Genomic DNA, 60,948 nt, shown 5'->3' with positions numbered 1-60,948 from the left:
TTATAGATTTATTGATTTACCGATTTACCGATTTACCGATTTACCGATTTACCGATTTACCGATTTACCGATTTACCGATTTACCGATTTACCGATTTACCGATTTACCGATTTACCGATTTACCGATTTACCGATTTATCGATTTATCGATTTATCGATTTATCGATTTATCGATTTATCGATTTATCGATTTATCGATTTATCGATTTATCGATTAATTAATAATGATTTATTGATTTATTGATTTATTGATTTATTGATTTATTGATTTATTGATTTATTGATTTATTGATTTATTGATTTATTGATTTATTGATTTATTGATTTATTGATTTATTGATTTATTGATTTATTGATTTATTGATTTATTGATTTATTGATTTATTGATTTATTGATTTATTGATTTATTGATTTATTGATTTATTGATTTATTGATTTATTGATTTATTGATTTATTGATTTATTGATTTATTGATTTATTGATTTATTGATTTATTGATTTATTGATTTATTGATTTATTGATTTATTGATTTATTGATTGAATTAATAAATCAATAAATCCATTATCAAATTACCGAGAAGAAAATTAATTCCCAGTTCTTATTTTAGTTGCCTTGAAGAAAAATTAAGGAAAAACAAATTCAATTTAATTCGAAAAATCGATAAATAGATAATACACTCACCGGCAAAAAAAACGGCCACTAAAAACTGGTCCCAATTTCTAAGTTGGATTTCTCGCGAACCACTCATTGGATTTTGATGATTTTTTTTTCAATTGTAAATTAATACCTTCTTTACGGATGCTACGTCAGCAATTTTTATTCCAAATTTATTTTGAGCAAATAAAGGGCACATCAAAAAGACGAAGTTTTTTGCCCGAACTTTGTAACACCCTGTAGGGTGCAGCAGCTGTAGTAGCTATTGCTAAATCAAATCACATTGTAGCCTCATCTTTTGTGAGCATTTTGTTTTTTTGCATTTTTAAAAATTAAGAAAAAACAAATTAAATTTAAGTCGAAAAATCGATAAATCAATAAACCGATACCTACCCCTTGAACCCACCGCCTATCACCGTGCATCACACTATTTTCAGTTAAAATATACAAATAGTGAAAAACACATACAATTTCTGAAAAAAAATCATTATAATAAAAAGACAAAGTTTCATTACACTGGGTTTATTTATCGTAAACGTAGATACAATATAATTTAATATTATCTATTTATATTTGAATATCAATAAATAAAAATTGCAATAATATATTTAATATTTGTACAATGTCGCAATAAAGTTGTAACAATATAACAAAAATAGTCCTAAGCCGGGATCAGACGACTCATGTACTTGGCAAACATTTGTTATTGGCATCTACTTGCCATCTTGTGGAAGTGAGTCAAAGGGATCACAGTTATTGGTACACTTGCCAAGTGTAGATTCTCTATATATTTGTCGAGGCGCTCAAACGAATGCACATACTATACAGGTTGTTAACTGGACAGTTACTTATAGGGGAACAGAATGGCAACACTGCATATTGAGAACGCATGCACTTATAGTGTTTTCTGCCGACTCGTCCCGTCGCGTCGTCCATCGACGAGCGGGCCGAGGTTGCCATATTTCAACCATAAAGCTCTTGCCGTGAGTAATAAACAAATTAACAACCTGTATATTTTTACTGTTATTGCGTATTTACTATTCATTTCGGGTTCGTGGTGACTTGTTTAGAGTTTTTTCATTTGTCTTTGACGACGAACGGTAATCGTACTGTGTTGATGTTTTTTTTAATAAATATAATACTAAATGTGGACTTAATTTATATGAAAACGAGTCCGTCATTTAGGTGGCTAAAAATAAAGACCATAAAAATCAAAATGTAGTTAATAATGAGTGGAAAAGGATACAAGATCATATATCTATCCATTGTACTATACAAGAACTGAAAAAAAACTGTAATAAGGTGCTATTTACTAGCCATGGATTTTAAATAATGTTCGTGTTGGCGTACTTGTAATAGACAAATCGTATGAGCGCCAAGCCTGCCATTGCTATGCCACGCCAAGTACACGAGTCGTCTGAGCTCGGCTTTATAATAACACGTAATATGGCACATACATTTAAACTGCATTAGATTCAAACAAAACTACAAAAGAATTATATATAGTATTGCTAGAGCAAAACCTGCAGCTACCCTATCGGATACTTCACATTTAAAGCTCTCTTAATTATAAATTAATGATTTTCTTATATATTTTGGTTTAATGAACAATATTTTGTAATAGAGGCGTTTCAAAAGATAAATATACTACAATACACTATAAGACTACTAAGTGTAGATACTGTATGACCGAAAAAAAAACGCGTCGAGTTAGCTTAGAAATGACAATCGATGACATTTCCTATGCATACCTATAATTTTACATATAAAATGATAGTGATCTTCATTTCATAGGTATCGTTGGCGCTATTTTTTTTTCGTTCATATTGTATATACCTTTGAATAAGAAGACTAAGGAAGGAGCATAATGCTATCCATGTATTCGTGCATGGTGGGCGGAAAAAGCACTCTGGGGTGGGGATCCTTGACAGTTCTGTTTGACGATTCATTTGACACATTTGAATTTTATTTGAAATTTTAGGGATTTGTCAGTCTTTACGGAGCTTATTTTATGTAATTTATTATTTATTCTACTACTGATAGTTGTATAAAGGTAGTAAATCTAGATGGATATTGTGGCAGAACTTAAATTAACAGTGACACTATCGCGATTTATCGAAAAAGACTCTAAAATAGTTGGTTGTGTAGCGTGCGGTAGATCTCGGCAAAAATTGAGTGAAATAATGGAAAAACTTTTCGCTAGTAAGTGGCTAAATAATATACATACGTGTAGTAAACCGATCATTTATGAAATTCACTTAAATTAACTAAATTATATATTTTTCTTGCATTTTAGCATTTATTTACTACTTGTCAAAGATCAGATGTCAAAGAATTTTGATACGTTAATTTGACTTACCTGCTTCAGTAGCGTATCGGATGTTGGTGTTAATAAATACTTATTATAACTTATCTATTTTTATTAGAATTATATATTTTTATAACAATTTTAATAACTACCAACATTTATTCACAACGTAAAATAAAATAACAAATTATTGAGTCTACCCCACGTCTACCCTACGTCACAGTTTTACATTTTTTAAATAAAAATAGAACGGCACTGATAAACCGGAATTTAAGTCGGCCATATTTGAGGCCCATCGCGGTGTACCTAAGATTTTTGATATGCTCCTTCCTTAGTCTTCTTATTCAAAGGTATATACAAACGTATACTAGAATAAACAAACGTATACTACAATACATAAGTTGGAAAAAAGAACCAAAATCTATTAATTACCCAGTATATCTATGAAAATATTTTCAAAATATTCGGTCTATTGTCCTCATATTTTACTAAAAAAAGTAAATATATTGAAACGCTATCTTTTAATTATCGGGGAATATTTCTCTTCAGATTTCGTAAATGCGAAAGCGCGCGATACGAGCGATACGACCGACGCGACGTTATCAAAAAATGTTATCTTATGAACAATGAAAATTTTCTTATAATACTTATGAATTAGCTCTGTTATCTATGGTTATGAAAGTGTCCTGCATCGTCGATGCAGGACGATTTCATAAGAAAACATAAGTTCGCGTCGGTCCTACCGCCCGCGTCGCGCGCTTTTGTCGACCACGTAGGACGAAGCGTTAAGTATTATTATGCTTCGTTTAAAATTAAAGCATTTTATTGCGATAATCAACCGATTTATAGGTAAACAGGTGTGGCTCCAGCAATACTATTTCTAGGTCTAAAAACTACTTATATTGGAATTATCATCCCGGAGTTATCATGACAAAATTTTTAAAATAATTTATCTATTGATTAACATAAAACAGTTCAGTGGACGTTTTTTGCGTCTCTTAATCAGACTTAATCAGATCTTAATCAGACTTATATGACCATCAAACACCAGTAAAACTATAGTATGCAGGTATATCACTACGACACTAAGCGTATTACAGTAATAAAATATTATAAAGCAACATAACAAATTGTATTCAAAACTCAATACATTAACAATAATATAGAATAATACTTTGGTAACTTATAACCTAACAAATACATATACGTATGTTACACCATTTCCTAGTTTTAAGACATGCCATATGTTTGTAATGATATACTTATTAATTGAAGAGTCGATCAGGTTTGACCTTTTGTTTTATTTTTATCTGTAGAATCACCCACCAAAATTGTATACGCTATTTTTTTGACACCCTGTAAATAACAGGTTAATAAGTAAAAAAGTGGCTAACTTATATAATAAGTTAGCCACTAATAAGTGTTATAATAATTTATAATAAAAATTTCTCTGACCCGGACTTAAAAACCTACACGACATGGAAGTCGCTCGAGACAAAACGAAATTGAAAGAAACAACAGGAGACAACCGAAAGTCCCCCTCCCCGCCAATCCCTTCTCCGAAATTTCACGCGTAATGTAGAGGCGTTTTACGAAATGAAAATAAGCCGAGACGAGACAAAGTTCGAAACACGAAATAACTTTGGCCTACATCAACTTATATTACTTCGCGAGTGGCGTTGATGCCGTTTAATAAACCGCTTTTGAGTCAGTTTCAATTTTATTATAACAAATAAAATCAAATTGCATAATAAAGTTGTTTAACGATTTGTTTATATCCGATGTACATGCAACATATCAAACGACTTTATTCAATTTGTTTACTTGTTAAATTTCGATCGAAAAAAATATTTGTAGTTCTTTACTAAATAATGTTTTAACCTTTTTTGTGTTCTAATTTCTAACTTAATATCTGATATACAGATTCACATCATTACACATGAATAATGCCCGGACCCCATTAACCAACACGCCAAGCCACGCGATACCATGCTACCCCACGTCGTGAATATCTGTGCGTATGTTTTTCCATTTAATTCCATGTATTGCGTACACATTAGGCAACACGCCACGCCATCCGACGCCATAACACGCTATCACACGTGTGATGGGCATTCGTCAGTCCCAGATCTCACCGATGTGTGTTACAGCGTGTTGTTCCTCTCTTGCCTCTCTAGTCCCGTAGCTATCTACTTTTGTAGTTGATGTAGGGATGTCCCAAAAATAAAATAAATCGATATTTTGAATCGATTCAACATCGGATATAACAAAATAAATCCAGGAAAAATCGGCAACAAGAGATTGATCTTATTAAATATCGATATTGGATTCTGAATATAATATTGGTGTATTGGTATTATGATTATAATCTAATATCGATATGGGTATCGATACTTCTAGTATATTTTCGTAACTACTGATAACTTGTTTTAACTCTAATAAAAATTTCAGGCGTGTTAACAGGTATTACCAAATGTGTACACCCATTCCCACGTCGCAACACGTGGGATAGCATAGCATGGCGTGGCATGTCATCGGGTGTTGGCTAATGAGGTCCCGGCTTAATATTTTTTATTAATTTTATATACTTGTGCGACATTATTATTAGGAGTCTATAGTGTCACGCTAAAAGTAATGTAATAACGGATTAAATCAATTTCACTTTCAGGGTAATAATATTAAAGTTCCATTTTAATTAACTGTTCACATAGAGAAAGATAATAAAACTTTTATTACTTCCTCTATGACTGTTCAGTAGCAGGCTGATCATAACCACAACTAAAATCGAAGGCTTCATCATTTATTTTAGAGCAATATTAGAGTTCATTAACATTATCTGTTAATCGGCAGTTTTGAAGGAAGACTGTATGTAATTGTTTCTCAAGTTCGTAATACTATTCCTCATAGTCATAAATTGGAACCTTAAGGTCCCTCTGCCAAATAAATATATCAGAATCAGGTGATGAGGATTTGGCAAACCGCAACATCAGATTTCCTAGCAGACTACAAAACTTTTGAACGCAGATTGTTTCATGTAAAACAAAATTTAGTTTCTATCTCTAATGCAAACTCGTCGGTATGTATAGATTAAAGCCCCATACTACATACTTTTCGGTTCGTAGTGCGTCGGTGCATAGCTCGTCGAGGTTTCGAAATTCGTCTATTGTGTTCGCCATATTTCTTTTGACGGTTCGCCCAAAAAACGACATTCCCCGAACTACCGCACAACCCATCGCATCGACACGCATTGGCGCGTCATGATCAATTGGCGCATCAACTGACAAACCGCTTCAGCGCATAGTTAGTACGGGGCTTTATTTGCGATTTACTAAATTCGATATTTTTAATGCCGTATATTGGAAATATTTTAAAAATGTATCATTTAAAAACGATCTGTGCTACTGTCTTGAACTTACATAAATGCGTATTTTCTTAAAAAATATTAGCTTGAACTGATTTTCGCTGAACCCTTACAAGGCTATAAATCAATCTCTATATCGGGTGACAACGGAATCGTTCATTCATTGCCTTCGATCGTATAAATTTGAAATTTGTGTAGCATATAGCATATAGCTCAAAATAAATCTTCGGTTCATATTTCATATTTTTTCATAATTTTAAGGTCTATATAAAATGCAAACAAACATAACGAGTGATATTTAAAATCCTTCGTTTAGACAAAATTGAAGTTTAACAATTTTGTTGTCACCCTGTATAATATTTCGAGAAATTTATTTGAAATCCAATGCATGATGTGTGACTTGGCTCAGCCAATATTCCAAATCAGATATTTTTTGTATAAATTGAATAAATGCATAATTTGTATGTACATGCTTTTGACCATTTTCTCATATATAAAAACTATCTGTCTCGAATAGAATTGGAAATTTTTAGTGAAATATATATTTATTTGTATTGTATTCACACTCCATGTGAATTTATCCCTGACCTATGGTTATTAAAAAATATTATTACTAGAAAACACTTAAAAATGTATAAAAGTGTATAAGAAATATCAAACATCTAATTCTAACTGTTCCCAAAAAAGTGCCTTAGAGCTTAACTAAGAATAGTAAAAACCGTAATTAAGGGTATCATATTCCTAGTTAATAAAAAATTATTTTAAAAACAATAATATCAGTAAAATATTGAAAAATTATAATTTTTATTATTTTTTATCTATTTTTGATCAGATATTATATTACTAAAGTAAAATGAGAGCCTTATATAAGAGTATATTATTATGTAATATAGGACATATACATATATGAGCTTTTAATACATTTGAGCAAAGGTGGTGTATTGGTTTTGAAAATGTACATCCTTCATAAAATTAATTTTTAGGGCTATGTGACATAGAAAACTATTAAAACGATACACGAAACGAATTATAAAAATACTAAGTAACTAATGTTGTAATATATGTATAGAGCGATGGTTACAAATGTGTAAATATGTATTGTCTTTATTTAAAGGATATGTTTTCTACAAATAGGTACCTGTACTTATGTTTACATTTTATAATATAAAAAACGACGTTACATGTGAATTTATAAAAAAATCATTATATTCTTCATATGTGTATAATAACGATTTTAGTTATAATAATGCTGTATATAATATATAATGTCAAAAATACTGTGTTTGTGAAAGGTTTATGGATGGATATCTTATGTGTATATGTATGTATGATTGAATTTATTGTACAAGATATGCTAATATTCTAATTAGGTATATTTTGTATTTTTTTTAATTTATTTCCCGTGAATGATTTTCTTTAATTGATTTGGTTTTATTAAACGATTCTACTCTAATTGTTTTTCAAAATGGCACATACTTTTTCTCGTTGTAGTTTATACCAAAATATACTTACGCTGGAAAATTGCAAAAATATTTCAATTGCTTATATAAACCGTGAAAATATATAAATCTTAAAAATATCACTTTGTACTACATATAAGTCGGTTTCATCTTATAAGCTCTCTTCCATATTTCACACAAGCACACAGTGGAATGGAATCGATAAAATATAGCCAAAGGCATTGACACGTGAGTAATAATAGTCCACGCCCACAACCCGTAGAAATGTAACTGAATAGGATGAGATTCGGCTCTAGATTTCTCGAGAGTGTTTATTGCCCACATCGCTAAATTTGTTACCAACAAGAATGTCACTATCTCTCTACCAGGCTTCTTTCTAATTTGCTCTGGAGTACCACAAGATCTTCTTGACGCATCCAGAATGAAAATCGTCTGGCAGGTAGTTTGCAAAAGTGAAGCGACCGCAGTAACCAAAACCAAGACCGTATTTTTCTGAATAGTGAACTGCCCTCCGATTATTGTAAAGGTACTGTAGATGTACATTCCTGTTTGCGCACCTACTAAAAGAATGTTATCTAACTGAAGGTTTTTTGTGCCGTCGTAACGCAACTGGCGTACTTGCCACATCCCTATCGCTGAAGCTATCGTTGTCATACCATATAAGGTGAGTTCGCATATATTCACCTCTATAACAGCTAACCCGACAAATTCCGATCTAGATATCAATACGAAAAACAATATAAGGGAAATAATAGTCAATACTAACAACAAAATCCCTACGAAAAGGCCTTTATGAGCCCTAGCACAATCGACTGTATAATGATGGGGACTTTTCTTATAGTTGCTAATATCACACTTGGTTTTAACCAAAGCGTTGTTTGGTTGTGGCAGTTTAGAAATACTCCTCCACATGACATAAAGAATGGCGGCACATATGAGGCTGTATTCTATGGTGCAAGGAAATAGGAAAGGTGAGGCGTCTTGAACTAGGGAACCGATGATGTTGGTTCGTCTACATTCGTAGAGGTGATGGGGTCCTTTTAAGCCTCGTATTGCAATGTGGTGACCGTGAGCCTCAAGGGGATGTTCTGTCGTAACCATGGGAAGTCTGAAACATAAAAAGTATATTATAATATACAGGGTGTCCCAGAAATGAGTGCAGATATTTTAAGAGGTAGTAGATCTGGCCAAAAAAAACATATTTTCTCTTTGCCATTTTTAAAATAAATTGAAAATAATCGAGTTATTTAACTTTGAAAGTTTAAAAAAAAAATTGCGACATTTTGAGAGCCGCCGGGGAATCTCGCGGATCCCCCGGCGCGGGGGAGAGATCTCGCGGATCTCGGCTTGTTCGCCGCCCGCTGTTGCCACATCGACTAGAAAGACTTAAAAAGTACTTGCAAAATCCCTGAATTATATGATTAAAAACTGAATTATATGATATTTCATTTTGAATAATAAAAGTAGTTTTTTACAGGTTTATTTGGCATTGTTTGCAACAATTACTGGTAAGTAGTGATAAGAAATATAGGTTTGACAATTTGAAAGAAATTTAAAATGATAATTTATTTTAACAATTGCTCAAAATGACAGCCGTTTTGTTCCATACAAAAATACAAACGATTTTCAAATTCTTCTCTCACTTTTTAGAAAGTCTCTCTCGGAATATTTCGACATGCTTCAGTTATCCTCTGCCGCAATTCTTGCAACGAACCTGGTTTTGTCTTGTAGACTATGGATTTAGTGTAACCCCACAAGAAAAAGTCTCAAGGAGTGAGATCAGGTGACCTTGGCGGCCACTCGATTGGACCCCTTCTGCCAATCCATTGCCGTGGATAATATCTATCCATCCACCGCCTTGTGACAATAGAATAATGCGGAGGGGCTCCATCTTGCTGAAAGTGTATGAGGTCTTCATTAAGAATTAAATTTCCTTCCAAATCTCTTTGATTTTCAACCTCATTTACAATGGCTGGCTCTATCAAATTGTTCAGCATTTCCACATAAGCATCACCAGTCAAATTTCCGTTGATGAAAAATGGACCTATAATTTTATCCCCTAGTATTCTGCACCAAACATTGAGCTTTTGGGGATGTTGGGTGTGTCCTTCAACAACAATATGCGGATTCTCATCGCTCCAGTATCTGCAGTTCTGCTTATTCACAATTCCGTTTAAAAAAAATGAGCACTCATCACTAAAACAAATATTTTTAGTAAGTGAAGGTTCCCTTCGAATTTCCTCCGTCATTAATTCACAGAACTGAATCCTTCTATCTGGATCGTCGTCGCCAAGTTACTGCAGAATCTTCATTTTGTAGGGATGGAATTTGTGCATTTTCAATACTCTCCTGAGAGATGTTCGAGGGATATCTGTGATTGATGCCAACTGGCGTGTTGATGCTTCTGGATTGACCGATACCTGACCAATAACTTCCATCTGCATTTCTTCATTCAGTACCCTGGACCCTGTCCTTGTTTTATTTTTGACCGATCCAGTTTGAAACTTTAAAATCAAATCTCTAACATAATACTTACTTTGAAACTAAAAGAACTGCCTACCAACTTTTTATTAACATATTTTAGTATGGGCGGCTATACGTGCCTCTTGGCGCCATTTTTTTTTTATTTTTTTTAAGTTTTGAAAAAGTACAATTTTTTACAAAAAAAAACTCATAATCCTGTGTCTGGGGTCGAAATATACTATCCCTTAATTTGCACTTATTTAAGACCCACCCTGTATAGAAGCAGCTACATTTCAAATATCAAATAATAGCGTTGAAAGAATAACGCTGTATATCTCACTTTAACTGTGGTGTTAACTTACCCTAGTACGTTTCCTTTGTATGGTATCCTATGGGATATTCGAAGGGAATTATTTTCTGGATTATAAAACGTGAGAATTTCGTGCTTAGTTTCCTGGACTAGAACGTTGAGCCAAACGGACAAATTTGTACCTATCATATGCATAAGTCCAAATCTCGCGGCTATTTTATGTTTATATACACGCATTTGCTGAAAAAAAAGTATACGTATAAAATTTGATTGTTAACATTTTATATACTCACTTCATTATTTAGAAAAATAAAGTACATTTGTATAAAAATAAAGGCCATTCTTGTAGCTGGTGTTAGGGCCAAAAGTACGTTGTGGCATTTGGTGTTTCCGTCTAATTCAAAATATTGTCCAAATTCTAAACCAGAGTAAATCATACTTCCTATCCCAAAAGCTATAAAACAATAAAAAAAATATCACACACTAAGCTCAGTATTCATTATTTGGTTGAAAATCAATTCCATACACAGGATGGTCCGAATTGTATTTGGGAAATTTCGGCAGTATATTCTGCAGATAAAAATAAGTAAAGAAAATCGTACGAATTTATGTCCTAAAATGGTTCGTTTCGGAGATACAGGATGGATACATTTCTTTTTTCGTCGCATTTCCATATGCACGTCCCTGATGAATTTAATCGACACTATTTTAGCATTAAAATATGTAGCACTTGTAGTAACTTTTACCCTCAAAATTTCATTCGAATCACTAACAGTACTTGGAAGAAAATTATAATACATCGAAAGATTATTAAAACTTTAACACCCTGTAGCTACGAGACAAAACAGAATCGGACCTATGTTGATATGAAAAATAAATTTTATTTTTACGTGAGGAATCTCCCCACGAGAGATAGCACATATTTTTGGAAACACCATGTATATAAAATGAGGTGGAGAAACCTTTGGTTCAAAATGGCGAACGGCTTTCAAAATATATGCGTTTAAATGTTACGATGCCTCGATTTTAGTGTTAGCGAAAACATTTTTTTATAGAAAATTAGTTGGAAGTAATTATGATTTTATTCGCATCTTGTAAGTAATACTAATATGAGATGCGGATAAAATAGTATCCAAGAAAATCAATTTAAAATATTGTGAATTTACATAAGTAATAACATCTTCAGGAGATTGAACCAAACAACTAACAATTTTATTCGACGTACTTATAAGAAAGAAGTAAAGAAATGGTAAATTAGGTAATTTAATTCATTTATCCGTTTAGTAGGAGGCTAGACGATTCAATGTATAAAATGTTCCGATATATCCTAAGAATATTTACCTACTGCTCCCATTCTAAGATAAAAACTTCCATAATAATTCTGCTTAGTTAACGAAAAAGAAGTAATTCTTGGTCGGTAGTTCGGCGCTTCCGAACTCGTTACGGTGGTGCTATTTGAATCATTATCAGACTCCTCGTCAGATATCATGTCTTTACTAGCCTGAAGCGCTTCTGAAAATGTAAAACAAGCGTTGATATATGGAAATAGTTTTACCGTGTGTTGCATCGCCGATAAATTCAAAAATTGATAATAAAAGTTTCCATTTTATTGCATGAATGTTTTTAAAGAACCTATTATTAAAATTAAACTATTTATTAATTTTGAATTTACTTTGACTGTGACAGACAATGATTCAGTATCGAAACTAAAAGAATTTTGGACTTCCATTGTCTTTATTTTTCGATCTATACTCGATATTAAGCCGATCATTCCAACAGGTATGGTAGGCTATTAAGATCGGCAAAAAAAAGTTTTTTTAATTTCACTCAAAATGAGTTATTTGGCTCATAAATGACCTAAATAAAAAATATTTTCCCTTGGTGTCTGTCCGTCTGTCTGTAACACGATAACTCAAAAACCGCTAAACCGATTCTAAACAAATTTGACACAAAAATACTGTGGCACCCGAGAATCTGGCCATTAGTTTTTGGTGGGGGTGGGGGGTTGGTAAGGGTGTATGGGAGGGGGTTAAAAATTTTAAAAAATCGTAACTCCAAAATTACAGTAGCTAGCGAAACGCGGTTTTCAATTTAAGACTAGGAATAATATTTGCAACAAAACTTGTAATGACATCAAAATCAGTCAAAGTGGCAGTTTTTGAGATAAAAAAAATTGGAAAAATACCTTTATTTTGAAACTAAAAGAACTGCCTACCAACTTTTTATTAACATATTTTAGTATGGGCGGATATACGTGCCTCCTGGCGCCAATTTTTTTTGATTAACACAACACTGACAATCACTGACCGAAACGTTATTCAAAAATTAAATAAAGATAATAGAAGTCCGAAATTATCTATTTTAGTTTCATTTTGAATTTCTCCTAGACAGAAGAAAAATGACTGTATCTAGGTAAAAAAATAGTTTTTATAGTTTTATTAACGTAATATTTGTAACATTTTCATGAGCACCCTGTATATTATTTGATAAATCATTGCAAAATTTAAGTAGAGTAGATCATTTTCTAAAAGACAATTTATTAAAAATATTTACAGATAATGATGAAACATTAAATTATCTTTTGCTGATCAAATCTATTGTTTATACAGGGTGTCCCAATATTCCGTGGATGTAGAACTACTACGTACTTTTGGAATTAAAATATTTTTTTTTTAAATTAGACACAATTCACCCCTATACAAAAGTGCTTTGTTTGTCCGTTAGATAGTCCTAGAGCGAGGTCTAGAGACTGTCGGTTACGTCCCTGTATATGTATTTAGGTCGGCTTTGGGAAAAAATTCTCCAATTTTTTTTTCTTAAAAACTATGCAATGTGGCGTTATTTTACGATAGACAAAAATGTAGTAAATATTAGGAGGGTCTTAGAGGGGCCTTAGGAGGGTTTTACGAAAATAAAAAGCAGTCGTCGGTGGAGTTGAAAAATATTTTTACTAAAATTTATGTAGTGATCGGGGTAGTTTTTACCTTAATCTAAGGTTTTTACAAGGGTTCAGAACCGGGAAATCACGATACCGAAAATACCGAGGATTCCCGGTTCTTTTGAGACATCAAAGAACTGCGACTCGAAATTATTAATTCCCGGATTTTGAATAATTAAAAACATATTTTTTGTTACGTGCGAAAGACTTTTGATACTTTCTAGCGGTCGAAATCAAACTCTTGTAAATAAGTAGTGATGTACTACTCTTCTATATATGTGTTCTCTACTATAATATGTTTCTCTACTGTTCTTACTTCTGAAGTTATTTTAAAGTTTCTATAATGTTTATTAGCAATTATTAAAGTTTAAATACGTTATTTTATTATTTAGTATAATATTGCTAAATGTAGTTGTTATATTTTTTTTGTGTTATGTTTTTATAGGCATTTGCATCTTTAATTGAAAATTTTACTTTGGGATATTATTTAGAAACAAAATGTGTTTAGAATTCCAATTACAAATAAAAAATAAAAACTATAGAGGGTGTTCTATTTAAAATGGACTTTTTGACAGTCACAACTGTAATAAAATAAGCTTAACTTAAAACCTTAGTATCTAAACTAGATCCAGAAAAAACTTTTAATATACTTTCAAATGCCTGGAAATCCCTGTATAGACATATTTCACTCAACTAGAACGGATTAGATGTGACAGTGTTGATTTATAAATGTCACTGACAACATATAAATGAATTTCTTTACAATAATTAGTGTTATTTGTGCGGCGCTAATACTTAAAAGTAATTCGAAACATATGTTTCGACGATACGAAAACACCAAAACTTTGGATCACGAAGACCATCGAGAAATACTGCAAGATACAAAAACAGTTTTCTTGCCGGAAAAAATCGTTCATTTTAGAAGTTACGACTTGGATAACAGAGAGAAAAGAAAGTTTAATTACAATTTTCTTGGCCCCAGTAACAATTACTGTGTGAAGGCTAACAAAATAAATTTGGGGAGTTTTGAAATATTGAACGATCCAGAACCAATCGATTTGAACATTTCAGTTATAAATGTGCCTGACGTTAATAAACCGACAGACGACGAACATCAAACTGATGAAGATAAAACGGTGCTGGTTATAAAGATTAATATAACTTCAAAAGGTGACACGGAGTTACCGAATTCAAAACCTGTTAACGACGAAATATTCTGGCACAACAAAAAAACGAAAAAAGAAGTCAGGAGTATGCAAAGTAATTTATGAAATTCTCAAGTTTCGATAACTTTACCAAAATAAACCAATCTTCAACATTCACTATCCTCAATTATTGTAAAATACAGGGTGACTCATTCTTTCACAAAAGCTTCATATCAAGCATATATTGTATTTGAGATTTTCATTCCAATCTTTTTTGAAAAAAACGTGTCAACACAATGGAAAGTCCGCCTTAGGGAGGTTGTAATTTGTTTTTATACTGAGTAAAAATTATTTTTAAGTGTACTTTAAAATTCGAGAAAATTTGGAAATAGATTTGCGTGTCTGTTAATTTTTGACAAGTTTTATGTTAATTTTTATAGTATATGACGTCTAGGCCTAGCGACAATTATTATCATCGACTGTTATTCCCTAACAGTCTTTGACACCGTTTTTTTTAATGCTGAATATTCTTTTCGCTGGGTAGATTTACCATACAAATCTCAATAAAATAAAATTATGACATATTCAATATTCTATAATCTATACTAATATATAAAATCCTTAAGTGACTGACATACTAATTAATCACGATCCTGTTCAAACCACTCAACGTAAGAAGCTCAATTTTGGCATACAGGTTGATTCTAGGGTGTAGAGGTTCGATAAGAAGGGATTTTTCGAAATTTCAGTTCCAAGAGGGTAAAACCACCCCTCAAATATTACAATATTTTTTTATTTAAAAAACGGTCCAGTTTCCGAAAAAGCGCCTAAACACGTATATTTTATTTTGTTTTCTTACATATTTTAAGATTTTTTAAAAGTGTATATAGGGTGTTTCGAAAAATCTGGTCATTGTTTCTGTTTAAAACAGGAACGAGATGAGACTACCCCTCAAATATTACCAAGTTACATAATAATATCGCCATATTAAAATTTTATCCAGTTTGTATGTTAATTGAAATTCTTGCTTTGCTTTATCATCACTATTATAAATGATTAATTCGACGCGAACGAAGTCGCGGGTACACGCTAGTCTAAGTTTATATCTCTATTGCAAAGAAATTCCTTTAGTTTTAAAAAACAATTTCTGGCTATATCAATCCTGGACTTTATTTCTTGCAATTCTTCGGCAGTTTTATTTATTATTGTGCCCAAGTATGTATGGATTTTTTCTATTGGCGTGCTGTTTATTGATATTGAAGGATTCATATTTTGATATTGATAATGATATTTATATTAATTCACCACAATATACCAAAACACTTTTACTTTTTGGACTGGACGCACGTTTCGCTAACTATGTTAGCATGATCAGCAGATGATTAAAATTGAAATTTTGAGAGATGATTTGAGATGATGATTTTCAGCAGATGATGCTAATATGGTTAGCGAAACGTCGTAATAGTGTTTTAGTGTATTGTGGGGAATTAGTGTTTTATTTTGATACTTTTACACACCTGATAAGTGCTGTGATTTTTAGGTCAAATTATGCAGAAATATATGAACAGCATAGCTGATCCGTGCAACGATTTCTATAGCTATGCCTGTGGTAATTGGAAAAATTATCATATAATACCACCAGATAGGTCCACTTACGACACCTTCGAAATAATTCGAGAAAATTTGGACCGAGTTTTGAACGAAACCCTATCCAGCAAATCAAGTATTTCAAATGATAACGCGTCAAATAAGAAAATAGAATTCACCGACATATTTAATAGTGGAGCTGATCCTAATATAACAACCAATGCCACTATAAAAGTGAAACAGTTCTATGAATCTTGCATGAATACTGAACTAATTTTAGAGAGAGGCAATGAGCCTCTATTAAAAATTTTAAAGGAATTAGATGGCTGGCCTATCTTATCTAGTAAATGGGCTGAAGAAGGATTTGATTTATTTAAATTGTTAGGCAGGTAATATTATTTGCTAATAAACATTATAGAAACTTCAGAAGTAAGAAGAGTTTGATTTCGACCGTTAGAAATGAATTTTTTACTATTTTTCATCCATGGTCTTTCGCATGTAACAAAAAAAATTGTTGGTATCAATAATTAATTTTTTGCGACAGTACCGAAAACCCAGGAATTAATAATTTCGAGTCCCGATTTTTTGATGTCTCAAAAGAACCGGTTATTCCCGGTACTTTTGGTAGCGGGATTTTTCGGTTCGGAACTCTACTAGTCACTCATTTGACTCTAGGTTTAGAAAAAAGTTTTTACAAAATAGATTAATTTTATAATTTCAGATTACGTCTTTTAAATAACGACGTGATCTTGTCGCAATGGATCGGTCCGGATATAAAACGAGCGAATCAATATATAGTTCACATCGACCAGACAAGTTTGGGACTTCCCACAAGAGATTACTTTCTAGATCCCAAAAATATAAAATATGTAAGTGCTTATAAAATATTAATAGTAAGTACTGTGAAAACACTCGGATCAGACTTAGTCGATGTCGAAAAAGAAGTTGACGATATAATAACATTTGAAACCATGTTAGCTGAAATTATGGCCTCTTCAGAAGAAAGGCGAAATATATCTGACGTGTATCTTAGAACCGATCTATCATCAATCACATTATATTTTCCGCAGTACGATTGGAAAACTTATTTTACTATAATCCTAGGTACAAAGATTTTTTTTGAAACTTTAGCAAATATAATTAATCTCCTTAATCGTAGGAAATGACATCAGTTTGGACACTCCTGTAGCAGTATATTGCGCCAAATACTTGTTGGAATTGATATATTTATTAAGTAATACAAATCATCGAATTTTACAAAACTATATAATATGGAGATTCGTACGACATAGGCTTAATAACCTTGGTATATTGGTATTTATTATTATAAACTCGTATATTTTATATTAAAATAAAGTATATTGTCAAGGTCAAGGTGTATGTGGCGCTAAACTGTATTACTGGTTGCCTACACAACCGCAACGTGTCAAGAAAAATGGCAGAAAGTAAAAGACATTTTTAGGCGCCATCTCTTAATCAAGTCGACAAGTAAGCGAATCAGACAATAGATTGTTCCAGTATGAAGTAGAACGCTCTCCGAGAATTGTAAAAAGTTCGAGAAACAGTCAGTAGGGGTATAAGTTTGAATATACCGCGTTTGGAAATTGTGAATCGAACAATTTGGTGAAGGAATTTTATAGTTAGTTATTGTGTGTATAAAGTGAGATTATAAATTCGTTAAGTATTTTATCGTGAGTTTAAATTAGTGGACCCACGGAATCCGTAACAATTGGTGTCGGAAGTGGGATTTAAGTGGATTTTGAAGATTTTACACCGGATTGGAGAATTTTATGGTTAGTACAAGGGAACAAGCGAAGAAAATGGAGGAAGTAAGCAAACTATTGGGCGATTTTATGGAGAATATGAGAAGAGAGAAAGCTGAAGAACAAGAAAGACTACGTAAAGATAAAGAAGAGGAAAAATTACAACGACAACAAGAAAAACAAGAAGAACAGGACCGGCTTGAGAAAATTTTCGGAGATTTGAAATTCCAACGACAACAAGATAGTGATGTGTCGGTATTTGAGTAACGCGATTTTGGAGCGGTATTTTTTTGTAACGTCGTGTCGCGCACCACAACGAATCATGAACCTGTTACTGAAGAACGACGATCATAATGACGACAAAATTATAAATTATTTATAATCGCCCTTGAAGTTAGCTCGAACCGTAGTAACCCCATAGCGACGTGTTTAGCTCCAGCCGTCGCGATTTCGTCGGTCGCCAACAATAGTATCAGGAACTGGTATGTCCGTAGCGCCGCGCGATCTCGATCGGAACGTGTTCGCTCCAGCCGTCGCGGCCCTAGAGTTTTAGTTCCCTGTCGCGAACAGAAGTAACTGCTGTAACTGGGCATCGACGCTCGACCTCGGCGGCGACCTACTTCGCCCCAGCCGTCGCGCTCCTGGAGTTTTAGTTCCCTGTCGCGGACAGAAGTAACTGGTCCCTGCTGTAACTGACTATCGACGCTCGACATCGGCGGCGCGGCGCGACGGCCACTTACTTCGTTCCACGTTTTCGCCTGTCGCGATTTGGCCGGTTACTATTGGCGTTGGTGCTCCCGTCGCGTCGCTACGTTACTTTCGAAATAGCAATTTTTGGTATGTACTAGGCATGGTTGTTAGAAAGATGAAACGTAAAAGCAGATAAAATAAAAATGTTATTTGCTTTTATACATTTATATAAGTTTTATATCTATTTTTAAGGTCTAATGATGGCTAGAATTGCCGAAACCGGTCACCAATAAAGAGTTTTTTTGACAGTGGTTTAAACTTTGTTCTTGATTTTAACATTAAATAAATTATATTGCAATATATTTTGTATTTTATATTTTTGTATTTCTCAGCATCGAAAATTTTAAAAAATATAGGGCCATTTTCTATAAAGTAAACACCGCTCTCCATAGGCGTTCTATTAAATTCAAATAAATTAAGTAGTGTATTTTAGTATAATATGATTGATAATAAATACATGTTAGGTAACTAAACCTTTTTACAAAAATATGAATAAATAAAGAAGAAAATATGATTGAAAAAAAAAACGGAAACTTGTAAAGTCACTCTCAATTGATTAAAAATAAAATCCTAATTAGAGTAATATAATATAACAAGAAAGAGAATTACATTTTACTAACATATACGGGAATAACGTAAGAATGATTTTATGATTACCACGAGTAAGAAATATATGTATGTATCACCCGGCATAGTATGTCATATGATAAACCAAAAAAGTTAATAAATGAACAGGGACAGTGTAGATTAATTTACACTACGACATAAAATCCCATAGCACTCTAAAGGGATATTAATAGAGAGAATAGGCATAACAATAAATAACAAATCCCAATTTTCAAATTCTCTAATAATAAAAAATCTAAAAAAAATAAATAAAGACGCTTTTTAGATGCAAGGTATTTAGATATTAAACAAAGGTTCAACTTTGTACTTTACGGACGAGAACAGCAACCTCCTAGATGGCAATTTTGTGTATCCGAAGTTAATACCCACATGGGCATGGCACTTGGTGCGTTGTTTGTAAGAAAATATTTTGATGAAACTAGCAAAACGGACACGATCCAGATGACTCAGGCTTTAGTAAATTCCTTCAAAGAGATACTAACTGAAAATTCTTGGCTGGATTCTTCTACCAAAAATTATGCCCGGAAAAAAATCGAGAATATGGATTTGAAGATTGGATTTCCGGATTTTGTACTGAATGATACAGGTATAATGCTAAAACACATAATTTTTTTAACAGAAACCCATTTCTCTTTGTTTAGATTTAACTATGCGGTACTATGACGTCGAAATAAATCCAGATTATTTTTTCGAAAACGTTTTAAGTATTTTAAGACATCTTGCCCGAGCTGAACGCAAGAGACTGGATACTGAAGTAAACAGGACATTGTGGAGTACTTCTCCAGCTATCGTAAATGCTTATTATAGCAGAAATAAAAATCAAATAATGTTTCCCGCTGGTAAATATAGGTTTTTATATATCATATCAAATCAAACGAAAGCAAAAATGTTGTGTCTGAAATTTAACTATTCAATAATTATAATCTCATACTTCAACAAAATAACAAGAAAAAAATACTTAACGTTTCGGAAAGTTTATCTCTTTCCGTCGTCGGAAGAAGTTTTTTTCTTTATTCTTTGTATTTTTTTTGCTTCCGACGACGAACGATGGAGAGTTCAACGCACTGGAACGCTGGAAACGCACTTAAAATTTTCTAAACAATATGAACTGATCTCAGACACACCCTAAAACTCATATTTGGCAAATAATGATGACCTAACGGTGAACGATGGCTGAACAGTCTTTACCGATGAATATGTAACATATAAACAAGAACAGTACTATACAGGGTGCTACAAATTCGGCGTGAGAGCATTGGTATCTCGGTAACCGTAATAGTTACGAAAATGGTTAAATTGGGACAAAGTTGCGCTTTGGGGTGTTCATCAAGATGCCATCAAAAAAGTTTAAAAATCCCAAGGATTGCTGAGTTTTTTGGAAAAACCGGATTTTTTTCACCCTGTATACTTCTCAGAAACACGCATGGGTCATATATTTTTATTAATAAAATATTAAATATTTGCACAATTCATTTAATTATGATTCACATTTAGTTGTATTTAATTTCTACTATTATTTTTATACCAACAAGAACACTAATTTAAACTTTTTAAGTAATTAATACATTTAAATTCATATAAAATTTTCATTTGAATATTAATAATTTTAACTTTTTTCATAATTTATTTAAATACGATTAACAGTTAGTTGTATATAATTTCTATTAATATTAACAAAAAATGATTTCTATGTAGGTATACTTCAGCCGCCATTTTATCATAAGCATTTTCCTAAAGCGCTGAACTTTGGTGGAATTGGTGTGGTTATAGGTCATGAAATAACCCATGGGTTTGACGATAAAGGTAAGAAGTATTAGAAGTATAAATTTATTTCACGGGCTTTCACTGATATCATTTTAGGGCGTCTGTTTGATCAATTTGGTAATTTGAAAATGTGGTGGAAAGATAGCTCAATACGAAATTTTTACGAAAAAGCTCAGTGCATTATTGATCAATATAGGTAAACATGTATTTTTAAATGTGATGATATAAACTTTTATAAAAATTTTATACAGGGTTGTTCACCACATACGACACGGAGTATCAAAGTTGTATTTTTTTAAACGGAACACCCTGTATATTATTAAATTTTTAGTTTCTACGATTAAAATAAAGGTAAATTTGATTAAGGTTTATTATACTTAAACCTTACCGTTTTTTGAAATATTTTCAATTTTGTGAAATTGCAGTAAAAATTTTAAAGCTTCATTTCTCCAAGGGTATCAATGTTTTTAATACTAAATATTTAATAAAGTTTATTTATTGATCAATTATTGTGTTGCAATAATAAAAATAATACTACCTTATACAGAGTGTCTAAAAATTTATTTTGAATAATTATTAGCTTCAAACGGCAATAACTTCTTTAATTTAAATGGAATGCCCTGTATATTTTAGGAGAATCAGATGCATAATTAAATTGTCTATCAAATTGTATTATACCATTTTTTACCTATCCCTTCAAGTTTTCGTAGAAAATGCATTTTCTTATAATTTAGACCTCATTTATCAATATATCCATGGAATATTGACATTTTAGATTGTTTTTAAAGCAACAAATGTACAGACTAGTAATATTATCGTTTTTAGCAAAACGATAATATTACTAGCCCATTTGTATGCAAAAAGAAAACTATTTAAATCTTTATAAAAGAGTATACCATTAATTAAATATAACACCATTATTTCCGCCCATATACTAATTACTTACATACTTAATTGTGTTCGTTAATAAATTATTATAAATAAATGTGGATTTGAGTCAGAAATCAATATAATAATAAGTTATCAAATTAAAGTCTCTGTTGTTATAAATAAGCATTTATTAAAAAACGAAATATCATTTTTAAGGTGTTACTTTTTATCACACTGTCTAATGCCCATACAAAATTCAGTTTTTTAGTATTTGGAGCAATTATTATTAATCAACGCAAACAGTCAGTTAATGTAGTTTGAATACTGGAATCATATTAATTGGTCCTCTTTAACAAATATTTAAACAGTTTTTTTTAATTTTTTAATGAAATAAACGAATTATATCGACAATATTAGTATCTGTAATCTTTAAAAATTTGGTACATCTTTAAAAATAATCTAAAATGTCAATAGTCCATGGGTATATTGATAAATAAGTTCTAAATTACAAGAAAATGCATTTTCTACGGAAACTTAAAGAGATAGGTAAAAAATGGTATAATATAATTTGATAGACAATTAAATTGTGCATCTGATTCTCGTAAAATATACAGGGTGTTCCATTTAAATTAAACAAGTTATTGCCGTGTGAAGCTAATAATTATTTAAAATAAATTTTTAGACACTCTGTATAAGGTAGTATTATTTTTATTATTGCAACACAATAACTGATCAGTAAATAAACTACAGTAAATATTTAGTATTAAAAACTTTGATACCCTTGGAGAAATGAAGCCTTAAAATTTTTACTGCAATTTCACAAAATTGAAAATATTTCATAAACGGTAAGGTTTAAGTATAATAAATCGTAATCAAATTTACCTTTATTTTAATCGTAGAAACTAAAAATGTAATAATATACAGGGTGTTCCATTTAAAAAAATACAACTTTGATATTTTTTACTTATTTGGGAGACTCTGTATCTTGTAAAATTATTTTCAAATTGTACCTCTAATAGTCCTTCATCGAACCCAAAACTTACAATTTGTAAAAATCTCATCGTTTAGCTACAATACTCCGTGTCGTATGTGGTGAACAACCCTGTATATACAATAACCATATTTCTTTAAATTGTGAGCATTATAAACTGTTGGGTAATTATTGGGAAAACTGGAAATTGTTCGATTTTCACCAAAATTGGTATAGACCCTCTTTTGAGGTCGTAGATTACGAATCTGAACTTTTTTCTTGGCGGTCTCTTACCGTTTTTCAGAAAAACGGAAAATTATTTCAACATTGAATTGTTCTTTATTTCGACCCTATAAAGTAATAATTTCACTATATTTTCATTATATTATAGTTTATCTAAAAGCTACACTTGATTGAGGATAGAAAAATGTCCAAAATTTTACTGAAAACGCTTTTCTTAACAAAATAACAAAGAAAATTGAGACCAGATGGAAGTTTTTGACATTTCATATATCCTTCTTTCTCTCTCCTATGTAATGAAAGAGACAAATATATTCTAGACCTAATCTAAAAATTTGAAAATTTACATATCGAAAAATTGCCATATCTTCTATTTTTTCGGGTGATTAGGGATTTTAAAAAAATGACCTATTATGAGATCTGACAATAGTTAAATATACCTACCTATATCCACAAAGTTACGCGGAAAAGTTTTGATTGGATTGGTTACAACTTCCATGCGGAGGGTGTTAATCTTTTGTTATTATATTATATAAAAAAAGATTAACCCCCTCCGCAAAGAAGTTATATAAAGACTATTTATAACCACGAAGTTGCACGAAAGAGTTTTGATTGCATTGGTTACAACTTCCATGCGGAGGGTGTTAATCTTTTTTTGATATATTATATCAAAAAAAGATTAACACCCTCCGCATGGAAGTTGTAACCAATGCAATCAAAACTCTTTCGTGCAACTTCGTGGTTATAAATAGTCAGATCTCGTTGGTAAAATAGCAGTTATGGGAAGGAGTCGTTTTTCTGGCGATCGATCGCCTCGTAATCCCAGAATGAGCGAAAAAAACACGCTAAAATTAGGTTTAGCATTGGCAACGTTGCTTTAAATGCCAGAAACACATAACCTAACATTTTCAGATTGTTTAGAAATTTATTTTATATAGCAAATTTTCCTCTATTATGCATAGAATTAGTTAAAAAAGTAACAGAAAATAGCAAAAACATCATTTTTTATTGAATACCTAACAAAATATGTGCTAAAAACCTTAAAAATATGAGAAATTAAGAAAAATTCGATGCTGAAATAATTATTCGTTTTACTGAAAAACGGTAAGAGACTGCCAGAAAAAAAGATTCGTAATCTACGACCTCAAAATAGGGCGTATACCAATTTCGGTGAAAATCGGACGATTTCCAGTTTTTCCAATAATTACTAACTGTTGTTTTTAAGCCAATATATGTTACCAGAGATTAAAGTGGCCTTAGATGGATATATGACACAAGGCGAAAATATCGCAGATAACGGTGGATTAAAACAGTCTTTCCGGGCTTATCAAGCATGGATAAAAGCAAATCCCACAGAGGATGAAACATTGCCCAGTAATAATTCTAAAATAACAATTTAGTGCATAATGTAAAGTATATTTTTATAGACATGAACTTAACAAACAATCAACTGTTTTTCTTAAACTTCGCACAAGTTTGGTGCGGATTGCAACGAATCCAAGAAGCAAAAAATCGTTTGAAAATATCAGTTCATTCCCCAGGAATATTTCGAATAATTGGAGTGTTAAGTAATTCCGAAGATTTTGCCAAAGCCTACGACTGTCCAAAGGATTGTCCAATGAATCCGGAGAAAAAATGTGTCTTATGGTAAAATAAGAATAATTATAAAATGAATTATTATGTTTAATATCTTTTTTTAAATAAAGTCATTAATTTTTGATAACTTACCTACACAAGCGTTTTCTCTGTTTTTCTTCTTAATATTCCTTTTGTCTCGTAAAAGCACAGTATACATATAAAGAAGAAAAAACATACTTCCGATATACAGATACAGGTAGTAGGCTTCGTAAAACGATGGTGGAATGTAAGTGGAAATTACTTCTGCCATGGGGAAGGCGGTGCCCATAACAACAAGCAATTTTCCATACAGAGCTGACAACGTAGTTGCTAAAGCATCCCTATAAAATTAGAAACTGATATGTTAAAACTGTACCGGGTGACCAACTAAGAATGGACGCCGGCTGTATCTCAGAAACTACTTATCGTATAACTTTGGGAAAAAAATTCTAATAAGTAAATCGACCAAGAGAAATCGCCGGAAATTATTTTTAAATTCGAAAAATGTCCGGATTTTCCCAAAGTTGACCTTTTTTTTTGGTTGACACTATACTTACGCCCCTAATTGTCTCCATTCTATTTGTTTCTCCGCTCTACTAAGTCTTCTCATCACGGGTAATTGATGTTGATGATAATAGTATCCAGGAATTGCTAAAGGGGCCGTTGAAACTGTTCTATGGAAAAGGAAACACATACTTATTAAAATTTTAAATTAGGATTATGACATAACAATATGTATGTACATGTATATATATATATATATATATATATATATATATATATATATATATATATATATATATATATATATATATATATATATATATATATATATATATATATATATAAATTCGGCGGGTCAGAACGTCCTACGACGTTGTCCGATGCCTAACTTCCACCCTGTGCGATTTTCCCATTGATCTTCGGTCAGATTTTTCTCGCTCATCGACCTTCTTATTCCTACCATCCATGTTTTCTTGGGACGTCCTCTCTTTCGTTTACCAGGTGGTATCTAATGAATGACTTGTTTTGGAATTCTTTCATTGTGCATTCTCTGAACGTGGCCGTACCATATTAATTATTTTTGTTCTATATCATTTACTATTGCTCTCTCTATTCCCATCTGTTGTCTAATGTCTTCATTTCTGATCTTATCCCTCCTTGAAATTCTCATTGCTCTTCTAATCGCGTCCATTTCTGTTGTCTCTAATTTCCTTTTATTCCTTTCAGTGAGTCGCCATGTTTCACATCCATAGAGTAATATGCTTTTAACTAGTGTCCCGTATATATTATTTCCTGTTTTTTTGTAATTTCAGTGCTCCATAGAATGCCATTTATGCATCTGATAACTCTTCGTGCCTGTATTACTCTGTTGTTTATTTCTCTATCGTCCGTTCCATCTCCTGTAAATATCGATCCTAGGTACCTGTAATCTTCACATGCCCTAATTTCCATATTATTGTCTAAAATAAGATTTTCTGTATTAGCTCCAAATGGAAGGTATTTTGTTTTTTCTGTATTTACTGTGAGACCCCATTTAGCATATTCTTCAATTATTTTCCGCACCATATATTCCATGTCATCTTTGTCGTTTGCAATTATGGCCTGGTCGTCTGCAAATTGCAAGGTGTATAGGCATATGTCATTCAGTTCTATACCCATTCCGTTACATTTTCTTTTCCATAGATGTAAGGCCTTGGCAATGTAAATTTTAAATAGTGTTGGAGATATACAGCAACCCTGTCGGAGCCCTTTAGTGATAGAAATTTTCTCTGAGAGACCGTTGACCGTTTTTATTTGTGATTTTCCTCCATGGTAAAGATTTTGTACAGCTTTTATCAGAGCTGCGTTAGTTCTTGATTCGTGCAATACTTCCCCATAATTTTATTATTGGCACTGTATCATATGCTTTTTGTAGATCGATGAATGTTATATGAACTTCCTGGTTCATTGCAGGTTTCTTCTCGATGAATGGGTATATACTATATAGTATATTACTTTTATCATATATATGGGGTACATGTACATATATGATAAAAGTAATTTTCAACCCCTGCTTATAACTAATCAGCTCATATTGTTAATTAAATAGACGTGTTTTGTAATCAGAATAACAATGGAAATTGTGTCTATTATTAACGTGCACTACCGGAAATTGGAAATTGTCCCTAAATAAAAGAGAATTTAAAAATCTTCCATTATCTGTACTTTCCCCACGTACAAAATCTAATTATTTCATTAAAATAATTTTATTGATTTTTTTCCTTGTTGAAAGTCTATAATTATGAATTACTAAGTGTGTAAAAAATTAACAATTTATGTTTTACATTATTTCATACAGTTGATGTTTATTTTAATTGTTTTCTAAGGGATATTTTTATACATTGGTGTTACTTTTTGCGTCCCTAGCTATGAGTAAATATTAAATGTAAAGTTAGTACTCACTTATGCGTTTGAATTTGTACAGCGTGCCCCGTCATTTTTTTGGCAGTAGATTTGGATGGAGATGAATGACTTAGCGTTTCCGGTGATACTATGATGGCACTGGTAGAGGCAGGAGACGGCAAAAGAGGATCCCGAAACCCCAATGCTGCGCTACTGCGACTGCCGCCGCTTATATTTTGAGGAGGAATCGTCGGCCAGCTGGAAAAGAGAGTGCGATCGTAAAAAAATCATTTTATACCAGAAGAAATGTAAAAAAACTATTAAAACTCAATTATTTCAATACTCTTAAATTAAATTTATCTGATCGGTTCCAGAGAACAAAGACATAAACACATTTAGTGCCTCAGAGAGTGCGACGACGCGAGTGGAAATAAACTTATTTATTAATGTCTATCATAAATTGCGAACAGCCGATGCGGATGTCGTCTGATACGGCTAGGATAGGGGCGAAACGAAATTAAACGAAGGTACTTTGCGGTTGGCGCGCGATTCATTCCCACAATAATAATAATAGTCATTTTATTTTTATATAGCAAAGTTTTATACTTTGCTTTGTCAAATACAGAACCAAAAGATACATCATACACCCAGATCAAAGAAGCCACAGCCATTTTTCACTGACAAAAGATAATTCACAAAATTTCCCATAAAAAAAATGAAGAAAAGTTTCCATCCGGAAATGCATAATTTTAAGATACATGATATGAAAAATTTTAATAGATTTCTGACTTTATCTAGGCAGCAATGCTACAAATTTTAACTTGTTATCACTTAAGTATTTTAATATTTTGATTAATTAAAATTGTCCAGAGACCTACAATGAATTGGCACTGAAAAAAACTTTATTGAATTAAAAAAGAAACTTTTACACCCTGTATACCCTAAACCAAACATTTTAAGTCATAAATTTATACGAACACCTACAATGAATTGGCATTGAAAAAAACTGAATTAAAAAAGAAACTTTTACACCCTGTATACCCTAAACCAGACATTTTAAGTCATAAATTTATACGAACTTTTTTACTTATTTTTATCTGCAGCATACATTTCAGAAGTTTCTCGATTAAAATTCGGACCACTCTGTATATCGAAAAAGAAAAATTTCACGGACAAATATTGTTTCTTTCTCTAAAAAATTACATTTGCATTAAAAATTAAAATACTATTTATTTAAAGATTTCTTATGTAGAAAGTGCCTTTACGAAAAATTCATTAAAAAGTCCAAAACTTGCACCTGAGTGTGACATTTTTTTTATTATTGGCATTTTGAGAAAAATGTATTCTTCATAAAAAATTTTGCTTGTTCTAAAATGGTAATGGTTAAAAAAACAAGAACATGAAGTTAATTTTTTTCCTAAAGTCACAACGTTTCTATGGTAATATAATTTCGTGTACATTCCTTAATAGATTATTATTGACAGAATTTTAATTACAGTAATATTTTTGCTACTTTAAAATGTTAAAGAAGCTCAAAATTTATTTAGTTCAATGCTGCGGAAAGGGTGAATAGATATCGGAAAGTTTTATACTTTAACAACATCAAAAAATATGACTTTAATCAAAATTAATTATAACCATCTATCACAGAATGAAATCGAAAATAAATTACCATAGAAACGCCTTTTAATTTTTAGGACGCGAGCTTCATTGAGAAATTCGCAATTGGTAGAATAAAGGTTGATTCTACCTTCAGTTTCTATTCCATATTCGTTCCGTATTTTTATTGTATTGACGCTATACGTAATTTCGAGATATTAGAGAAATTCGCAATTGGTAGAATAAAGGTTGATTCTCACTATACCTTCAGTTTCCATTCCATATCTATTCCATATCCGTTCCGTATTTTTATTATATTGACGCTAATACCATTCCGTATCAGTTCCATACTTTTTATTATACTTATTAGGAGTTAAATGGAGGGGGCTCTGAATGTCGCTCCTTCTCATTTAGAAGTGACTGGCTCTTTTGTTTGGATTTTTTTTGGTTATAGTGTTTAAGTTTTTTTTATCAGCGTGATATTTGTTTATGTTGTAATATTTTTTTTGTAATAGTTCTATTTTTATTTGGGAATAAAGACATTTATTATTATTATACAATTTATATCATTGTATCTCTTGTAAACAATCCGGGGACATACTGTAGAAAAATGTTTATTTAATATCAATGGACAAGCTTACACACATAACTTTTATTAATAGTCTTGATTTCTAATCTAAATGGACATTTATTTAGAACAATTTATTAATCAACACACATATCAATCAGTATATCCACATTCATAGGAAATCCCTTGCAAATTTTGAACTGTCCAAATATTGGCTCATCCCCTATTAATTCTACAGCTAAGTCGTATTATTACATATAGGTGCATATGTATGTTTTTTAAAGATCTGCGTATGCTAAATACACATGCTGAATTTGAACAATTTTGGACAAGCTGATTTGAAGTAATTCAAGAAACTATACATCTATTTTTAAATTAAAACTGAACAAGTAAAATTAAAAACAATTATCCAAAAAAAAATCCTTATGGGTTTTTCGCCACTGCACTGCAAGAAAAATCTACAAAATAAAATAGTTATTTTTTGTAAACACTTCTGGGCGTTAAACCTAAACGGACGCTGCTTGTCAGAAGTTGTGTTTACAGTAATAAAAATTTGCCTAACAAAGAAAAAAATGCTTAACGTTTCGGAAAGTTCTCTCTTTCCGTCGTCGGAAGCAAGAAAATATAAAGAATCAAGAAAAAAACTATTTAAAATGTTTAAATTGAACTATTCGAGAACACTTTACTTTTTAAAACAGATACGTCTACAAGAAATCGTTGACGTTCTGTTAAAATGACATTATATTAAGTTAAACTTCAAAATTAACAATTACTACCTGATAATAACTTAATAAGGTAAAACCAAAAAGCCCAAACTTTCTGTATGATTATTTTTAAATTTCACGTATGTTATGTTTATTTATGTAATGTTCTTTAAAATCAAAGAAGCGATTGCCATACATTACTAACATCTACAGATGCATGAGCAATACATTTATTTTTATTAGATTGAATTAAAAAAGCCTCTTTTATTTTTCTTTTAGAGGCTATCGCTTCTTTCATTATAATTTTGGCGTTATTAAAATTTATTCTGTGCCCTGTGTCCCATGAATGCTGACAAATCTTAGATTTCTAAAAATCTCCCTTTCTTAAATAATCTTTATGTTCTTTAATTCTAACATTTAAGGGTCTAGATGTTTCACCAATGTAAAATTTATCGCATTCGCAGGGTATTTGGTATATTACATTTTTTGTTTGTTGTTCTGTATTCAACATAAAGATTATTTAAGAAAGGGAGATTTTCACAAATCTAAGATTTGTCAGCATTCATGGGACACAGGGCACAGAATAAATTTTAATAACGCCAAAATTATAATGAAAGAAGCGATAGCCTCTAAAAGAAAAATAAAAGAGGCTTTTTTAATTCAATCTAATAAAAATAAATGTATTGCTCATGCATCTGTAGATGTTAGTAATGTATGGCAATCGCTTCTTTGATTTTAAAGAACATTACATAAATAAACATAACATACGTGAAATTTAAAAATAATCATACAGAAAGTTTGGGCTTTTTGGTTTTACCTTATTAAGTTATTATCAGGTAGTAATTGTTAATTTTGAAGTTTAACTTAATATAATGTCATTTTAACAGAACGTCAACGATTTCTTGTAGACGTATCTGTTTTAAAAAGTAAAGTGTTCTCGAATAGTTCAATTAAAATATTTTAAATAGTTTTTTTCTTGATTCTTTATATTTTTTTGCTTCCGACGACGGAAAGAGAAAACTTTCCGAAACGTTAAGCATTTTTTTTTTGTTAGGCAAATTTTTATTACTGTAAACACAACTTCTGACAAGCAGCGTTCGTTTAGGTTTAACGCAGAAGTGTTTACAAAAAATAACTATTTTATTTTGTAGATTTGTCTTGCAGTGCAGTGGCGAAAAACCCATAAGGATTTTTTTGGATAGATGAATCCGCCACATAGATATAGAGATTTTTTAAAAACAATTAATTGGACAATACAATTAATTGGACATTAACAAAATCATAGGTTGATAACTTAAGGTATGTTGCCATTTGCCTGGTTTTCCATTGTTTTTGCCTGGTTTTGCAAAGTTTCAATTTAAAAATAGATGCAGTTTTTCCTAAATTACTTAGAATCGGCTTGTCCAAAATTGTTCAAATTTGGCAGGTGTATTCAGCAGAGACAGACCTTTAAAAAAACTATTTACGACTTTGCTGTAAAATTAATAGGGAGCCAATATTTAAACAGTTCAAAATTTGCATGGGATTTTTTGTTTGCTGCACCACCCGGTATACTATATTTATAATATTACATTATCTATTTATTATTATTCTGATAGGAATTTTCTTGTAGACATCACGTATCGCCTGAAAGTTGATATACATATTCATATTTCTAAATCCTGAAGCCCCATACCACTTCATAAAAGTTACACGACGCCCTTTCGTATTGTATAACGCAAATACACAAAGGAGACATCCTTACGACAGCCGATTATAGAAAAAATGTAAATATACACCCACCTAGCACCCTCGGTTTTCATTCCGGTTGCGCTGTGAGTAACGGTAATTTCTCCAGTCGTGTCTCCGCCAAAATCCGCCCCAGAAGTAGTGGCCATTTCCTCGATGTCCGAATCAATTCCCCTATCGAAATCCATATAGAAGGAATCTCTCGAGTCACTGGAACCCCTCCGCAGTTTCAACGACAAATCGGGCGAACTATCCTGCATCTCGAAAAATAATGCGCCCAAAGAAAAGCCCGAAATAAATTCAATATTTATCACATGTTCGCTTCTTTATTGAGTGGTTATAATATTTTGTACTATACGTTTTTTTTTAGGAATGAGACGGTTTACTGTTTATAGTTATTTTTTTAATAGCAGCTACATTATGAACGACATGACGACGATCGTTTTAGAACATTTTGAGACGTGAGCTCTCGACATTGAGCGAACACAGACTGGTGGAATCACCCATCGCAGTTGTTGGCTTTGGCTCTAAAGCTCCGTATGTAGCAGCCGTTTTGGCCTGCTGTGTGTACGTTTGTTGGGGCCGTGTAGTAATTTAGTAAAACGGCTTGAATGAAACGAGACCGGATTTTCTTCTTTAGGATCTCCAAGTCTAATAAGTTAAGCTGGAATTAAAGACATGACATTGCATACGTTGCATGCTTAATATACGACTCCTATTTTTTTATAAAACTTGCCTGTTTCAAGTAAATGAAATATAAACGATGTCTCTGCAAGCGTAGTTCTCTGATTTTAGTCTACACTTTACTATGGCATTTGCAACTTCTTGACATTCACAGCTCATGAGTTTAAAAAGACTCTAGCGGTAGCTTACTAAAATGCCGTTAATAGATATTGTGACGTCGTTCATGTCGGCGGAAAGTAATGCCTAGCTATCAGCTATCAGCATTTTGCAAGAGCACCTGTGGCTCCGTAGCTGAGGCTATCGCTTCGTGAGCGGATGGTCCGTGGTTCAAATCTCACGCCGACCAAGACTTTTTTTATATTTTTTTTTGCTTATAGCGTGATCTTATTGCATTGGTTTCACTCTTTTTGGTTGGATTGGTTTAGTTATTTGGCGGGTTGGTTAGCGTGGTTATTTGGAGGGTGTTAATTCATTGGTTAGTTGGTTATTTGGTGGGGTTGGTTGGTTTTTACTAATTTATATTTGTTTTTTATATTTTTTTATCAGTGTCGAGGTTAGTTGCGTTGGTTAAGTTGGTTATTTGGTGGGGTGGATAGCGTTGGTTAGTCCTTATTAAATTCCTATATTTCATAAAGCCGTCAAGTGCGTCACATCAACGACGTCATACCTATTTACTGCATTTTAATAAGCTACCGTTTAACGGCAGTTTAAGTACAGCTAAACTTAAATGGCAGGATTTGGAACAAGAATTGACGGCCACCATTACTGGAGGGCGCAACTGTCGCTCATAAAATACGAGAGTAAGAGGGAGAAAAAAAATTTCCGCCCACCTCCCTTCTCGTCCTAATAGTGCCAATTCACCGTGTATTGTATTATACACGTGCTAATTCTGCCCTGCCAGTGTGATTATTTAGTTCGAAGTGAGTGTATGATAGTTAATGCTCTTAAATTACGTATTTCAAAATATTTTTGTTGTGTGTATTTTTAGTGAAATTGGTAAACTATTCGTTTAATGTAAGTGTATTATAATCTAAACTTCATTCGATGTAGGTATCACTATTTTTTAATTGCCAATAACAATGAATAAATCTGTTTTGATTCGTATAAAAAAAGGTTAGAGAGAAAAATTAAATATTAATTTTGAAATTTTTTGAGGAGCAAAATAAATTGTCTTTGATGGTAAATGCTTTCTTTGTTTTATTTTCCTTGTACATCTACTTTTAATCAATTTACATGTTATTAATACTTATTTTATCAACTTAAATCAGACACTATTTTCATTGTATTGTAGAAAAATATAGGTGATTGTTAACGCATGTTTATTGTTTAAAACATTGCAATTATACGTATCTCTTTAAGCGGTTATTTAGTAAATAATTTGTTTCGCATGTAAATATTATCAATTATTTCTAGGAAGTTCTTTGTGTAAAATAAATTGGAAGAGATGATTGAATAAATCACAAAACACATATGCGGGATTAAATTTACTCATGAAACAAATTATCTAGTATCAACAGTTAAAATTTCGTCGGTTTGGAAGAAGACTATCACAACTCAAAATAATTATTTTTTTTATGTTTTTACAATGAAACGACTGCAATTTGTCTATATTTTGTGAAATTCTTGCTGCAGGCGCAGTAAGAATTACAACTTGTATTTCACATAAAAATATAGACAAATTGCAGTCGTGCCATTGGGAAAACATAAAAATTAATTATTTTGATTTGTGATAGCGATAGATGGCACTGCTAAAATTGTGAGCCACCCTCGAATCCATTTGATAAAATTTGAGATATGATTCAAAATATGATTTGGGCATCTTTTAACTTGCCAGGACAAGACGCAAAAAACAATAGATTTAGAGACTTTTACACTGGATGCGCGTTTTGCTAACCATGTTAGCATCATCAGCAGATGATTAAAAACTGACTAAGATTAAAACTATATAAACTAGATTAAAAACTTTAGGTTAGGTTAAACGTTTTAATCGTCTGCTGATGATGCTAACATGGTTAGCGAAACGCGCGTCCAGTGCAAAAGTAACATGTTTAGGTGTATTGTAGTGAATTAGTGTTTTTTTTGCTGTTATAACATCAAAGTTTCCAATACTCAACTGTAATAACTACTTATATTATTTTAATTTATTATTATTGGTAAACACTGTAAAGATGGGCCTCCAGTAAAAATTTCTGAAATAAAAATAATGAAATATCCATTAGAAAAGAGGAATTACAAGCAGTCAAGGTATAAACATACGGTCTTTAAATGTTAAATATGCATACTGTTGTTATTTTCAAAGGTACTTTCGCCTGCTTCGAAGACACGAGACAACGCTATGGAAAATTTATTTTGTACAGCGTCGCGCATCGTCTCGATTAGATGTTTCAGTTTACTTTAGTCTCCACAGTCGTTTGTAATCGTTTTAATCGTAATGTACCCTTAGATTGAGAATTCACTCACGATATTTAGACAAAACAACAAACTGATAAAGTAATAAATACACAAATACATATAAGAGTATATGTAAATACATGACTTTCGCATTTGAAAGGTTAAAAATAGCTCGATCTTTAATATTTAACTTATGTTTGTTTCATATATATATATTTATTTATCTAATCTACATTTTAATTGAAAACATTTCAGCGGCATATTTATAAATCGGAACCTTATATTCCTGTTCTAATTTACAAAATGGCACTTCGTTGGGGAATTGCCTCATCTGGTAAAATCGCTCATGATTTTGTAACAGCAGTTAAAGGTCTTCCTGTGGAGGAACATCAAGTTGTGGCTGTGGCAGCCCGATCTCTTAACAGGTAAATGTTTAATTGTTATTTTAAACTATTACAATTTTAATTTACTCTTATCTACACATTTATAGTGCAACAAATTTCGCAAATAACCATAACATTCCTAAATACTATGAAGGTTATGAAAAACTGGCAAAGGATCCGGATGTACAAGTTGTTTACATCGGCGTACTAAATCCACAACATTATGAAGTTACAATATTAATGCTTAACAATGGAAAACACGTTCTCTGTGAAAAACCATTTGCCATTAATCAAAAACAAGCAAAAAAAATGATTGATTTAGCAAAAAGCAAAAATTTGTTTATTATGGAAGCTATATGGTCTAGAACTTTTCCAGTTTATCGTGAAGTTAGAAAATTACTTGATGAAGGTGCAATTGGAGAGGTAAGTTATTTTGAAAAAATCGCTAATTTTAGGGTACATTTTTTATTATATGTTTTGTAGATAAAACATGCTCAAATTGACTTCGGCTTTCCCTTAGAGAATGTTGATCGTATCAAAGATAAACAACTTGGAGGTGGAGCGATTTTAGATTTGGGAATTTATATTTTACAATTCCAACAATTTATTTACAGAGAACTAAAGCCAGTTAAGGTTGTAGCGGCAGGTCATATTACCAAAGAAGGTGTAGATGAATCCGCATCTGCTATATTCACATATCCCAATGGAAAGACTGCAGTGGTAACCTGCAATGCTACTGCGCAAATGACTAATGAAGGTTAGAATTTAATAATAAGGTTCTTGCCTAAAATTGATTTAAATTCATAGATATACTGTACGATCGAAATAACGGCTTAAATTTGGCTTGGAAATGACCAATGACATTAACAGAGCATCACAATATAACCTCATTTGCTGTCGTTCATTCGCGAACTTCGAGTTCCGGGCTTTACGCCCTGGGGCTACTCGAGAACGGTTCTGAAAGAAGCGGAGTGAGAGTATCGCGTTCTTGAACAGTTCAGAGCTGCTCAACTGCGTGAAAGGAGGACAGCAATTGGAGATGGTGATAAATGACATTCGCCGTCTAATTTTACATACAGGGAGGCTCCAAGGAGAACGACAGTTTGTATTGAGATAAAATTTTGTGAGCATATGTAGGTTAATTCAGAGCACTTTTTAAAAATATAAAGAGTTCTACAGGGTGTCTCCCAAAAAAGTTATATATCAAAGTTGTGCTTTTTGTAATGGAACACCCTATATATTAATTGATTTTTGGCTTCTGGAAGAAAAACAAAGATGAGTTTTATAAGAACAGTATATGACTAAAATGTAAGGTTTTTGACATATTTAACATTTTCTAGAAATAAAGAACAATTTTTAAATTACAATAAAAGTTACCTAAATTGGAATTTACCTGGTATAGCCTAATACGTAGTTAAATTAACTATTGCACTTTATATCAAATTAAAACTTGATCCAAAAAGTTATACAGGGTGGGACAAAATTAATATTGAACATTGGTCACCTTTAAAAGCATGTTCGGTACTCTTTTATTTTAAATGGAACACCCAGTATATTATTCCGATATTGAATGAAGAATTAATGTCTCTTCAGAATACTGTTAAGGTTGCCTACCCCTAAAACAAAGATTTTCCTATATATTTTCATTTACATGATTTGATCTGAGTAGATCTTTATTATTTGATAAACTTTAGGTGGCTGTGATAATATGTCTGACGTTACTTCAACATAGCTGTCTAATTAGTCTAACTTTAACAACTAGTTATAATTTTGTGTCAGTTAAAATAAAAAAAAATTCTCAGAAATTTGCCGAAAATGCAAACTTATCTTACATCAAAGAGAATTGAATGATTCTATTATTTTATTTTTGCTCCTGATTTTATCTAGTTGTTTTTTATGGGGATATGTTAAAGACAATGTTACAAAACTCCAACTATTGTTGACAACATGGGAAAAATTATTGTAGCTGCTTTTCGAGGTAGAACTCCACATATGCATTTTAAAATGAAAAGATCCTTTTGAATTTAATCTCAAGTAGGAATATTGTATGTAGCCCTGTCTAAACATAAACGTATCAAGTAAAACATTGTGTTTAAACGAAAAAAACGGACGGTTTATTTGAACTGAATTGAGTCGGAACACCGTCTAGAAATCTACCGTCAGTTAGGTAACACGTTATGTCTAGACGTAACCTTAGGTTCATTCATTTACCATAAATCTTCTGATTTCTATTTTAATTTATAATTTTAGGCAGAACCTTCGCTTGAAGATTTTTTAGTAATAGAAAAATCGAATTTTACAGCGCAATCGATTTTTATTCTGACACTGATTGAATGCATTCGGTAGACGTCCTCGGTTAGTAATCATTTAGTAATCTATTACTGATCATGTACTGAATGCACCTGAAAATTTCCGATGACTAATCAGCCATTGCTAATCGGAGGCCATTTTTGCAGTCGTTTCCAAAGAGCGATTTGGGATTAACGATTGCCGATTTGCTTATATAAAAAGTGTTAAGTATATGACAATATCTGAATGGCATGCAAGTTTATTTACAGAAGAGAATGCTGTTGATGCATTGGTTATTATTTATTTCATAGTTATTTATAAATTTGTAAACAAAATTATTAGTATAAAAATTAAAGTAAAAAAATAAATATTATTTATTAAAAACAAACAGCATAAATGAAAAAGATTTAAATAAATGAAGTAATATAAAAGTCAAAAATCATATCAAAAAGTAAATAAAAACTAGCGCCCTCTCCTGTTAATCGTAGAATTTAAAGAAGGCATTCAGAAAAATTACAAATCACTAGACGACGAATCTTAAATTACCGATTAGGTACCAATCAGATTCCTTCAGCTGAATGCAGCCATTGATCTGTGTCAAGTCAAAGAGAGAATAGGATAATATGACGTACCTTTGAAATATCGCTAAACAAATGTATATGCTAAACCTTGGCTATACCTATATCCGAATTGATTACCTCATGAAATACTATTTTGTTTCAGCTGTTATTATCGGTACCAAAGGAACTATTCGAATTCCAACATTCTGGTGCCCTACTACTTACTCTATTAATGGCAAAATTAAAGAAATCCCTTTAATCGAGAATACTGGAACGTTCAATTATACTAACTCGGCGGGGCTTGCTTACGAAGCCGCAGAAGTTCGAAAACAAATAATTCAAGGTAAAATAGAAAGCGACCAGATTACACATGAAGAGACCTTGCAACTTTCAGGATGGATGGATATATTAAGAAAAGAAGTTGGGGTGATTTTCCCCGAAGACTCAGATTAAGTCTTTTTTAATTATTGTTATCTATATATTTTTCACTATTTAAAATAAATATCTCCTTACTTGTATTATTCTACTCGTTTTGATAAAGTTCAATTCAAAATTTACCTTCCATGGTAAAAAGCCAATTCCTAGAAACGGACCTTTTTTTATATATGACTTAATTTTATATATTTTATGTTTAAAATAAGAAAAGGTCAAGAAATATATTGTTCCAAATATGGTTTCCTTGTTCTTTTCACGAGTAAGGCTGTACACACCATCGCACAGTGGGGTATTTGACACTGATACTTGATCGAAATTTTTTTATGTAGACCTTATATAAATTATTGCTATTTTCAGTTAAAGAGGAAATAATATGAACAAAATAAAGGATAATTCGTCGATTCTAAAAAAAGAAAGAAAAATCACTGTTCCAGTGTTTCCACGGTCAGTGCCAGTAGTAATATCGCAACTACTACTACTAATGCCACGACTGATCCGCGAGCAATGCCCATACCACTAAAGTCGCTACTAATGCCAAATTGTGCTATACTGCTAATGGCACTAATGCGATCGCTTTGTACACAACAATGCCATCGCGGTTTACACCTCGCATTAGTATATCACTGATTGGCAAATTAGAGGAAACCAAGAATGTTTTTCTCATTTTATCAGCAAAATCGCAAAAAGTCGCAGTATTTTATTTTACTGTATGAAAGCCCAATGTTTACTAAGTAAAACGTATATAGACAATATGCTGAATTCTTCGAAATGCGCAACTAAATCTTCAAGTATAATAAAAATGTCAAATTTTCTGAACGCCTAACTTTTAGTTGCAAAAAAATCGTTAGTATAGAGAATATCAAAATAAATAATACGTTTTTGTAGAATACATACCTGCAGCTTGCTGAGCCATTTTCAATCAAAACAATAATATCAACGTAAAAAGAGCACAAGAACAACAACAATTTATAATTTTAAACATAAAATTTAGCCATTTACCTCTTATCTGTGAGAACTAACAACTTTGACGTTTCGTTGAAACAAATGAATGCAACTAAACACACCCATAGCAACGCCATTCATGGCAGAGATGATTTAACTTATCATTTATCTTTTTTTGGGAAATCTTAAACACATTTGCTTTTTCGAATTTCACTATTATTGTATTCACGGCTGTATTCCGTTGCAAAACCAGGTGAACCACCGGTAAATTACGGTAAAGAGCGGTTCCTGAAAAAAAAATGAATATTTGGTTAATGAAATTTATTTACCTTTACTGCCTACCTCCATTGCTTTTGGAGGTAAATACAAAATATTACAACAAATTTTAGAAATTAAATGAGAATTTCACTCGAACTTCCAATATTTGCTTGGTTTCTGTCACATAAATGACATTGATTGACAAACAAAACCAGAAAAACCAGTCTGCTCGCGCTGGTTAGTTTGGTGACAGTTATAACCGAATTTTTCAGGAACCGTGTTCCGTACTAAGAAAACTTCCAGGACACCGATAGAAACGGAACATAAAACCATAACCAAGGTAAGCAACGGAATACACCCTTAAATAAGAAAAAAAACATAAAAAAATACATCAAAATGATTAAAACCAAAATATAAACACACGAGAGAGTAATGTCAATTTGTGCCATTACGCCTAAAGTTAAAGTTAACTTTTGAAATGGCCCTGAATACGCAAAAATGCATACGTGAAAAAATTCAGCCAATGGAATTGTTGAAGATCGATACACTGATCTTCCCTACATTGGTGTGGACTTATAAACTGATAAAATATTAAATAGAAAAGTTTTAGGGATTAGCCATAAGATACAAATTTTAAATTTTTGGGGGTTTTCCGGAAAGCGTAGCGGATATAACGTGTTTTTTTAATGTAACACCGTATTTTTTATTGTATTTTCAGATTCTGTGTAAAATTCTACAACTTTTATATACAGGAAGCGTCTCAAAAGTGGTTCACCCCCTATAATTTTTTTATTTTTTCAGATAAAAAGACGAAATTTGGAATGTTAGTATCTTAGATTAAGAATAAAGTTAGTATACAAAAAATTACTACAACTTTTGACATAGAAGATATGTATCTACACACTTTTTGTCTTTTCATGACGTTATCCATTATCCATTAGGGCATTTTCATCGTTGGATACATAAGGAATCAAACACTCCACCGATTTCGTCAAAAAAATAGATTTTTAAACTTTTTGTACATATATTACATACATAAGGAATTCACACCATCGATTTCCTCTGTATAAAGATTTCATATACAGGGTGATTCCTGTAAGTCGGACATGCTTTCGGGGAATGATAGGGGACGTCGAAATATGAATTTTGATATAGCACACTATGGGTCGGAAATGCCTCTTACGCAAGATACAGGGTGTTAAAGTTTTAGAAAAATTAAAAATATTCTTCAATAGCTTTTTAACAGTTGAAGGTATCGTTATAAAATTTCATTATAGGAGTCTACCTAACAGAGACACTTTAAATGTAAAAAGAAGAGGTTTTAGTTTCAACCAGTGGCGTAGATGTGATACGCATCGGGTAATTTTTCCAAAAAAAATAGTACGCCACTGATAAAAATAAAAAAATTTAAAGATTTTTTTTATTTACTCTGTTTATTTCCAAGAAAAAATGTCTCTTGCAACTTTCTCCACTGTACTTTTTACTATTAGCTCTAAATAATTTTTTAAAAAATTATAAATTTAAACTAGAATTTTTTTTTATTGTTAATAATAAAATTCTTAGTTTTAAAGTAGTTATAATAATTCGCATATTTAAGGTTCTCATTAAAAAAAATATTTATTTCTAAATTGTGACAAAATGGTGTTAGATAGAAGAAAGTTGCAAGAGACATTTTTTCTTGGAAATAAACCGAGTAAATAAAAAAACTCCGAAATTTTATTATCATTATCAGTGGCGTACTATTTTTTTTGAAATATTTCCCGATGCGTATCACAGCTACGCCACTGGTTGAAACTAAAACCTCTTCTCTTTACATTTAAAGTGTCTCTGTTAGGTAGACTCCTATAATAAAATTTTATAACGATACCTTCAACTGTTAAAAAACTATTAAAGAATATCTTTAATTTTTCAAAAACTTTAACACCCTGTACCTTGCGTAAGAGGCATTTCCGACCCATAGTGTGCTATACCAAAATTAATATTTCGACGTCGCCCATCATTCCCCGAAAGCATGACCGACTTACAGGAATCACCCTGTATAGAAATGTCATAACCCTATGTTAATAATATATAAAACTTGCATGATTTTAACTTAAAGGCCTTAAGTTTTAAGGCGTTGTATTTAATTAAATAATGTGCAAAATAATAGTATTCTTAAAGTATTACAATTATTTTTATTCGATTACTTCTAAATCTAAACAGATATAATACAAAAAGTAAATTTAAGATTCTTTTTACTATTTAGTTTTCTATATCCATTTAAAAACTTAGCGCAAATAAACGAGTCCATTAATATATATTTTCGTAATCCTAGCGCATAAAGAAATAAACCTAATCTAAGGAAAAATAATGTAGAAAAATCTAGCCAAATTGTAAAATACCATATAATTGAAAAAAATAATTAAAAGTTGACTTGGAAATAAAGATCGATATCATTTAAAATAATTTCCAAGCCAACTAGAAGTCGTGGGTTTTTAATCATGTGGTATTACAATGTTAAATTTATACCTTTACACATACACAGTTATCTTAATGAAAATATCAAGTTTTAAATATAAAATAATAATTAGGTTTAGATAATTGAAATTATTATGTTCACAGCATTTTCACTTTGGGGTCAGTTCTAATATTAATTTTTATTTCATTGTATATAACCTATTTTACTATATATATATAACAATGTTTTATAGTTCATTTAAAAAACAAAATATAATTTATTTCCCTATGCAACCTTTCCACAATAAACCTCCGCAAGACATAGAAACAATTAAATAAACAATAACAATTATCACACCTCCAATAATTACATAAAGTTTTATGTTTTTCCAGTACATAGACCTAGCCAAGTTTCGACTAGTATGACGAAATGATACTGACTAAAAAAATAATTATTAAAGTCAATTCAGATAATACAAACATATTACTTACGCCACTATTTAAATTTTCAGCTTTGTTTACTAGTAATTCTAATCGTTCACCTCTCATTGAAACATTATCTGAAAACATATTAAAAAGTTAAACAAAGCCGTTCTCAGAACTACGTTACGTCGCTGGCAACACTGGTTGACACTTCAAAGAACCAGTGAGAGTTGTCCTAAATTTAAAATTGACAGCTGTTTGAATTTTGTACAAATCTGTTTGGTTCGTTGACGTGTGTCACTGGCGACACTACGAAGTTCTGAGAACGGGGCATAAACATGTTACTTTACGTTATAAATACAGTAGAGACTCGATAATCCAAAGAAAGTTAATCCGGATGTACGTCAAGCTTAAATTATGTACCATGTCAACCGGATCGCATTATTCGATAATCCGATTTTTTTATCGTTACATACATCGCCACCGCACAGTGGTTCCCCTTAATTAGCTGCGCGGTCATAACTGTTAGATATCTAGATATAGCTTGACTGCACCTTTTTTAATAGAAATTGATAACAAATGCTAAATAAATGTATATAAAAAACTTAATGTTATATGTATTAAAAAAATTGGGCCCAGTTCGTGTGATTTGCATTTTAAGTTCTAACTATTCGAAAAGGTATACAGATTATGTTTGCACATATGTACACGTTTTTTTATATTGAAGAGGTCAAATTTATTTTAAATGTTGAAAAAATAAAAGAGACAGTCGTTTCATTTTATAAATACAATTTTATTGTTAATTGATATATAGTGTGTCCACGAAATAAGTTGACACGAAGAGAAAAAAATAAGTTACTTTTATTTTAAGACAAAAAGTCAATCTTTAACCACCCGGTACAAGATCCGGCGGCAATTCGCGGCAGCCAGTGGCAATTAATTTATATGCAATATACTTTAGGCAACAAGTATTATCATGCCGTTTAAGAGGGTTTGAAAGGGAAAGTAGTTAAAAGTCTTAAAGAGTGACAAGCAAAAATGTAAAAATACTATTTTTGTTGCCTTCAAATAAATTGCCATAAACTAATATTACTTAGGTTTAATTAAGTACAAAAAAGAAAAAAAAAACAGTTCTTTTTACCTTCTTTTCGAACGTCCATTACAGAAAAGGCAACAGCTTTTATCAATTTTAATAAAATAAGTAATTAATTGGCGTCATCTGAAAACTGTTTATGTCAGCTTGATACCAGTAGCAAAAATGTGACATTTCTAATAAAAAAAAGCGCTACACTAGGCTTACTTGATTTTGTTATTTATTATATATATGAATATAAGAAAAGTATTAGCAACAGTTTCATGCAAACATTTTGAAATTAATATTTCTAAGTAATGACCTATCTGGGAACCACTGTCCACCGGTTCTAACTTCTCTTAAGAGCAAAAAAGTTCCGCTTTAATCGGTGAGCAACAAAGAGACACTGTTTGGCTGCATCGGTTTGTCAAACCTACTGACAGCAGCCGGACGTGTTGTAATGTAGCCATAATGTGTAGTACAATGACAAAAAAATATTGCATTTAAAAAACAAACTAAAATATTTGATTAGTTTAAATAATATAGTACATATACCGGGTGCGTCTCAATAGTAGCTCACCCGTATAATTTTTTTATAAAAAAAAAACGAGAATTGGTCTGTTAGTATATGACATAAATTAGGATTGATTGACGTATTCAATTGTTTTTGGTCACTTCCTGTTTCACCAGAAATGACTATATCTTTTGATTTTTAAATGTCACCCTCGGTATATTTTTACTTTATTCGATAGAAATTGACACTCTGAATAGAATGACGTATCATATATCAACTTTTGACATTTTCGCTTAAAACAAAGTCGTATTTTAAATTTCAATCTAAACTGTAATAGCTGTGTTAAAAACACCAAGTTTTTTAATCAAGGAGTCTTGGAAAAATACACATTTGAATTTGATTTGAAATTTTGTGGATTTGTCAGTCTTTATGGAGCTTATTTTATGTCATTTATTATTTATTCTACTACTGATAGTGACACTATCGCTATTTATCGAAAAGGACTCTAAAATAGTTGGTTGTGTAGCGTGCGGTAGATCTCGGCAAAAATTGAGTGAAATAATGGAACTTTTCGCTAGCAAGTGACTCTATAATATACATACATGTAGTAAACCGATCATTTATGAAATTCACTTAAATTAACTAATTATATATTTTTTCTTGCATTTTTGCTTTTATTTACTACTTGTCAAAGATTAGACGTCAAAGAATTTAGATACGTCAATTTGACTTACCTGCTTCAGTAGCGTATCGGATGTTTTTAATAAATAATTATTAAAACTTATCTATTTTTATTATAATAATATGTTTTTATAACAATTTTAATAACTACCAACATTTTATTCACAACGTAAAATAAAAAAAAAATATTGAGTCTACCCTACATCATAGTTTTACATTTTTTAAATAAAATTAGAACGGCACTGATAAACCGGAATTTAAGTCGGCCATATTTGAGTCCCATCGCGGTGGACCAAGATTTTTGATATGCTCCTTCCTTAGTCTTCTTATTCAAAGAAAAAATACCGAAAGTGTCATTTAAAAATCAAAAGTTGTAGTCATTTCCGGTGAAACAGGAAGTGACCGAAAACTATTGAATACGTCAATGAATCCCTAATTTATGTCATATACTAACATACCCTTTGAATAAGAAGACTAAGGAAGGAGCATATCAAAAATCTTAGGTACACCGCGATGGGCCTCAAATATGGCCGACTTAAATTCCGGTTTATCAGTGTCGTTCTAATTTTATTTAAAAAATTTAAAACTATGATGTAGGGTAGACGTGGGGTAGACTCAATAATTTGTTGTTTTATTTTACGTTGTGAATAAATGTTGGTAGTTATTAAAATTGTTATAAAATATATAATTTAATAAAATAGATAAGTTATATTGGGCATTTATTACCACAAACATCCGATACGCTACTGAAGCAGGTACGAACGTATCTAAATTCTTTGACATCTAATCTTTGACAAGTAATAAATAAAAGCTAAATGCAAGAAAATATATAATTGTTAATTTAAGTGAATTTCATAAATGATCGGTTTACTACACGTATGTATATTATATAGTCACTTACTAGCGAAAAGTTGTTCCATTATTTCACTCAATTTTTGCCGAGATCTACCGCACGCTACACAACCAACTATTTTAGAGTCTTTTTCGATAAATCGCGATAGTGTCACTGTTAATTTAAATTCTGCCACAATTTCCATCTAGATTTACTACCTTTATACAACTATCGGTAGTAGAATAAATAATAAATAACATAAAATAAGCTCCGTAAAGACTGACAAATCCACAAAATTTCAAATCAAATTCAAATGTGTCAAATGAATCGTCACACAGAACTGTCAATGATCCCCACCCTAGAGAGCTTTTATGGTGGCTTTTCCGCCCACCATGCATGAATACATGGATAGCATTATGCTCCTTCCTTAGTCTTCTTATTCAAAGAACATACCAAATCTCGTTTTTTTAACTGAAAAATAAAAGATATAGGGGTGAGCCACTTTTGGGACGCACCCGGTATACTCAGTATACACTAAGAGCGCGTGCACACACACCGGCAAAATCGGTGCCGAAGCCGTCGTCGACTTTGCACACGTCCCGACATGCGACAGTTGCATTTAATTCTATTGAATTTGCCGGACCACGACCATTTTACTGAAGAGATCAGAGCGTTTTCACACACACCGGCAAAATCGGTGCCGGTGCCGGTCCTGAAGTCGACTGCAATATAAATAAAATGGCTCCTTCACATATACTCCGATCTGGTAAAATTGCCGTGGACCGGCAAATTCAATAGAATTAAATGCAATTGTCGGAACGTGTGCAAAATCGGTGCCGGTCCCGGTCCTAAAATCGATTGCAATATAAATAAATTAGCTCCTTCACATATACTCCAATCTGGTAAAAATAGTTGTGGCATTTACATGTGTGGAAGTAAATCGCATAGGGATCTTATTAAGTCGGAGTGAGAGAAATGCGACAGACCGACGCGACGGTTTGCTGTTGCGGCGTTGCCATACGCCTTTCTCTATCAAGTAAAGTAAAATCACGATCGCAAACCGCTTATTTTTAAAAGACTTTTTTTCAAGAGATAACTAGATAAAATCATTAAACATGTTTCTGAGCATATGAAATGGAATTATAAGGATATCGTTAGGGTGTCATTTTTTTATAAGGATATATATTAACGAGAAAACGTCAGTAATCGCGATAAATTTTTTCTTTGTTAGGCAAATTTTTATGACCAATGAGTTTGAAAATCGTTTATATTCTTGAGTGTTTGTAAACATTCCCTCCTTACAAATGGGAACATTATCTCTATTACTACACTAAAATACCTACCTATATTTTTCACCATTATGTTCTTTAACTCGTCAAGTTCACTATGAACTTTTGATATAGTATCGACATCATGACTTTCTGAATAGTGTTTCATTTCATTAGCCAAAACCCTGGCGAAGTCTGTATTTAATGAATAGGCTATAGCAGTATCTGCGGTGGGGCCGTAATGGGATTGAAACCTTCTTTTTATTTCATTGAGAAACAAAAATGCCCTACTTCTCTCAAACTCCTAAAAATATCTTAAGATATTATTCAGTTAGTATACCTATATCACTTCCCTACATTATCTGTAATACATAAATATATAATCCTGTTCTCACAAACATAATGAAATAAGTAGCTTCCATGTGAATATGTAAGCTTATCATCCTGTGGGGATATTTTTGCAATTATCTGTTCAGTAACTTCTATAAAATTACCAGCACAACTTGCATATTTCGCTAGGACTGTAGTTCCTCTTGAAATAACACTGAATAAAATGGGCATCTACAAAACAACATTTTCATACCTAATTGTTTAATTTATGAACTTACAATACCGTTGAAGTTGTTTATTTAAAACATAAGAACACAAAATTCTTTGAAACTAATAATATTTAATGCCACCAAAAGATCCACCAGTAACTAGAAAATTAGTTTTTATACGATCACGACAGATCTGACCACTATTTTTCGAGACCAAAACATTGAAATCAAAGAATATTAATACCAAGAAAAATGCAAGAAAATTGAAATTCAACCTAAAAATCAAAACCTGTCAAAACATCCATAAAACAGAACAACAAACGCAGAAAGTATGGGCAGAAAGGCACAGAATACGAACATGGAATACGAAAACTATGACGAAAACAGAAAGGTACAAACAAAAGAATTTTACTAGTTCGTCATAAATTAGTAATGGGTAATGGAAGGGTAATGGGGTACTAGGCAGGGTTCGAAAAACTACACATTACCCCATAGTATTGTACCTGTTCTGTGGTATATGTTACCCCTTTTGTTACCCTTGATCACTCCTTATTATGGATAATACAAGGATGTTACTCTTAAAAACTACATAAAATACATTGCATCTGATTACATGTAGTTAATCAAGTAATCAACGTAGACTAGATATTTGGTTAAAGTCGTAGTAAGTAGTAATGCATGTAGTAATGGTCGTAGTATATTCTGTGGTTAAAGTTAAAGCAGGAAAAGGCAGTCAGGGTGCAGCCACACTCAGGGTTCGGAAAACTACATGTTACTTTTAAAAACTACATAAACTACATAACATGTAGCCTCATGTAGTTAATGTAGTTTATGTAGAGGGTGTAGTTTATGTAACCTATGTATGTAACTTTCAAATGTCAAAGGTTTGATGTGAGGTTATAATAAGTTGAAGCTTTAAAAACACATAATGTATTTAAGAAAACAGGAGAAATATGGCTTTAAATATAATATTTACATCATATTATCTCTATTACACCTCATACAAAGGAAAAATATTCATAATATCAATACATGGTTTATTAACGTAGTTTTCATGTAGTTAATGAACGGGAAAAGACGTAGTTTTTGAAGAAAAACTACACGTAGTTAATCAGGTAAATTACGTCTTAGTTAACTACTTCCGAACCCTGGCCACACTATCCTAAAAACGGCGTATCGGCGTAACGGCGTAACGACCTTGAATCGATTTCCAGTAATTCTATTGGCTGAAACATTCACCTGTCAAAAATATTCGGTTTCAACTCTTTTTTTGTATCATGTAACGTACCGTATGATCGAAAAAAAACGGCGTCAGCCATGGCTATGAAATGAACATCGCTGTCATTTTATATGTTGATGTAAAATTATATGGGGAATGTCATCGATCGTCATTTCCAAGCCAACTGGACGCCGTTTTTTTTTCGAACATACGGTTGATACGGTATTATGTATCATACAAATATGGAGTGTAGAGTGTAATATTTAGTCGATACAGGGTCTGCTTTTGGCCGCTATTAAAAAATTAAGTCCCATTGTTGCTAAAATTTACTTTCTTCCCTACAAATCAATAATATAAACAGTAATGTATATGGTGACAAGTATTTTCATTTAGGTCAAAATAACTATTAACTAATGTTTTAAATACCTTCTGCTGATGAAATAATATTCTTGGCATTTGGTTGAATAGAAGACTCCTTAATTTTTTTTGTACCTTTTTGTATTGATTTGATTAGATGTGTAGAAGCATCGACCTAAGATATATGAAGTACAACAAAATTTACTTTTCAAATAAAAAACAATAATAGACACCCCTTTATTCCATACCTGATAGGCTTATTTATTATAGTTTCTCAAAAAACTATAAATATGGTCTCAATTCTTGAATATAACAGTGTGCTCGTAAACGGTCAATATCACCATGTTTCAAATCACTAATTCCACTTTCAGTGCCTTGCGCTGTGTAGATTTTCATTCTGGGTGAGTTTAAAACACTTGAGAGACTAATTTATTAGGAAAATATAACGAATTCAAAGTATTTTTCACTTTTCTTTGAACACATTCCATTTAAAATCGAACTATCAAAATAATGCCATTGGTCGTTATTTTTAATAATCATAAAAATACCCATTAAACTTGATTTTATAACTAATTTTCATACAGAAAGTTATATGATATTGTTGCGAAATAATTTACTTTAAATTCTTTGATATTTTCATAAGTATTTTTAAGAAAAACAGATACTAAATTTAAAATTTATAACTAATTGGCAACCAGTAATACACCTTTGGATACGTCATTGCCTTAATATCTCACCGGTCGCTTCCGACATAAAATAAGTACTTATATAAAAAACAAAAGAATTTCAATTGGGATTCGCAGACGCGGCGTGCGATGTAGACTCTAATCCTAACTTTCTGGCGCTTGAGGAATGCGACGTTATGGGAACTGGCCAGCCCATAATTTAGCCCTCTTGAGTTGTTGTTAGAGAATTGTCTGCAGGCGTACGATGTCTGTCAAGGTAGTCTTGATGCCGAGGCGCCGGTCAAGTTCTACCACGAAATTCCGCATTCCTAGGTACCTTCGTTTACGGGGGGGATTGTTAAGATTCGTCTAGTCGGAGAGACGACGCTTGCAATTCACCCCGTAAATGCTAGGAGCTATAAACTTGGGAATGTTTTTTGTTACTTTTTTTAAAATAATTTTTCCAATTATTTATAGGAAGTTCCAGCATGTTTCCAGTTTGCCCCATTACAAAATAGAACATTTTGATCAAGCAAATTAATCGTAATAACACAGATGGGGTCGAAAAAAGGCGTCAAGATACCGTTATATCAAAGTTAAATGCAGTTGGATAATTTCTTGCCAGTAAAATAATATGGTTTTTGCTCTCGAACGGCATATCTAAAGTAACGTTGCTCCAATTTTTCGATAATAAGGTAACTTTAATTGATGTATTTCTTCATTTCTTCTCTTATTTTTGAACGTTACAGGAAATTCGTTGAAAAATCAATCACCGCAACCGGCTTATCTTCACCTAACCTTAAATCAGAAGTGGTTCGAAAATATATAAATGAAATACAAGAGAAATACAAATAACAAGAAACGTTTAATAACTATATTGATAATTCAGAATTGAAAATACGTAAGCTGCATAGAAATATGTGACGTTCAGCAGCGATAATGAATGTAGTAATTGAAAGTAATCATAAACAAGCCAACAAACATGTTCTATGAAGCTAAAAAAGGTAAACATAGCACCATCATAGCACCAGTTAAGTAATTGGTAAAAGGCATATAGTGTATTATTATGGTGTATTATAGGTATTTATTTCTGTTTATTATAAGGTTCTATGATATTAAAAATAAATCATACAAATCATGGACATTACCGTTTCAAAAATTGTAAGCTACATTTTAACAGAAAAAAAATTACATTAAACATTGAATATGTTTAACGACAGTCGCCCTCATAGCTTGTTGTATTTAGTAGTTGGTATATTACAAATGAGTGACTACTTTACAGAAAGTTCATTGTTTTATAGATGCTCTCCTGTATGATCTCACCCTATAACCAGAGATAAATACGGTATTCACTTATGAAGTTGGAAACAGGATAAACTAATAGCTTATTGATAAAACAAAACAGATGTAATGGAATGTAAAAACATGAAGTTATTATTTGTGTATGTGTTTTTTGCTGGGATATTTTGTACTTTGCTTGCAATTCCCGTGGAATTCAAGCTTGGAATGGCAACAGCAGTTTATCAAATTGAGGGTGGATACAACTGTGATGGTAAGTACCCTTAAAAAAATCAAAATCAAGTATACTTTTACATACATTAAAAAGTTCCTTTATTCTATATACTGAAATGGTGATTTTCTCAAAATAAAGAAGGTTATTAAGGTGTTCAAAAATATTTTTAGGCAAAGGGGAAAGCATATAAATTTATTCTTATACACATATACAATCAATGCAGGCAAAAAATTTGTTATATCTTAGTCTAGAAACAAGAAATATTAATGACATTAGACCATATTAGCATTAAGTAAAGTAAATTGTCTTGCACTAGGACTAGCTTTATAATTTTTTTGAATTTGGCCTAAAATGTAGTCCAATCTTTGCAGGAAATATTATTATATTTATATCTGTAGAATAAATATCGATACCTTACTTTGAAAACCTCGTATGTGCCTAACAGATGTTTTTACAGGAGAAACAAAAAAACTATATTAAACAATATTTTATTTGGATATATTGTTCAAATTAGGTTTTCAAATGTTATATTTACACTTGAAAACAAAATCTAGATAGGGGAATTCCATAACTCGATTTTTATAATTATTTACAATAACTTACTGAGTTTTTCCATTTTTTGCAGCAAAAAAAATAAATTAAGTGTTTTTCATTTGAACGTGCAAGAAATAACAAAAATTTCAGAATGAAAATAGTTTTATTTAATTATAATAATAATTTTGGAACAAGGGTATAGGCAAAAAATACTATAATATAAACTATCAAAAACAAAATTTTGATAGGTAAAACATAAATCTTTGGTAAAATACAGTTTGAAACTTGTTTAAAACATTGCACTTTAAGTAGGTATAAAAAAATAACAAACTGGAAAAATTGCGGTATAACATTATCAACACAAGAACTTTTAAAACAACTGAAGAAATGAACTTATTTGAATCTTAATTGATCATAAAAAGTGTGGAAGTCCGAAGTAAAGAACTTTTTTAATTCTTGCAAGTTATTAAATTTGTCTCTGGTTATTTCCCTTGGCCGAGAATAAAGCTTTGGCAACGAATTGTTTGGAATCGGCTGAATGTTTTTGTTAAAGCGCTTTTTTAAAATGGTCCATCCATCTGTATGCTTTAATTTAAAAAATATTTCATTGTTAGGCGTGTATTTAATAGCCTTTAAATCACTTACAACTGGATCTCCTGATCGATTTCCTGGTCTAATAGAGGTTATGAAATTAATTTTTGGATAGTTGTAAAAAAAATTATGGTTTAGGTATTGAACGTTGTAAGGTCTAGGCGACTTCCGCGTCTTTAAAATATGAGTTGCGTATTCGGCTGGGACACTTATGTCACGGTTCCTTAACCTGCGTTCAATACAAGCATGCATGCTATCCACCTCCATTTGGGTGTGCCCCTTTTCCAAGAATTTTGGATAATATTTATGTTTTTGTGAGGCCAAATTTAATAAAGCATTAGATAAGGTGACGTTCTTGTTTTGGTAACCGCAGTTATCACTGTAAAGAATCACTTCCTCTCCAACATTATTTATTTCTTGATTCAAAAGAAAATTGCAAATAATGCTTGCGAACTCGTTAACAGTTATATCACCTTCACCTTCATGCCAAATATAACAAAATCCATCATTATTCTTCATGTTATAAATTGTGAAGTTGTGGACACATAATTTCCGTTTATAATATAAGGATGAAACATTTGAATGTGGTGACAGTAGGACTTTCTGCAAATCCATACAATAAACATGTTTAGCTTCTGCCTTGTCTTTCTCTTTTTCATTCCTGGCGTCTTCCTTTCTTATTTGGTGTTGTAGGTAGTCGTCTTCAGGGAGATTTCTTGCCTTAAAATTTGTGCAAACGTCGCATTGATCTTTTTTGGGAATAAATAAACTAAGATTTAGTTTCTCAAATGCCAGTGAGAAAGTTTTTATTGAAACAGTTCGAATTTCTGAGTCTTCCCTCTCAGAAAACTTTCGATATTCGTTAAAAAGGTCGACTTTGGATTGCCAGATGGGCTCTAGATATAATTTATTACTTCTAGCTCTGCAGTAATGCGACTCCATTTTGGGTAAGTTATCAAAAAACTTACACACCATTTTGTTTGATTCACTTCGAGGGTTAGATCGTTGTTGGTTTATTTCGGCAATATTATTCGTAGCCTGTTTTAAAGTGTTGGCCCAACTGTGCAAGGACCATTCACCAATACTTAACGTGTTCAGGAACATTTTCTTACACACTCGCTGAGAGACTCCATCTTTCTTTAATTTTAAAACTAAAGTTGATTGACGCCTTGAGGTTTCATTAGATTTTTTTTTTAACTGGCGGCATTACATCTACCACACCTCGTACATACTGCTTGCGTTCTTGCCAATTTAGTTTTTCCCAAAATTCGGTAAAAATTTCTTGTCGTATTTCTGGTGAAAATACCCTGCATTTTAAGGTTTTGCCCTTTAGACTTATTTTACAATTGCATGGTGGTAACAGTTGACGAGCAGGCGTGGTTTATTGTATACAGCTTTTCCATCTTCAGTTTTTCCTCTTCCATTATAATCCATCCCTCTCATTCTCTTATCCCTTATTGCGATTATAATCCCAGTTTTCTTTATTACCTTTTCTTTGCGTTGCCGCTTTAACTTCGGAGTTTCTTGATCATCTTCTTCGCTGCTGTCCTCGTTTCCATTCGGTTCATAACCAGGATCGTCACCGTTAAACTCGTCGGCATCATTTTGGTTTTCTTTTTCTGATATCCTAACCACCAATGGCTCTTCTTCTTCGTCTTCATCGCTGCTCAAAACGTTTCCATTTGGTTTGTAAATGGGATCTACGGATTCATCATCATCCTCGTCATCATCTAAGCTTGCCTGGTGCCTCGGCCGGAACTCGATGGCTTCCTTATGGTTTTTATTTTCTTGTGCTGCAACTATTGATAATTGTTGCTGTAGGGGTTCTGGACTCATGTTATTACAGTTTCGGAGAATGCTGTGTCACCATCAAGAGGAAATAATTCGCCTTCAAGAGGTAAAATCAGGACATCGCCGCTGTCGCCGATACCTAGATGAGCCATTATTTTGCTTGTATTTGTATTAAGCGAGTCATTTCCCAGTGAAATATTAAAATCAATTTTTGTGCTCAAATCATACGTAGACGTAGATGGCGAAATAGCATTCAAACTGTTGCATAGTTGCAAAATCTTTGTCGTTCTTGAATTCATTGCTGAAACAAAAATTAAAAAATATTTGAAAACCTCGTAAGTTCCGTAACGTTTTTAAAATTCGGTCATAGAAAACCTCGTAACTGCTTTGCAAAATTAATATGAAATAATATAACAGTAAAATAGCTTAGCATAACAATAAAATTACTTCTACGCCTGCAGCATACAATAAACTATATGATGAGTAAACAAAACACTTACCTTTAAAGTATTACCGGATGTATTTTCAAAAATTTCAAGGAGTCTGTTCTAACCTTCACACTGTCAACGGTCTAGTTTAACCTTACGTGGTTTTCCGTTAGTAGGTAACACAGATTTCTTTTACGAGCTTTTCAATTTCGTCAATAGATGGCGAATTATAGAAAAATAATTTATTTTGTTTCCATAATACGATGACGTATTAAAACCTTAAAACAGTAAAGCTAATAATGTCATTTTGCCAAAATTGAACTTACGAGGTTTTCAAAGTAAGGTATCGATATTTTCTTTTAGACACAGCATTATTTATGCAGCAAAAAATGATCATGACTGGGCGACATTTTTCGTTGTGGAAATTTCTTTTACAATTTTTCTGATTTTCTGGTAGAAAAAGTGATTTTTCTGTGCACTATTTGAGCATATTCTGTCCCTTAAGGCCTGTTTAATCTACTGGAAACTGTAAGTACCCATTGTTTTGACGTAATTGATTATTCAGGTAAAAAAGCATTTTCTACGTCTTTTAGAATAAATCAGAATGGTGTCTTTCTGTATCCTTTCCCAGAAGAGGAGACCTGGATTATCCTCTAACTTTGATGTTCGGCCATCAATAACCTGCATAGCAAGTACAGGTACCCGAGAAAGTTACTACCCTCCATGTCTAAAAGCTGGTGGAGGCTGAGGGTTTATCTTTGACCATAGGTTAAATTAGCTGGGGGCAGGAAGGTAAAACATCAAAAATCACATCAGGAGACGAAGATTTATCAGAGGAGGTTTATATAAAGGCTTAGCTCTATCTTCAACTACTGCAGTACAAGAAATTCAAAGTAAGTTTTATTTTTATTAATATATGTTTTGAGATTGTCTTGGAGAGAGGAGAAACTTTTTTGCTTCTAAAACAAACATTTTGCTTCTTCTAAAATGGTTAATCCCATTTATAGTTTTCCTAATTTCCATACTGTTAGAGAAACTTAAAAAATTATGAGAATATCTGTGGTAGCAGTATCTCGTTTTCATTCTTTGATAGATGGTTTTTTATTAATTTAATGATTAAAAATAATTTTGTTTTATCAATAAAAATATTTTGCTAGATATAATTTGCTAAACTTTAATAGTAAATTGTTTATTTTGTTTTGAGTGTTTTAAATATATCTTGTTTTGTTTTAGACATGTTAATAATACCACACAAAGGGAACGGTGTCTTTCTGCATCCTTCCACAAAAGAGGGGACCTGGATCATTCTCTGACTCTGATGTTTGGCGATTGGGGACCTGCATAGCATATATGGGTACCCAAGGAAGTTACCACCTTCTATGTCTATTAGCCGGGTGATGCTTAATCTTTGACCAAGGGTTCAATCAGCTGCAGGCAGATGAATATGCATCAGGAGACAAAGATTTATGATAAATGGAGGATAGCATGACATAGTTTAGCTCAATCTTGTATTTCTAAACACTAGATTACAAGGAATTAAAAGTAAGTTTTATTTTTTATATTAATTAATATATTATAGATAGAAAAAAAATCTATTTGTAATAGTTTTTGGTTTGTTGAATCAAGTTGTTAAATAAACCTAAAAAAATTAAAGTACACGTAAAATGAATTAATTTTGAATTTAGTTCATTTTAATTTTGATTTACTGGTTGCCTATCCTTTACAAAAATGTAATACCGTTAAGAACAATGTTAATTTCTTTTTCATTTTAGGAATACGTCAGGTTTGCGTCAGTTCATTTACAAGAGTATTGAAAAACTGTGGCGACAAGAGTTTTTGCGACACGGAGTTATTTGAATGGTACTTGGCAACACGGCACTGCAAATACTGCGACACTGGCTGTGTTCAAACAATTTTCACCTTTAAAAGATGTAAGTTTTTTTTGTAATACAGTATTTTCTAGTAATACCACATAGAGAAACGCGTGTATGTCCCCAGATTGCCTTTAAAAGACAAAAACCTTTTTTATTATTCACGTTTTGAGTAAATATAATTTGCTAAACTTTAATAGTAAAGTGTTTATTTTGTTTTGAGTGTTTTAAATATGTTTCATTTTGTTTTAGACATGTTAATAATACCACACAAGAGAACGGTGTCTTTCTGCATCCTTCCACAAAAGAGGGCACCTGGATCATTCTCTGACTCTGATGTTTGGCGATTGGGGACCTGCATAGCATATATGGCTACTCAAGTAAGTTACTTAGTATAGTGCTCCATATTTAGATATGTATATTTGGTATTTTTTGGACCATGCAGGCAAACTAGTATTTTCTACGTCTTTGTCGGTGTTAGTAAAGGGGGCACCTAATGCTCAATAATTATCTATAGTAATACTTTCAGATAAAATAAAATAGTTTTACACACACGTTTCATACAATATACACTGTGACTGTTTCTCTCTACAATTTCCTGTCTCACAATGTACCGTTTGTGTCCGGGAAGGGTTCATAGTTTCATAGTTGTCGATTTTCGAAAGAAATCAGTACATTTATTTTAGTTCTGGCTTAGTACTAGTATTCTTATGTTACACAATTGCACAAGAATATAAGTACAGACTACCTAAACATTTTTTTTAATCATATTTCTTTGAGGCCGTTCAGAAAATTTTTCTGCTGGGATGTTTAGTAAATATTGTTTGTATGATGGAAACAATATTATACAATTATTTCTGTTTATAGGTTGTACCATAAACCTGTTCCGTAACAACTGCAGCTGTTATTGGTACTCCTACTTACTTGATCCTCCTGTATATTCCCCATTGAAGATATAGAACAGAACGCGGACTTGCGATAGGAACACTTCGTTTTGATCACACTGATCTCATTTTTTTAATTCTACGATTTTTTTTATGTAAAATTTAGATAAAATGATTAAATTCTGTTATTTGTACATACATTCTTAGTACAAACGCAAATGTTTTTACATAATTTAAGTTAAAATTTAAATATTTATATTTTTAAAACTAGTATCTCTTCAAAAATATATTTTAGTTAATTCTAGTTGTAAAAAATTACGGAATTTAAAATTATCTAAATTTTATTTATTGATTATTTGCAGTGTTAACACAACCGGTTCAATTTCATATTTTTATTCTTTGTTTCAGATTGCTCCAGAGTTCCACAGCCCACTTGAGCAGCGAACCAACCATAGGCCTATTCCGATCTCCGAAGAATATTCGATGATATGTTAATACTACTGCACGTTGTATTTGTAAAGCTGTAATATATACCCACTACGATTATACTTATTGTCATGAATAAATTTATTATATGTACAAATGTATTTTATTTTCCAACCTAGGTATATCAAAAAATATTAAGCTTAAATAATTAAAAGAATTTGCAAAGCCTGAAATACATAAACGATATATAGTCCTTCGAAAATCAAAGTAAATTCAGTTGTCCCCATAAAACACACGAAAATGGGACACCCTGTACACAATATTTAATTTCAAATGGTATAAAGTGATGCCAACCAATCCAACAAATTTACAGTCAAAAATAATTCTGACCTTCTTGACAAAATGGTGAAGGTTTTTTTTTTTTTTTAAATGCTTTTTAAAAAAATTTTAAATGATGCCACCAAATTTACAATCAAAAATAATTCTGATCTTCTTGACAAAATGGTGAAGGTTTCTTTTTAAAAATGCATTTTTAAAAACTAATAAATAAATTAATTAAAATACTTGACCAACGAGAGATTTTTTAGATTTTTTTTGAAAAACGTAAATATCGATAATAATTTGGAATTAAAATATTAATAATAAGAAAGGGTAATCTGGGGATTAATGAAACAATAAATAATCGAAAGGTAAATATTTATTTAAATTAAATGATACAGATGTAATAGAATATAACCATATAATATATTGTATTAAATACCGTATGATCGAAAAAAAACGGTGTCCAGTTGGCTGGGAAATGACGATTGATGACATTTTCCATATAAATTGACAGCGATCTTAATATCATAGCCACGCTGACGCCGTTTTTTCTCGATCATAGGGTATTTAATTAAAAAGGCTTTAAATCTCTACTAGAGAATATACAGTTTGTGATGTTTTTGAACAAACTAACATAAGTGATGTCTGCTAGCCAGCTGAACGTTCGAGGATCTTGAAGAGATATTTTTATATACACTGAAGACCACTAGTAGATATAAAAAGCATTTTTGGTAAACTCTGTCTCTAATAGTTTCTGAAAAATTAAATTAATTTTTGTAAAAAGGTCCGATTAAATTTATATCTCCGAAACTAAAGTTCCAAAAAAATTCGTAATATATCTAGAAATTCATTTACCCACTAGTAGATATAAAAAGCATATTTGGTAAACTCTGTCTCAAAGAGTTTCTGAAAAAGTTCCGATTAAATTAATATGTCCGAAACTAAAGTTCCAAGAAAAGTCATAATATATCTACAAATTCAGTTACCCACTAGTAGATATAAAAAGCATTTTTGGTAAACTCTGTCTCAAATAGTTTCTGAAAAATAAAATTAATTTTCTAAAAAAGGTCCGACACTGAAGACTGAAGACTACTATATAAATAAGTACAAATAAACACATCAGTCTTTAACGTTTATTGCATTATTTAGGCAAATTCAAAATCTTCAGAACATTTTTTATGGATAGCCTTCAGCAAGTATGCCCTTAGTTTACCGTAATAGTCCCGTATACTGGAAGATCCAATTGATTAAAGCTGTAAAAGAAATAACACTTATTAGAAAACATCTAAATTTAATGAGCGGTTTCGTGTATTACTGGTTGCATACCTAATGCTCTATTTAAGATTTCTAATTCGAGATCAGGCACTCTAATCTTTTTAATACATACAGAAAATGGTAATTCATACTTTAAAAATAATTCTGAGTGAGTCAAAAATAGTGTCAAACTAAAGTTGTATATTTTTAAAAGGAATGCTATATTTTTTATTAGCTTAGTGGATATACCATTAAATTTCCATTTCAAAAATACCATATTGTATTCTATACCGAGTGATTTTTGAAATACGACCATTTTTAGAATAATTTTTCTGCACATTTGTGAGTTACACTGAACCAGAGACTAAACATTATGGTATTTTTGGACTACAGATTAAATGGCATATCCACCATATAAAAGTTAAAAAAACGTTGCAATTTTTCATACCATATAATATAAAAGATTATTGAAAAAAGTTGAGTTTTTGATAAATTATATTTTAACTTGTGAAAGAATTTTCTTCCTAATTTGATATTGCGAAAAGATTTTTTAATGACTTCTGAATAGAGATACAGCAGATATTGAATTATTTACTGCAAAAAAAATTACCAAGTATGCGCGGAAGGTAAACGATCGGTAGAACAGTCATCTCTATGAATTTGAAACTTTTGAACGACGTTCATCCCCTCAGAGCACCAAATCCTTGAAGGAGCACTTTGCGAGATCCAGTGGCAAACTGTAAGAATATGTCTCGGTCACAGCCTAATCAAATGTCCTCAAAAACTTTGAATCTGTAAAAAGCAGAATGTAAGATTACCACAGAGAAAAAAACATTTCTTTTTACCTGTAGAGACACATTTATGATATTCGGTATTGGCTTAAAAAATCATCTCGTTGGCCTTCAAAATCACCTTCGTATCTTAGCATCAAAGCTGTAAAAGAAACGAAACATATTAGAAAACATCCAAATTTATAAAATAATTTCGTGTATTTCTGGTGGCATATAATTACTACAAAAAAGCTCCATATAAGGTCCAAAAAATTAACTTACTCATAAAAGAAACATTTTTAAGCCCTTAATGGTTTATATATTTTAAATCTACATTAAATTTCCTACAATTCTCCAAGTTTTTATAATTTTATCGCTATGTTTATTATTTTCCTGAGTGCCTTGAAAGTCGCTTCGTTGAATCAGTTAAATTTTGCAAGGGTCCAAAAAAATTAATTTACTCATAAAAGAAAAATTTTTAAGCCTTTAATGGTTTATATATTTTAAATCTACATTAAATTTCCTACAATTCTCCAAGTTTTTATAATTTTATCGCTATGTTTACTATTTTTCTGAGTGCCTTGAAAGTCGCTTCGTTGAATAGGTTAAATTTTGCAAGGGTCCAAAAAAAATAATTTACTCATAAAAGAAAAATTTTTAAGCCTTTAATGGTTTATATATTTTAAATCTACATTAAATTTCCTACAATTCTCCAAGTTTTTATAATTTTATCGCTATGTTTACTATTTTTCTGAGTGCCTTGAAAGCTCTGCTTTGAATGCAATGCAGATTACTTTTTAA

General features: G+C 31.7%; 4 protein-coding genes and 2 long non-coding RNA genes across 11 annotated transcripts; 2 read left to right on the top strand and 4 right to left on the bottom strand.

Annotated features, from left to right (window-relative positions):
* Positions 1-3,251: 3,251 nt before the first annotated feature.
* LOC115888186 (proton channel OtopLc-like) lies at positions 3,252-32,489 on the bottom strand. 2 transcript variants are annotated; one of them, XM_030907808.1, is made up of 8 exons: positions 31,871-32,489; positions 27,278-27,475; positions 25,390-25,506; positions 24,944-25,173; positions 11,903-12,073; positions 10,855-11,015; positions 10,614-10,801; positions 3,252-8,896 (listed from the first exon to the last, which is right to left on the bottom strand). In XM_030907808.1, exons 1-8 carry the CDS (start codon positions 32,074-32,076, stop codon positions 7,918-7,920), a joined length of 2,250 nt encoding a protein of 749 aa, XP_030763668.1. In that variant the 5' UTR covers positions 32,077-32,489; the 3' UTR covers positions 3,252-7,917. The 2 variants fall into 2 exon arrangements, with proteins under 2 accessions (XP_030763668.1, XP_030763669.1); XM_030907809.1 differs by lacking the exon at positions 11,903-12,073.
* On the top strand, positions 14,227-24,918 carry LOC115888185 (neprilysin-4-like). The gene is made up of 10 exons (XM_030907807.1): positions 14,227-14,759; positions 16,185-16,620; positions 16,953-17,335; positions 17,391-17,465; positions 19,637-19,957; positions 20,013-20,210; positions 21,067-21,174; positions 21,232-21,331; positions 24,441-24,589; positions 24,643-24,918. Exons 1-10 carry the CDS (start codon positions 14,249-14,251, stop codon positions 24,864-24,866), a joined length of 2,505 nt encoding a protein of 834 aa, XP_030763667.1. The 5' UTR covers positions 14,227-14,248; the 3' UTR covers positions 24,867-24,918.
* Positions 32,490-33,422: 933 nt separating the features above from the next.
* LOC115888187 (trans-1,2-dihydrobenzene-1,2-diol dehydrogenase-like) lies at positions 33,423-38,644 on the top strand. 4 transcript variants are annotated; one of them, XM_030907812.1, is made up of 5 exons: positions 33,423-33,514; positions 35,147-35,316; positions 35,382-35,697; positions 35,758-36,031; positions 38,287-38,644. In XM_030907812.1, exons 2-5 carry the CDS (start codon positions 35,195-35,197, stop codon positions 38,574-38,576), a joined length of 1,002 nt encoding a protein of 333 aa, XP_030763672.1. In that variant the 5' UTR covers positions 33,423-33,514; positions 35,147-35,194; the 3' UTR covers positions 38,577-38,644. The 4 variants fall into 4 exon arrangements, with proteins under 4 accessions (XP_030763672.1, XP_030763674.1, XP_030763673.1 ...); XM_030907814.1 differs by lacking the exon at positions 33,423-33,514 and adding an exon at positions 34,609-34,744; XM_030907813.1 differs by lacking the exon at positions 33,423-33,514 and adding an exon at positions 34,863-34,990.
* A 3,270-nt stretch (positions 38,645-41,914) lies between these two features.
* LOC115888238 (vesicle-associated membrane protein 7) lies at positions 41,915-48,002 on the bottom strand. 2 transcript variants are annotated; one of them, XM_030907897.1, is made up of 6 exons: positions 47,882-47,985; positions 47,598-47,798; positions 47,342-47,545; positions 47,060-47,288; positions 42,687-42,754; positions 41,915-42,634 (listed from the first exon to the last, which is right to left on the bottom strand). In XM_030907897.1, the coding sequence occupies exons 3-6, from the start codon at positions 47,543-47,545 to the stop codon at positions 42,473-42,475; spliced, it is 663 nt and encodes a 220-aa protein (XP_030763757.1). In that variant the 5' UTR covers positions 47,598-47,798; positions 47,882-47,985; the 3' UTR covers positions 41,915-42,472. The 2 variants fall into 2 exon arrangements, with proteins under 2 accessions (XP_030763757.1, XP_030763756.1); XM_030907896.1 differs by having other exon boundaries at positions 47,598-48,002.
* Positions 48,003-48,701: 699 nt separating this feature from the next.
* On the bottom strand, positions 48,702-49,859 carry LOC115888219. The gene is made up of 4 exons (XR_004051222.1): positions 49,348-49,859; positions 49,169-49,274; positions 48,981-49,080; positions 48,702-48,762 (listed from the first exon to the last, which is right to left on the bottom strand). It is a non-coding gene; the product is annotated as an uncharacterized LOC115888219 (long non-coding RNA).
* Positions 49,860-59,242: 9,383 nt separating this feature from the next.
* Positions 59,243-60,310, bottom strand: LOC115888235. Its single transcript, XR_004051224.1, has 3 exons — positions 60,223-60,310; positions 59,988-60,169; positions 59,243-59,376 (listed from the first exon to the last, which is right to left on the bottom strand). It is a non-coding gene; the product is annotated as an uncharacterized LOC115888235 (long non-coding RNA).
* Between the last annotated feature and the right edge of the window lie 638 nt (positions 60,311-60,948).

The sequence above is a fragment of the Sitophilus oryzae genome, unplaced genomic scaffold, assembly GCF_002938485.1.
Source record: "Sitophilus oryzae breed Bouriz unplaced genomic scaffold, Soryzae_2.0 scaffold_690_pilon_pilon, whole genome shotgun sequence".
In the NCBI taxonomy this organism is placed as follows: domain Eukaryota; kingdom Metazoa; phylum Arthropoda; class Insecta; order Coleoptera; family Curculionidae; genus Sitophilus; species Sitophilus oryzae.
The sequence above is the reverse complement of the archived record's forward strand: the minus strand, read 5'-3'. Positions and strand labels throughout refer to the sequence as shown.

Bases quoted from the DNA above. Each gene is read 5' to 3' on its own strand.
- LOC115888185 (XM_030907807.1), top strand. From the start codon at position 14,249: ATGAATTTCTTTACAATAATTAGTGTTATTTGTGCGGCGCTAATACTT. The intron at 14,760-16,184 runs GTAATTTATGAA...TGTGATTTTTAG, and splicing joins AGAAGTCAGGAGTATGCAAA to GTCAAATTATGCAGAAATAT. The intron at 21,175-21,231 runs GTAAGAAGTATT...ATATCATTTTAG, and splicing joins CCATGGGTTTGACGATAAAG to GGCGTCTGTTTGATCAATTT.
- LOC115888186 (XM_030907808.1), bottom strand. From the start codon at position 32,076: ATGCAGGATAGTTCGCCCGATTTGTCGTTGAAACTGCGGAGGGGTTCC. The intron at 25,174-25,389 runs GTAAGTATAGTG...CTAATTTTATAG, and splicing joins GAATGGAGACAATTAGGGGC to GGATGCTTTAGCAACTACGT. The intron at 10,802-10,854 runs GTGAGTATATAA...CTTTTTTTTCAG, and splicing joins TTATTTTTCTAAATAATGAA to CAAATGCGTGTATATAAACA.
- LOC115888187 (XM_030907812.1), top strand. From the start codon at position 35,195: ATGGCACTTCGTTGGGGAATTGCCTCATCTGGTAAAATCGCTCATGAT. The intron at 35,317-35,381 runs GTAAATGTTTAA...ACACATTTATAG, and splicing joins GCAGCCCGATCTCTTAACAG to TGCAACAAATTTCGCAAATA. The intron at 36,032-38,286 runs GTTAGAATTTAA...ATTTTGTTTCAG, and splicing joins TGCGCAAATGACTAATGAAG to CTGTTATTATCGGTACCAAA.
- LOC115888238 (XM_030907896.1), bottom strand. From the start codon at position 47,545: ATGCCCATTTTATTCAGTGTTATTTCAAGAGGAACTACAGTCCTAGCG. The intron at 47,289-47,341 runs GTAGGGAAGTGA...AGATATTTTTAG, and splicing joins ATTTATGTATTACAGATAAT to GAGTTTGAGAGAAGTAGGGC. The intron at 42,635-42,686 runs GTAAGTAATATG...TTATTTTTTTAG, and splicing joins CTGAAAATTTAAATAGTGGC to TCAGTATCATTTCGTCATAC.